The sequence below is a fragment of the Humulus lupulus genome, chromosome 6 (genome assembly GCF_963169125.1).
Source record: "Humulus lupulus chromosome 6, drHumLupu1.1, whole genome shotgun sequence".
In the NCBI taxonomy this organism is placed as follows: Eukaryota; Viridiplantae; Streptophyta; class Magnoliopsida; order Rosales; family Cannabaceae; genus Humulus; species Humulus lupulus.
The window spans coordinates 142006311-142078399 of NC_084798.1; the positions used below are offsets into that span (position 1 = coordinate 142006311).

The following is a 72089-nucleotide window of genomic DNA, read 5'->3' on the forward strand; positions in this document are numbered from 1 at the left end:
TGCGCCATGTCCAACGGACCCCCCACCTCGGCCGCACAGCAGCGTCCCACGCCAGGTCCTGTAGATACCACCTTGGCTACGCAGCAGCGCCTCGCGCCAGGTCTTGCCGACTCACCACCTCGGTCGCACAACAGTGCCTCATGCTAGGTACTGCGGTCCCACCACCTCGATCGACCAGTAGCTCCTTGTGCCAGGTCCTGCGGACCCAACAGCTCTGTCGCGCAACAACGCCTCCCGCCAGGTTCCGCGGACTCACTGCTTCGGTCGCGCAGCAGCGCCTCGTGCCAGGTCTCGCGGACCCACCTTGGCCACGCAGCAGAGCCTCGTGCCAAGTCCCGCAGACCCACCACCTCGACCGCCTAGCAGCGTCTCGCGCCAAGTCCTACCGACCAACCACCTCTACCGAGCAACAGTGCCCCTCGCCATGTCCCGCGGTCACAACCTCGGCCGCACAACAGTGCCTTGCTCTAGGTCCCGTGGACCCATCACCTCAGCTGCACAGCTGATCATCGCGCCAGGTCTCGTGGACCCACTGCCTTGGTCATGCAGCAGCGCCTCGCGCCAGTTCTCGCAGACCCACCACCTCGGCCGTGTAGCAGCGTCTCGAACCAAGTCCCGCTGACATGCCTCACCTCAGGCCCGTAGGCCTTGTCACGCGAGATGCCATTCCTTGTGCTCAAGGGTCCATGCGAGACCCCACATCTTGCCGGGATAAAGTCCCGCAAAAGGCGCCTTGCCTCACCATATCTTCCATGACAACCCATAAGTTCTACAACACTTAACCAAATGTAAGAAAGCCTAGTGAAAAGTTGTATCTTTGAAATAGGAAGAAGAACCATCAGGTACAAGGCATGCCCACGAGTACGGGATGTACGACCTTTAGGAGGACAGAGGTACGACTCTGACATCCGTACCCAATAAGTTGTGGAGGTACGACACGGTACCAAGGCAGGAGTACTTTTGCAAACCCCTGACATATACTGGAGCCGACCACCACTCCTCCAACACCACTACCACCTACAGACCGAATATGCAGTCCTTGTCTCTTCGGGACCACAATGTACCAAGAGCCATTATAGCTCACCTATAAATAGGGCCTCACTTCATCATTGAAGGGGGTTGGAAAATTCATTGTATACAGAGGTTATTAAACAATATACAAGTTTTTACTCCATTGTCAATTTGCATTTATCCTTCCTCAAGTCTATTCTAAATTCTCATTTAGATACTATCTTACTAAACTTTGTGCTATCCGACCTAACATCGTTGACATGTTCTCACTGTCAACACACATAAACACATAATTTCCAAAATTTTCCATCCTTCCCCCCTAATCCAGGCCCTAAGCCTTATTAGGTAATTCGGGACATTACACTCCGCATACATGCTATTGACTGGAAAATCTCACCTCATCGTGTCCTAAGTATTTTCTTTAATTGTTATTTGCTTTCCTTATTTAAAATATCTAGTTTTGTAATTGCAATATAGAAAATATGCCTCCTATTATTAAAACTACCAAGAAATAACAACTAAAGGAGATCCAAGAAATAGCTAAGTTAGAAGCTGACATCAGTGATGGAGACTAGCGAATTATAGTACTGAAGAGGATGCAGATGGTGCGTGAACACATCCAAGGGATCGTCAACAAAAGAGGGGTAGTCCTATGGCCCGTAGAACAACATTTAATGCTGAGAGAAGTACTGGCAGAGCACCATGAGGGCTTTCTTTGGTGGGTCGCGATGTCGCATGGCCCTTCTTTGGAGTTTGCCATCTTCATGTATGCTATCTATGAATTGATGGAGTACTTCGACTTCCAAAGAATGGAGATGGTTCTAGTTTGGAATGGCATAGGAGAGTTGGAGGGAAGGTTGGAGACTGCTCATGATGAAGAAGGTGAAACAGTGCTCCGTGAGCTATTATTTGCCATCCCGAAGGTGGATGATAGGAGAAATATTTTAGCAACCACTCCTGAGTACTTCCACATTTCAGAGGATATCTTTGACTACAATGCAAGGGATGAGTCCATGGTAGATGACTATAGTTATTTTCAAAACTTCACCAAATAAATTATATTTAAATAAAAAGGGGTTTCCTTAAAGATCCTTGAAAACTTTAGGATTATTATGGATATATTTCGATGTTGACTATGGGGTACTTTTGAGTAACTATGGATATTTATAAGTTCTATCTATTTTTTTTCACTCTCTTTGCAAACTATTGATGATGTATGGATATAAGTATGCATGGCAACCATTACGATTAACTCCTAAGTAATAAAAACACTACGCGATTATCCTCTCTTATTATTTTCTTTTGTGCCTTAGAATTTCATCATGTCGACAAGAGGAAGAGGCGCAAGAGGTGGAAAGGGAAGAGGCCAAGGAAGAGGTGCCTCTACAAACCTGAATGCTGCTAAAATCTTTGATATAAGAATGCCACCAACTCTACCAGTAGCCCCAGCTTCACCAACTGTTGATTTAGCTGCAAAGGTTGAGAGAATAGTTGAGGCAGAGGAACAAAGAGTTTTCCAGAGCCCGACAAGTACGCCAAGTACCCCAAGTACTGTTGGCACAGCCTAAGCCTCCAGTACCACCACCTAACCATTACTAATTGCCTATGATTTTGAGCTGGTCTATGGACACTTTAGGATGCAATCCCCTTATAACTTTGAAGGGAAAGTCGACCCTATTGTGGTGGAAGATTGGTTGAATTCAGTAGTGGCTATCTTTCACCAAATGGAGCTGAATGACCATCAAAGGATTTTGTGTGCACCTCACCTTCTCAAAATGGATGCAAGGATATGGTGGGATGTGGTAAACTAGACGCGTGATCTACACACTATGACCTAGGAGGATTTTGTGCAAGCATTTAGCAAAAAGTATTACAATGCAGTTGTACTGGAAACGAGGGTTGACGAATTTGTGACCTTGTGTTGTCTGTATTTTCACCCAAGGACACGTGATCATCCGAGTAGGACATGCGGTACCTCAAGTAGGACATGTGATTCTTTCAATGATGCCACGCCCTGAGGATAAGTCCTCCAGAGCTTGGTTTTACAGTCAGAGATCATTCCCCTCTGATAGAGGGAGGACTTTGACATCTCCCCACGGACATATCCCGAGAGCTACGAACGTCTTCCTAAGGCTATTTCCCGAGGGTGCTTGGCAAACCACGGGTTTCTCTTGCCATCCGTTATATTCTAGGTCGACGACCTTGTCCTCGGTATCTAAAGGATAAGCCAGGTGTCAGCTAGTATGAGTTAGCAGCATCAGAGGAAGACCTGATAACCTTTTTGGGTGATCCGCCTAGAATGTTGTCGATTGTATGACTCAACCACTCGCACTCCCACTACGTTGTCTGACACGGAAATACATACAGCTTGCCCCTGATAGTACCAGGGGTATGTTCCCCATAAAATAGGCACCTTTCTGCAGTGGGCCCCGCAAATCTCGTTTGGGCCACGGTCTCTATCAATGCCGCCCAATGCATTGAATTGGTATTAATCCCTCAATAATGGGTAGAATGTGTATTAATTTCGGATGGTTAGTATTAATGACCCCAACCTCTATAAATAGGGTTAGGAGTCTCATTGTAAAGGGTTCAATTTTTTAGAGAGAAAACATCTTGTACTCAGAGCAATCTAAAAGCTACCTGAGAATACTCCATTGGAGGATGCCCTCACAAACTTCCAATCCTCTTAATATCTGAGACTCGTGGACTAGGGTTCTTTTATAACCTGAACTACGTAAAATCCTTGTGTTCTATTTTCTCATTTCATCAGTCTCTTTTCTTAGGGTTGATTGAGAAAAAGACAGTCAACATTTTACTGCTTTCATTGAGAGCTTGAAGAAAGCATTTGAAACACTTACAGCCATGGTAACTACAGGAAGAAATGTTACTGATGATGTGCTCCCTCCTACCGGAGTAGAAGGAGGAGAACCCAGTCGACAACCACCTCAGGATGTGCTTGAGAAGATGGAGGACAAAGACGAATACGCCGAGTATGAGGAATAATACCCTCAGCCCATGGACGCGGAAGAGACACCAGAGGTGGTGGTGCTCTGACAGTAGGTGGCTACCCAGCAACAAAAGATCGATGCTCAAGAGAGTACTATCGTTGCCCTACAGAAGATGGTATTTTCCATGAGGCTAGTTTGGCAGCCTAGGGGCTCTGAGTGGATTCTAATCGAAACGTACCTACTGGCACCCTACTGGCATGCCACCTTTGCACCCCATTGGAGTAGCATCTGTCAATGCCAGAAGAGTCCCTCCCAAGCACCCGGTTATAGATGCTCGAGATCCGTTAGCTTAGGTGCTCGCTAGGTACCTAGTAGGAGTTGGAACCCCGATGCCACCGCAGGACTGTGGCAAGGGAAAAGCTGATGATAATCTTGCTCTAAAGTAGAAGAGGGCTCGTCAAGAACTTGGAAGGCACCAGGTTCCTCAGCAAGCTGGAAGAGGTAATGACCCAGGGCCCTGAGGACACTGCCAGGCATTCAGCGCCCGGGGAGCTCTGAGCATTTTGCCCCAACGCACACATAAGGACTGTGCAAGGCCTGGAGCTGGTGTCTCCTCATGACCTAACCACCCCGTAAGAGTCACGGACTGGGAATCCGCCCGAGGAATGCCCCACAAAATCAAGAACACGACATCAGTATCTCGATAAACGAAAACATCGAGTTTGATGGAGACACCGAACTACCTCGTCCTGAGGATAACGGTGTGTTTCGAGGGTAGGCCGACCTATGAGACAACCTCAATGCCCAAAGATGCAATAAGGCAGGAGGACGCGAGCCTATTGGGAGAGAACCATCAAATCTCTAGGAGAATGTCAATGCTCGGAGAAGAGATAACTTGGCTTAGAGCGTCAACTCAGATCGTGATCCGCTCCGTGCAGAGTTAGAAAGTCTGAAGCAGATAATGCTCAGGATGGTCAGGCGGCAAGGCCATGAATCTGACTCAGAAGATGAAGAGGTGAAGCCAGGTGCCCCTCACCTTGTTAAAGCCTTGCTACCACTAGGCTTCAAAATGCCATCCATATCGCCCTATGACGGTGGCTGGGATCCCACGCACCACCTGTCTAAGTTCAACATGTTAATGTCGATGCATCGTGTCTCTAACGACGCTAAGTGTCTTCTGTTCCTGATCACCCTTACTGGACCAGCAGAGGAATGGTTCAAAACGCTTTGACCAGGATCATCCACCTTCCGAAGACAATTCATATGAGTTTGAAAGGTAAGCTTTGAGGTCAACGCCTTGGCCAACGTTAAGCAAGGGCCCTTCGAGACCGTCAAGGCCTACATCAAGTGCTTCAAGGAGGAAGCAGTGAGAACCGAAAGGGTTGATGATGGCCAATAGTTGATGGCATTACAAGTTGGCACCTATGCAGAGTCCCCGTTTTGGGATGATCTGCAATGAAGGGGATGTCGGCGTCTCGATGACTTCATTTTTCGAGCACAAGAATACAACAGCTGGGAGGATGCCCAGATCGAGGCATTCAGAGCATTCGCCATCTTCCCTACATCGCCCATGACTGGGCCCGTGGTCTCGGGTATCCAATATTCCCCTTATGTTCCCGTCCAACAGAGCTCGAGGGAGTCCAACTCAACTAGAGCGCCCCACCTTCTGATTACAACGTCATGTCCGCTCCTGGATTTGGTATAGCTCCGGCAGGGTTCGGGGTAGCGCCCACTGGATATAATGCTTTTTAGCCTGCATTTAGTGTTGGAGTTGTTTCCCCTTCCCATCCTACTAAATCCAGTATAGCTCCCAACGTCACTAGGCTCAGAGGGAAAGGTAAGGGAAGCGGAACCACACAACCCGAGAAGGGAGTCACATTAGGCGAGAAGTATGTCTCGCAATATTCTGAGTACACTGACTTGCTAGACTTTTGAGAGAATATCTTCGTGGCCACAACACAACACGTTAATTAGAGGAAGCCGCAACCCATCCGAAGAGACAGGGATAGGCGGGACCCTGACAAATTTTGTCGTTTCCACAACCACGTAGGGCACCACACCAATCAGTGTCATCAACTCAAGGATGATATTGAGAATCTCATCAAGCTGGGACACCTCCACCAATATGTCAAGGATAGAGCACATCGAACACAGCCTCTCGTGGCAGGAATGGTGGTACGACTTGTTGCACCACAAATCCCAACAGCAACTTCAGTAGCCCCCCAACATCCAGTGGCCCAAGGACGTCCTCCGGTAAACAGGCGGGTAGGAACCATCTCAGGAGGGCCTTACTTGGGGGGCACTTCACAAAGCTCGCATAACAGATATGCACAGGCTTTGAATCATAATGATGAGGTCATGGTTTTGGTCCAGCTGCCTGCCCAAATGCCACGAATGACTGACTAAGTCATAACGTTTTTCGAAGACAACACTCGAAGAGTTCATTTCTCTCTCCACGACTTGTTGGTGATTGAGATCCAAATCTCCAACAAAATGGTGGCGCGGATTCTGGTAGACAACGGGAGTTCTTTGAACATCGTGTTTAAGGTGGCCTTCGAGAAGATGGGGCTAACCTCGGCAGACTTGTCCCCGTGCGCCTCGACACTCTATGGATTCTCGTGAAAAGCCCTCATCCCAATGGGACAAATAAACCTCCTTGTAACTCTTTGAGAGGTGCCTCATCAAGCCTTCAAATACTTCACCTTTGTGGCAGTGGATTGTTCCTCAGCGTACAACACCATCCTGGGTCGACCTGCCCTGGTTGAGTTCGGAGCCGTCACCTCCATCCGTCATCTGTGCATGAAGTTCCCCGCGGATGCAGGTATTGGCACTATCCGTGGTGACCAAAAAGAGGCAAGACAATGTTACAATGTCTCCCTAAAGGCTCCCGTGATGATGGTAAGGGAGGTAGGTCCCGAGAAGTCCGAGGCTCAGAGGTACAAGCTTATCAGGAGTCAGGGCCAGACAAGTTAGATCCAAAGGTTCAAGAGGAGAGGTCCATTGAAAAACTACAGGAGGTGGAGGAGGTAGTTCTTGATACCTCCACTCCTGACAGAAAAGTAAAAGTTTGGGGAAGCTTAAAAATGGATGTCCAAGAGGTATTGGTTGGCTTCCTCCGAGGAAACTAAGATGTGTTCACATGGTCACATTCCGACATGACTGGTAATTATCCAAATATCATATGCCGTTCCTTGAATATTGATCCTAGCTTTGCTCCTATCCAGTAGAACCAACAGACATTTGATCAAACTCGAAAAAGGGGCTCTCAAGGCCGAAGTGGACAAGCTCATCTCCAATGGGTTTATCTGAGAAACCCAATACTGTAGGTAGCTATCCAACATTGTCCTCATGCCAAAGCTGAATGGCACTTGGAGGACATGCATCAATTTCTCGGAGCTTAACAAGGCTTGTCTGAAGGACTACTTTCAACTCCCCAAGAAAGAACAGATGGTCAACGCCACCTCTGGTTACAAGTTGCTATCGTTCATGGATGCATACTCAAGATATAACTAGATATGCATGCACATCGCTGATCAGGAGCACACTAGTTTTAAATCGACAAGGGTGTCTATTGTTACATTCTGATGCCTTTTGAGCAAAAAAATGCTGGCTTTACCTACCAGAGGCTGGTTAATAAGGTGTTCAAGAAAAAAATAGGTCAGAACATGGAGGTCTATGTGGATGTTATGTTGGTCAAGTCTAGGACAGCTCCTGACCATGTGGGCGACTTGACTAAGGTCATCATGGTGCTCCGCCAGTTCGGGATGAAGCTAAACCCCAAAAAGTGCACATTTGGGGTTGCCTTCGGCAAGTTCCTAGGCTTCATCGTTAGTGATCGAGGGATTGAGGCGAACCCTGAGAAGATCAAGGCCCTAATTTAGATGCCATGTCCCTGGAAACTTAAAAACGTTCAAAGCCTGACAAGGAGGATCGAGGCTTTGAGTCGTTTTGTCTCCAAGGCAACGGACAAGCGCAACCCTTTCTTCAATGTTCTCCATGGGAGTCAGAGGTTTGAATGGATGGAACAGTGCAAACAGGCGCTCCAACAGCTCAAGGCGCACATGGAAACCCTCCAAGTCTATCCAAGCCAGTAGCCGGAGAACCTATCTTGCTCTACATGGATGTCTTGGAAGATGCCATCAGTGTCGCGTTGGTAAGGGAAGAAAGTTGTGTTCAGCACCCCGTCTATTATGTCAACAAAAGGCTCCTCAAGGTAGTGTCTAGGTACCAATTGATGGAGAAGTTAACCTTTTGCTTAATGGTGTTGTAACGCCCTGGATAGCCAAGACCGTTACACCGTGTGTTTATAAAGTGCCAGACTTGCTAATCAAGTCATTTTAATTAAAATCGTGTTGTAGAAGCTACAAAGGAACTAGGGTTAAAAGCGTTTTGGTCTCAAAAGCCACACTTTTCATTAAGAAACATTATCTGGTTACACGGGATCCCAAAAATACAAGTTTAAAGATCGTTTATAAAAGTTGTAAGACTCAGATACAATAACCAGCCATACTAAGGCAAAACAAGCAGTTAGGTAGTCCCTGTCCTGGTCCACTCCTCGATCGTGGTGATCGAACAGCTGGCTATGTACATTTCACCTCGGAGCTCACCACCTCAGGCTTGGTCCAGCTTGCCCTTGCCTTTACCTGCACCATGTAGCACCCGTGAGCCAAGGCCCAGCAAGAATACACAATATCAACAGAGCATAAGCAATTATCAGACAAGTCAATATCTCTCGTTGCATCACATAGCCTCAGTCAAATAACCATTCAATATAGTCAAGTATTCCACATACTAGGCATATCAACTCATAACATGCACAGTTTATAAACGATAACCAGGGCTAGCGCTCACAGGCTGCTCCCTCTGTTATCCCAGTGTTCGTGGCTCCCAGTGGCCGAATCGCGCTCTGTGCGCTAATAGTATGTACGACACTCTTGGGCCGCTTTTACATGTCCCATGGCATAATACCAACATTGACACAATACAATTCTCGGGAGCACTTAGCCCCAACACAAACATATAACCGGGTGCAGTTTTCTTACCTTTCAATTCAATAGCTTTGATCCCTCGACACCTTGAGCACGATCCCCCTCGAGCCCTAGCGCTCACCTAAACACAATCATGGCCAAAGTCATCATCAACCCTCAAGTTCAAAACCTAGTCCCGGGGCCAATCCCGAACCCCCGGGAAGTCCTAGTTCCACCAAACAAGGTGGTGGAACCAAACCCCAAACCTTAGGTCAAAAACCCTTGCAAATAACCCTAAAATCCCCTTCAGAAGGCAGGGTAGCGCTACAATGCTCTTGGGAGGGCGCTACAGCGCTACAGACAGAAGCCAAATTCCCCTCAGCATTATGGCCTAGCGCTACAGCGCCCAAAGGCTAGCGCTGTAGCGCTAGTCACAGACAGCCCAGCACCAAAATTTCTCTTCTGCGATTTTCTCGAACCAACCTCAACCAAACCTCTTCCAACTCTTACCCAAACTTAAAAACAACCTCATGAACACACTCCACTCATCCTAAGCACCCCAAACACCTAAAATCCAAGCACATGCATCCACAAACTCAGATTTCACCATAGCCACTCCTAAGCTCTAAAACTCAGTAAAAACCAGCTAATCATCAAAGTTTAGAGTTTAGACCTTATACCTTTGATAGAATTTCGACTACAAGCTGCCTCTAGACTCCTTTTTCTTGCTCCTCCTTAACCTTTGCCCTCAATTTCCCAAAGTTCCACTCAATTCAACTTAAACACCACAACTCAAAAACCAGAAACAGAAATGGATGAACTCTAGAATCTTACCTCAAGTGTTAAGGAAACCCTGCTAAACCTCTGCCAATTCCTTAGTCTTAGGTCAGGATCCTTGATGTTTAGTTACCCAAGCTCTCCTCTGAGCTTTACTCCAAAAAGTCCTCAAGAAACAGATGAAGAAAGCCTGAACCGACTCAGAGAAACTCTCTCTGTTTTTCCTCTATCTTTTCCCTTCCTTTTCCTTCTTTTCCAGACTTCTTTGATATTCTACAAATTCCACTAACATAAAGCCTTAGTATAATCTAACTTCTCTAAAGCAAATGACCATTATACCCTCCCTATTAATTCCAACCCCTTTAGTCCACTTAAGGATATCTTAGTCATTTTACCCACTTCCCGCTAATTCCTCGAGTGTCTCTAATATTTCCCGCTTAATTCCCGATACCTAATTAATCACCAATGGTATTCCCCAATGTCAAAATAGTCTCCAATATATCCGCCAAACTCCCATTTATACCCCTGAGCTCACCCCGAGCCGGGTATAAATCCCCGCTATGACTTTTCTGCTACTTTGCTCACTAGGATCGTCTCGAGTCACAGATCACAGATATATCCACATAATAATGTGGTCTTGACAATTATCACATATATCAAAGCAGTTATGCCCATAATGGCCAAAATTACGATTATGCCCTTCTAACCTAATCTGGGCCTATATGCATACTAACACACATAGTCATGCATCTCAAGTACTCAAGTAATCATATAACATGCTTTAAATCATAACCATGCATCTAAATCATTAAAACTACAAATAATTCCCATTATGCCCTCCAGGCACACTAATCAAGGCCCTTAAGCCTTATTAGCGAATTTGGGTCGTTACAGGTATCCTCTCGAAAGCTAAGACCCTACTTCCAGGCGTATCTGATTAAGGTCCTCACAAACCGTCCCCTCAGACAAATCCTTCAAAGTCAGAGTCATCTGGAGGGCTCTTGAAGTGGTCGGTGGAGCTGAGTCAGTTTGACATCACCTATCATCCGAGGACTGCCATAAAATGCCATGCACTTGCCGATTTCATTACTGAGTGCACCAAGAATTAGGAGAGGACTTAGTGTAGCCTAGTTGTCGGACCAGCCTGGAAGTTCTTCATGGATGGGTCTTCGAACGAAAATGGCACCAGGGGCGGGACTTTTTTTTTTCCCCCGAGGGGCATAGGGTCCATAGTGCCCTCTGCTTTGGGTTTGGCGCCTTTAACAATGAAGCAGAAAATGAAGCCTTAATCATTTGGGTCCGAGTGGCACTATAGCTCCAGGTCGAAGGACTCGAGATCTTTAGTGACTCCCAACTCGTGGTGAACCAAGTTCTCAGAGAGTACCAGGCCCAAGGAACAAAGATGAGTGCGTCCTTGGAAAAGGTTCAAGAAATGATGCATAACTTCCGAGGATTCACTATTAGGCAGGTATCGCGAGAGCAAAATTCCAATGCTGACACCCTGGCCAAGCTGGCCACGACCAAAGATGCTGAGTTATTCAATGTGGTCCCCATTGATTACTTGGAATCTCCAAGAATCTTGGCTTCAGACAAGGTGGAATCCATACAACCCCAAGATGGGTGGATGAAGTCGATCATTAAATACCTCGTCTCCGGAGAGTTTCCCCAAGATAAGAAGGCAGCTCATAATTTTTTGTATCAAGTACCGATATACATAATCATGGATAATAGGCTTTACAGGTGAGGTTATAATTTTGCCTTGCTTCGATGTGTGTCCATGAAAGAAGCCATTTTAATACTTCGAGAGGTACACGAAGGTTTCTGTGGAGACCACGCTGGGGGCAGAGCCTTTCTAAGAAGATCTTAAGGCAAGGATATTTTTGGCCCATCATGAATGGAGCCAGGATGGATTACATAAAAAAATGTGACAAGTGCCAGCGCTTTGCCAATATCCCCGAGCGCCTCCAAATGAGTTTACGTAGATGACCAGCCCATGGCCTTTTGCTGTCTGGGGCATCGACCTTATCGGGTCCCTGCCTACAGGGAAGGGAGGGGTGAAATATACCATAGTGGTTGTTGACTACTCCATGAAGTGGATTGATGTCGAGCCACTCGTTACAATCACCTCTAAACAAGCTTTGGATTTCATCATCAAAAACATCGTTTTCCGGTATGGGCTTCCGAGGAAGATAGTCTCCGACAACAGATTATAGTTCGACAGTGAATTGTTCACAGACTTCTATCAATGGCATGGTGTCATCAAGAGCTTCTCCTACGTGGCCCATCCGCAGGCCAATGGACAAGTGGAACCTGTTAACAAGACACTCAAGTCTACTTTGAAGAAAAGGCAAGAGCAGGAAAAATGAGCTTGGCCCGAGGAGCTGCCTAGGGCATTGTGGAGCTACTCCACCATTGCCAAGACCTCTACGAGTCATTCTCCATTCTAGATGGCCTATGGGTATGAGGCTATGCTCCCAGTTGAACCAAAAATCTCCACACACCGACGGGAAATGTATGATCTGACTAAGAACCATGCTTTACTTCGGGTGTCCCTGGACCTCTTGGAGGAGCTATGCGAAGCTTCTCATCTTCGAGTAGCGTCCTACAAGTAGAAGGTAGCCAGATATTTTAACTCCAAAGTTAAAGATAGAAAGTTTGGGGTCAGAGATCTGGTGTTTCGAATAATCTTCTTAGCCACCCGAGACCCCTATGCGGGAATGCTGGGAGCCAACTGGGAGGGTCCATACCAAGTCGAGAGCGTAGTGTGCTTAGGAACATATAAGTTAGCCTGACTAAGTTGGGAGATGATTCCTCTTCCCTGGAATGTTGAGCATCTTCGATGGTAATATGAGCAGAAAACATTGTTTATTTCTTTAATACCCGCTGTAGCCTTCAGGCACATATAATGGAAATCGTGTATGTAAAACACGGCAAGAAATTTACTGTCTAATTGAATTCATAGGTTTCCTTTATATTCTATATATAATGTGTAAGAGCGCCTGCTCGCCTGGAAAAAGTGATCGCAGACTAGTCTCCGATCACTTGGGGGCATGTAGTTAGGTTAGCATCACGCCTCACAGGGAACGACCTAGGAAACCAAACTTGTTACGAGGAGTAAGCCTAGCGCCGCCATCCTGGGAATAGAAAATCCTAGGAAACTAGTCAAGTCTAGCCAAGAGGGTAGCTTGTTACAAATAGAATTGATCTTAGCTCCTAGGAGCTAGATAACCCAAGTAGCACGGGCATAGACTTTTGTCACATCCCGTGGACACCGAGCCCGAGGAGCTCTGACCAAGTCTCTTGATCTCGAGATGTGAACGGGAGGCTGAGTACCCAATACTTGGCCTCAAGAAATCTGTGGCATGGGGAGCTTGGCTAGTCGACGAGCAAAGATCCCCTAATGCCACTATATCCCATAGCTGGAAAAATACAGTATAACGCAGACTTAAGAATTCAAGTTACCTCCCAAGGACAGCGCGCGCCCGAAGAGTAATAACCAAATCCTAATCTATGAGAAACAGGTAGATGTCCAAGCCATTTATGCTTGGGCACCTCGTTAACATCACCTCTCGAGGAGATGTGAGATGATTTTAAATTGATGAGATATGCACTCGGAGAATGATGTTGAAACCCTCGGCCAACCTCCCAAGGAGTGCATACTCGTGGGGTAGGCAGTTTCACGTTCAAGGACCCTTGAAAGCCTGAATCTTTGGATTGCAGGGGCATAGGTTACTAGTACGATTTACCAAGCATACATGATTCAAGTAGTCTAGATTCATATTACTAATGTGGATAGACATCTTGGTAAAGGTACTATATATAATAGAGATTATATATGACATGACCGATATGAATTAACTATCTTTATCAAATTACCATTGGCCATAAAGAATTAATTCTTATCATAATATCATTAGACTCAACCAATGAGATTTGAGCAATTACATTTAAATTTTGGAGCTAAAACACGTAATCGTACAGACATTCTGTAACAGAACAGGCGACATGTTGCCTAGCACCAAATGATGAGGCAGGCGATACGTCGCCCTATACTAGGCGACACATCACCTAGTACTTTTTCTCTCTAGGGTTTTGAGAGCCCAGGCGTTGCATCGCCTCCTAGGAGGCGATGTATCGCAAGTGCCTCTATAATGCGGCTCCATGAGGTGTCTCAAAACACCTCCAAATGCTCCCAAACTTTTTGGGTACACTTATATACTCCAAATAAATATTTTGGATCCCAAAGTATGATTTAAAATGCCTATACTCAAATTCAACTTTCACGTATTTACTTTTGTGAAATCGTTATTGTTTTAGCACCTCTTCGTGTCTATACAATTCCCCAATGTATTTAACAAATACCAGCATTCCCCCAGTTGGTTAAATACATCCTCTATTTTCTAGTCAATGTTATTAGTGCATAAAGTAAAGTACCTTTTGGTTTGAACTTTACCTTAGTGAAAACACTACAAAGCTTAAATCGAAATGTTAAGGTATTCTAGAAAGATTGAATCCAACATTCCTAGTGTTAAAAACCAGTAATGTCTCATGCACCTCTATCTAATTACTTATGTATTTCCTACTATTTGTGCCCAGCACTATTAATGGCCTTGTGCTTGATCCATTCAAGAACCATCTAGAGAAAAAAAGAAACTCCTACTTTCTTGAGAGACGACCTTCTTCTAGGTTCATATAGGTGAAATTGTTACATCATCTTTGCTACCTTTAGAGATGCTTGTTACTCATAACTGAATTTCATTAAAAGGCTTAGGCTTAACCCCCACTTCGATAGCAACCAACATTAACTCACCCTTGATGAGACTTTATATTGTGAATGTTGAAACTATTCCCATATTGAGTGATTTGTTCTTACCTATTGAACTCTACACTTGATGTAAACAAGTTTTAAAATGGGTTGCCACCATTGGGGAGTCTATATATCAAGGAGTTTTAGTCCCATCCCTCTATTTGTGGAACTAACCAGATCTCTCCCAAGAGGTTTGGTAAATGAATCCGCTAGGTTCTCACATGATTTCATGTATGAAATTGATATGATACTCTTATCAATAAATTCCCTCACATAGTCATGTCTTAAACTAATATGTCTAGATTTCCCATTGTAAATCTTGTTGTAAGCTCTAGTCAAAATAGCTTGATTATCATAATGTATCAAAATCATCAATAAATCAATTGTGGTTCTTGGTCTCTCCAACATGAGATCTCTTAACCACTCCTCCTCTTTGTCGGTTACCGCTAGAGCGACAAACTCGGATTCCATAGTTGAGTGACATATACATGTTTGTTTCTAAGTGTTATACCCAAAAAATAGGAAGATGCATCCTAGGAGGCTAAAGGGGAATGCATTCTAGGAGAGTTAAGGGGAATGGTCCTAGGAGACCCCAAGGAGGATGTGGTCCTAGGAGACCCCAAGAGAGTGATCCTAGGAGAACCAAGGATGAGGTCCGAGGAGAACTCAAGGAGGATGTGGTCCTAGGAGACCCCAAGGATGTGTAGGAGGCAAGCCTCCCAAGGTTTCTTAAGTGTTGGCTCGAACGTGTCCAAGGTAAGTAGCTAAGGAGGAGGAGTCTCATGCAAGAGAATGGAGACTTATATTTTGATAAGGAGATCCTATACAATGTCCGATCGGACATGTTTGGGAGATGCTAAAGGAGGTTGCCTCAATGTTGTCCAAGGTGAGGTTGCCTCAATGTTGTCCAAGGTGAGGTTGCCTCAATGTTGTCCAAGGTGAGGTTGCCTCAATGTTGTCCAAGGTGAGGTTGCCTCAATGTTGTCCAAGGTGAGGTTGCCTCAATGTTGTTCAAGGTGAGGTTGCCTCAATGTTGTTCAAGGTGAGGTTGCCTCAATGTTGTCCAAGGTGAGGTGCCAAGGAGGTTGCCTCGGACCACCTTGGTCCGAGGAGAAGCCAAGGAGATTGGTTCAAGGAGCAACATGGCATGCTAGAGGAGAGTGCATGTTAGAGGAGAGAAGTGCATCTCCTACCACCATGCACGTTCAACCCACCAAAAACATGTCCTACCACCATGCATATCCTACCACCATGCATATCCTACCACCATGCATGTTCGACCAGCACTTGCATGGGTAGTGAGTAGGAGGTGGATCAGCTAGTTAGAGGAGACTAAGTCAGACACAACTTCAACAACATGCGCGGGAATCTCTCATTCTTCCCACAAATGGGGAGTTTGTTACATTTTGAATTTTGAATGTTTATTTGTAATATAAATGTAATAAATATAATAAAATATCCCGATCATAAGGGGATATCAATTGAGGATCCCAGGTCTATAAATAGAGAGCTTATGGGATGAGAGAAAGGTCTTTTTCTGCTTCTTCTTTCTAGAGAGAGAAAATTGGGTCTGTCTATTCTAGAGAGAGAAAGTGTTGAAATTAGAGAGAATTCTTGTATTTTCACAATCTGTACTGAAGAAACTCAGTTGGCTCAGTCCATTTGACCTTGAGTATAGATTTATAAATCATAACTCTAAGTGGATTAGGCTATTACCGACAATCGGGGCTGAACCACTATAAAAATCTCTTGTGTGTTCTTTATTTTCTTTATTATACCATCTGTGTCGTTTACATTCTCTTTAAGGCTTGTCGTTATTGACGTTCTCACGTCGTTGGCTAAAAACGCAGTCAACATTTTGGTGCTTTCATTGAGAGCCTGAAGAGAAGAACAGACGGTCCCTGAAGCAAGATGGCGCCTAAGAACACCACTGCTGCTTCCAAGAGGACAAACTCCTCTAAAGAACCTGCTAGATCTGAAGGTCCTAGCCCACAATATCATGAGAATGAGCCTAGGGTCATGCTTGAGGACGTGACTCCAGGAGTTGAAGAGCTCCAAGAGACCATGGGGGCCTTCCAGGAGGAGATGGCACAATTCCACGCTTGGCAAGAGGCGTTTGCTGAAGAGATGGCCAGGCAGAGAGCTGCCTTAGAGCAGCAAAAACGCGGTATGGAGGCCAGAAGTGAGGAGCTCAGACAACAACAGGAGGAGGTCAATCGGAAACATCGTGAAGCAACGCTTGCTTTGGAAGCAGCTACCCATTTGGCCCAAGCCAATGCCCAAGCTGCAGTACGAGGAGGACCCCCTCCAGGAGCAAGGACCACAGAAGCTGGTGGTAGGAGCAATGATAGACCAAGGACGGGTGGTAATAACCCACCTGGTGAGGGAGATGGAGTCTGATTGCACACTACCTCAACCCAAGGGGAGCACTCTAGAACCCCCTCCAGAAGTCACCGATCGGGCAGTAAAAAGACTCCACCTGGGCAGGAGCAAAATAAAGCTCCTAGAGAGAAGAGGACCTCTCAGTTCAAAGATGGGCATGGTGGAGATGAGGCTGATAGTCATCCCACCAACCAGTCAAGGGAAAAGGAGGACCACAACCCACGAAGAGGAGAAAACTGCCCAGAGCATGCTAAGAAGCCTCCATTGCACCCCGACCAGCGGCGTGGCAGGAGAGAGGAAGTCCCACGTAGTAAGCCCGCTGGGAAATCGAAGAGTACGGTGTTTGATCGGGTAGGAGAGCATGCATCTCAGAAGGATCTAATGGATGTTATCACCAACAAGAGGAGGACCGTCCCGGTCGAAGGGCAAAATCTGGACCGTCCTACCAGTCAAGTAGAAATACTTGACGGTAGCGCGCCAGATGGTAATGCCCGACCAGGCGGTCAAAACCTTGGAACCTCATCAGTTGACATGCTAGCAGCTGCAGTGCAAGGTTTGTCGAAACGACCTTCCGAGATAGATGCGATCGACTACCGGAGTGGCAGCCCATTCTGTGCTCGAATTAGAGCAGCCCAACCACCAGCAAAGTACAAAGCACCGGTACTGCCAATTTATACCGAAAAGGCAGACCCGATAAGACATGTTGGGAAGTTTGAGGACCAGATGGAACTACTCGGGGTGAGTGATGACTATCGGTGTAGAGTCTTCCCCACCACCTTGACGGACACTGCCCAGGAGTGGCATTGGAGGTTTAAACCAAACTTCATGACCTCTTGGGAGTCATTCAGGAAGGAGTTTTGTAGACAATTTAGCACTGCCCGAACTCCACCAGTTTACGCCAATGATTTGGCAGATATTAAACAAGGAAAAGATGAGTCTCTAAAGAGCTATATACAGAGGTTCATGAGAGAAGCCAATAGAGCAACTGCTGTAGGAGACGAAGGGAAGATGGTTGCTATATCTGCTGGGATAATTTATCGGAGTCCTCTATGGGACAGCATCCATCGCCATCCAATTTCAACACTTCAACAATTTCTTGACCGGGCGGAAAAATATATGAATTTGGATGATGCGATAGAGAAGGGGGAGAATGGCATAAACAACCTAAGCAGACCAACTGACTCTCCTAGTGATGGTGGAAAGAAACGTAGAAGTAATGGGTCTGACCACCATGAAGAAAAGAAGGCAAGGTGGATTCAAGTGAGAAGCCAACCAAGTATGAGCCTCAATTTACCAACTACACTACTCTTTCAACCAGTAGAGCAGAGATATATCTTGCTAGTCAAGAGGAGGTTCCTTACAAGAAGCCTCCACCCATTAGGAGAGAGATGAGGAAGAGAGACATGAACAAGTATTGTCGCTTCCATGAAGATTATGGTCACGACACGAATGAATGCAACCACCTCAAGGACGAGATAGAATTTCTTCTCCGGTCGGGCAAGTTGAAGAAGTACCGAGTAGAGACACCCCAAGGAGAAGGAGGTAGAAGCAACTCCGGATTCAAGCGACAAAAATCTCCACCCTTGCAGCCTGGACCTGTGGACTTCACCGTAGACACTATATGTGGAGGTCCACCCTTAGCTGAGGAAAGCAACGAAGCAAGAGGAGGAGTATGCTGAAGAGGAGTGCTAGGAGCAGGAATCACTGGAGTGGCGTGAACATAGAGCGTCGAAGGAGATATTATTTTTAAATACCGCTTTCAGAGTGGTAGCTTGGTTTCGAGTTTTTTAGACTTGTTATTTAAGTTTGGTGTATGAACTGGTTATTTGCTAACCAGTCATTTTATTTTGAACGATTTTGGTTGTTTAAGACTCGTTGTTAGACATGTTTTGTCATTTTTAATTTACGAGTAATAAAAGAGACTACGCGCAGCGTGGTCGATTCTTGCTACAAATATGCATGTGTGTTAGTTATCCGAGCAGTGTTCAACTGGTCGATGTGTTCAAGCAGTGTTCAACTGCTTGAGTATTTTCCATATATTCTATGTGTTTCATGAGTAGTTAACTTGCTCGAACAGATTCAGTCAGGTAGCAAGTGACTAAGGATCTTTCAACCTCCAACCACCTGGGGGGCACATGGGGTATGCTGGTATATAACTTAACACAGGCAATAAGAGCACGAGGTAATATATCTGTTTTTAGGCTGACTTGTGAATTTTCGAAGTCCAAAAAGGCCATTAAGCTAACTTGCTTGGCAAAGCTTAAGTAACTTGGAAGTTTTTAAAATCTCAAGTTAGGAGCAGATATTCGTGTGACCATAAACATCATGCTCATAAAAGGTTAGAGCAATAAGAGTGTGAGAAAGTATACTTAGCATGGACTTATGAAATGTCTAGAATTTCTAAGTTAGAAAACTAAGTACTCATGCGAAAATATGAGGCACACATCCGAGTGACTTTACTCTTCACAAAAAATTTATAACTTTTTAAATCTAGAGGAGACTTAGAATGTTTTAAGTTAACAAGGAGAAGTAAAGTATAAATGCCAACAGCTACAAGTTTAGCTCCTCAGGTGCAAAGTTTTCTTGCTCAGGAGAGCAGATACAACATCCCTGGTAGGCTAAGCATGTATCATCGATCAACATTCCCTGGAGTGAATCAAACAAATGCATGCAAAATAGATGCTACATGGTGAAAATTTGTCCTTGGGAGGAGAAGTCAGGTTTTCACCAAGATTGATTGAGAGAAATCAATCTCTCAAAATAATTTTGGGAGGTTCGAACAAGGTGCTTTGATGGTTTTTCCTGAACGTACCTAAGAGTGCCTAAAGGTGAAATGTTTGAAAAAATTATAGCATGGAGTATACCATGTTTGGTCCGAAAGGTGTGTCTAGTTCCAAGGAGAAGCGTCCAAATGGTGATGCTGCCTATGTCCGATCGGATGTGCATGCTTAGAAGGTTGGCTACTGTTCCATGCATTGCATTCATGTCAACACGGCTTATGCCTGTTTGTCCATGCTCACGATCAATACAGGTGCTTAAAGTGTTTGAAAAATGTGTGTCGAGCATACACCTTGAGATGGCCGATCGGATGCATGTTGTTCCAAGGAGCATCTCACCTACGTCCAAGGATCTAGGCCCAGAAATATTAGTCCCTAAGGTGCTACATCCGACCAAGATAAAACAAGAAGTGTCCGATCGGACCTAGTCCAAGGAAAGCCAAGGAAGGCATGGCTCGGACCCTAGCACATGCATGCCAAGAGAATAGACTTAGACCTCGACCAGGGAGAGGCCACAAAAGGTCCGATCGGACCTTTGTGGGAGAAGACCATGCATGTGTGCCAAATGCTTGGCTCGCGCCATGTTGGAGGAGAAGCCAAGTTATTGGCGTGGACCTTGGTTCAAGGAAAAGTCATGAAAGCTCCGATCGGACATGTTGAGGAGAACCATACATGTGTGCCAAGGGTCCGATCGGACCTTGCTTGAAAGAGATAGGCTCGGACCACTTTGGTCCGAGGAGAAGGGTGTCATGTCCGATCGGACATGCCATGGGAGAGGTGCCTTGGACCATTTTGGTCCGAGGAGATGACAAGAAAAAGATGGCTCGGACCAAGTCCAAGGAGAGGTCCCATGGACTTAGATTTTGGACGAGGTCAAACACGGTCCGATCGGACCACACTTACCTGTCTTTGCATTGAAGTCCCCGACTTACTTGGCAGCAGAATTTGAACCCCCTTAGACGCCCATGCCCGATCGGACTACATAATTGCCTACAGTTTTCAATGCCCGATAGGACATAAAACGTTGCTGCTGGCTAGGAGCTTCGGAGACACAAGGCATACCAGGCGCTGGACACTCGGACCGTGGGCGTGTATCCTCTCCTCGGGCGTGCTACGTCCGATCGGACATCCTAGGGGAATTCACGCTGGGCTCGCGTGGAGGAAGGCTGGACGTTTCCTTGGTCAGGCTTTGTCCGATCGAACCATGTCATGAAAGCTCCGATCGGACCATGTCCGAGGAGACCATGCATGTGTTCCAAAATGGTTGTCTCGGACAAATTAGAGGAGAAGTCCCATACAAGCCAAAAGATAGACTTAGTTTTGGGCCAAGGGTACGCAATGTCCGATCGGACATGGTTGGAGATGCCAAGAAGAGTGTTCATCCGATCGGACATGGTTGGAGATGCCAAGAAGAGTGTTCATCCGATCGGACGTGGTTGGAGATGCCAAGAAGAGTGTTCAGGTCCGATCGAATCACATCCAAGGAGACCATGTTTTGCATGGTGCAAGCCGAGCATATCCAAGGAGCCTAATGCACGTGTCCGATCGGACAATCTTGTTCGAGGGCCCTATTCCTAGCATCCGATCGGATCACAATTCTAAAAAAAACCGAAATTTGACACCGAAATTCTAATCCTAGCACAACCAAATCGAGGATATTCAACGACCTATCTCTATACCATGATAATTTTGCAACATATACAAAGGGAGCTTATGTTTTCATTACATCAAGAAAATAGAGTTTGAAGAAATCACAAGGCAAGTTCAAGACAAGTTCTGTCATGGGAGTTTACGTGAAAGTTATCAACCGGATAGGAGCTTTGGGATGACCTCGAGGACATTTTGCTAAAAGAAAAGTTTATCATACGAGGGAAATCGTATAATAAACTTGGGGGGCAAATGTTATACCCAAAAAATAGGAAGATGCATCCTAGGAGGCTAAGGGGGAATGCATTCTAGGAGAGTTAAGGGGAATGGTCCTAGGAGACCCCAAGGAGGATGTGGTCCTAGGAGACCCCAAGAGAGTGATCCTAGGAGAACCAAGGATGAGGTCCGAGGAGAACTCAAGGAGGATGTGGTCCTAGGAGACCCCAAGGATGTGTAGGAGGCAAGCCTCCCAAGGTTTCTTAAGTGTTGGCTCGAACGTGTCCAAGGTAAGTAGCTAAGGAGGAGGAGTCTCATGCAAGAGAATGGAGACTTATATTTTGATAAGGAGATCCTATACAATGTCCGATCGGACATGTTTGGGAGATGCTAAAGGAGGTTGCCTCAATGTTGTCCAAGGTGAGGTTGCCTCAATGTTGTCCAAGGTGAGGTTGCCTCAATGTTGTCCAAGGTGAGGTTGCCTCAATGTTGTCCAAGGTGAGGTTGCCTCAATGTTGTTCAAGGTGAGGTTGCCTCAATGTTGTTCAAGGTGAGGTTGCCTCAATGTTGTCCAAGGTGAGGTGCCAAGGAGGTTGCCTCGGACCACCTTGGTCCGAGGAGAAGCCAAGGAGATTGGTTCAAGGAGCAACATGGCATGCTAGAGGAGAGTGCATGTTAGAGGAGAGAAGTGCATCTCCTACCACCATGCACGTTCAACCCACCAAAAACATGTCCTACCACCATGCATATCCTACCACCATGCATATCCTACCACCATGCATGTTCGACCAGCACTTGCATGGGTAGTGAGTAGGAGGTGGATCAGCTAGTTAGAGGAGACTAAGTCAGACACAACTTCAACAACATGCGCGGGAATCTCTCATTCTTCCCACAAATGGGGAGTTTGTTACATTTTGAATTTTGAATGTTTATTTGTAATATAAATGTAATAAATATAATAAAATATCCCGATCATAAGGGGATATCAGTTGAGGATCCCAGGTCTATAAATAGAGAGCTTATGGGATGAGAGAAAGGTCTTTTTCTGCTTCTTCTTTCTAGAGAGAGAAAATTGGGTCTGTCTATTCTAGAGAGAGAAAGTGCTGAAATTAGAGAGAATTCTTGTATTTTCACAATCTGTACTGAAGAAACTTAATTGGCTCAGTCCATCTGATCTTGAGTATAGATTTATAAATCATAACTCTAAGTGGATTAGGCTATTACCGACAATCGGGGCTGAACCACTATAAAAATCTCTTGTGTGTTCTTTATTTTCTTTATTATACCATCTGTGTCGTTTACATTCTCTTGAAGGCTTGTCGTTACTGACGTTCTCACGTCGTTGGCTAAAAACGCAGTCAACACTAAGAACCCCAAGAAACTGCACCCCTACCAAGGATGAACACTCAATCAGTGGTGGAGCGATTATCTCTTACACAGGATATCCAACTTGCGTTGGTATATCCCTCAAGTACCTTAGGAAACTTAGAATATTTGAGGCGTAACTCTTTTTTCCTTTTAAGTTATCCAAACACTCTTTCAACTGCCTTGCAATGTAAGATACTTGGATCGCTGGTAAATCTACTAAGTTTACTAACTGCAAATGCAATGTCCACTCTTGTACAATGAGCAGCATACATCAAACTCCCAATCTCACTTGTATAGTCTAGTTGAGCCACCGCTTCACTTCATTTTCTTCAAGCTTTAGACTTTAATCGAAGGGTGTGTTTGCCTCTTTGATATTGAAATGACCAGATTTCTCAATCATTTTTTGAACATAATGTGCTTGACCTAAATCATATCCATCAACACTCCTTCTAACTTTAATACCTAAAATGGTATCAGCCTCTCTTCAAGGTCCTTGATCTTGAAATTAGAAGATGAAAACCTGGTTGTTTCTATTATGCCTTTCATGTCATTACTCAATATCACCATATCATGAACATATAGACACACTAAGATGACATAGTCATCACAAGTCTTAGAATATAATCATTTGACATGCCTACACACCTTATGTTCATGCTACACACCTTATGCCTACATGCCTCATCAAACTTCTTGTGCCATTGTTTTGGTGCTTCCTTCAAACCATATAATCATTTGACATGTCTACACACCTTATGCTCACTCCCCTTGAGAGCAAACCTTTCCATTTGTTCCATGTATACCTCCTCATCGAGGTTACCATTTTTGGAATGCCATCTTGACATCCATTTGATGAACATATAGGTTGTGTATTGATGTAAGGCAAACAACAATCTTATAGATGTTTTCCTTGCTATCGATGCATAGGTATCAAAGTAGCTTATGCCCTCTTTTTGTCTAAACCATTTGGCCACCAATCTTTCATTGTAGGCTTGAATGATCCCATTTGTATTGTACTTCTTTCAAAAAACCTACTTACACCCTATTGGCTTTGATCCTTATCGTAGATCAACAATCTCCCATGTTTGCTTTGACATGATCGAATCCATCTCATAATTTATTGCCTCTTTTCAAAAGTTAGAGTCTCTTGAGGACATAACCTCTTGGAAATTCTTAGGATCATACTCCACTTAAAGTACCATAGGATACTTCCAAGTAACACCCTTATGGTTTCCCTTTACTAGATAAAGAGTCTCCACTTGAGATGTTTGATTTTGTGATCCACTCTCTTTAAGCCTTTGGCTTTTTCTAGGCAATATTGGTTGCTCTACAACCTTTGAAGGTAACTCCACTTGAGTTCCTTCCAATGAGATTGGTTCTTGAGGGTTATTCTAACTATACAAGAAATTCTCAAAGAAATCTACTTCTCTTGATTAAATTATCACATTAGACTCCAAGTCTAATAACCTATAGGCCATGCTATTTGAGGCATAGCCTACAAATACACATTTGATGGCCCTTGGACCTAACTTGGCCCTTTTAGGCTCCGCGTTCTTGCAATAAGCAAGGCACACTCACACTTTTTGATATCCTAGATTGGGCGTCTTTCCCTTCCATATCTCATAAGGTGAAATTTAATTCTTTTTAAGAGAATTTTGATTTAGAATATGACAAGTGGTAAGCAAGGCTTCTCCCCATAAATCAAAAGTCAAATTTGCATGTAATAGCATAGCATTAATCATTACATAGGTTCTATTTTTTCTTTTTGCAATACCATTTTGTTGGGGAGTATAAGGGGCTGTAAATTCATGTATTTTACCATTCATCTAACAAAACACATTAAACTCATTGGAAAAGTATTCACCGCCCCTATCACTTCTAATCACTTTAATTTTCTTTTCCAATTGATTTTCAACTTCAGATTTATTGATTTTAAACATGGTAAAGGTCTCATCCTTATTTTTAAGCAAGTATACAAATGTGATTCTAGAACAATCATGGATAAATGTAATAAAATACCTTTGTCATCCTCTATGTATCAAATCTAACAAATTAGTTTTCCTTTCAACACTAGGAAATTTTGTCTTTACCATCATATATTTAAGACATAATTCACATTTTTCATGCTCAATATCATTGCATACAATTAAACTACATTTAATAATTCATCTAATTGTAATAAATCCTATATGAGTAAGTCTATTATGCAACAAAGTAATAGAATCAAAACCATTATTCTTGATACACAATTTAATCATCCCATCACAAACATAACCCTTTTCCCATAAAATAGTTTCCCTTAGATAAAGTTATCTTACCGGCCTCAAACTCTACTTTAATGCCCGGTTTGCTCAACAAATGCGCACTCACAAGATTTCTACTCATATCAGGAAAATACAACACATTGGTCAAAATAACTTTCTTTCTAGATGTGCAGTACAGATCAACATTCCCCTTGCCCAATAGCATGGACCTTTTCTCATTCCCCATTTGGAACTCATGTCCATCCTTTGACTCCTCAAAAGTCTTGAAGACCTTTCTATCATAGGTTACATGGATGGCATTCACCTCACTTAAAGTGGAAACAAACGCCTCTTGAGTTGTGTTGACTTTAGATCCATTTTTATGGGGCTTTCGATACTTACATTCTCTAGCCAAGTGACCACTCTTGCGACAAACAAAAATAGGGCCTCTCACACCCATGGATTTCCCTTCATTCTTTCTTGGAGCTAGATGAGTATCATTCTTTGATTGGGGTTTCTTGTGAGTCTTCCCTTTGGATTGAGAGGGTTTCTCTATGGCATTTTCCTTGGATGTCCTAACATTGAACTCTTCGATACTCTTGTCTCTAGACCGAGATTCCTCTTCAATCTCTAGGTGTTTTAAGATTTCTTCCAAAGATATTTCTTCGTTCTTATGGAGAGTCTTCTTCATATACACTCTCCAAGATGGAGGTAGTTTGGCTATAATCCCTCCCACAATGAATGGTTCTATCAATGTTATCTTGAGGGTTAACAACTTATTCACAATAATTTGAAGCTCATGAATTTGGGAAAGTGAGGGTTTAGCATCAAAGAATTTAAATTCCATGTATTGAGTGATGAGAAATTTCTTCGTACCTTCTTCTTCGGTTTTGTATTTCTTCTCAAGAGCTTCCCATTTCTCCTTTGCCGATGTTGTATTTGTGTAGAGATCATAGAGACAATCTAACAATAAATTAAGAATGTGGCCTCAACAAATGAGTTCATGTTCTTCCCTTTTCTTTCTTTGTTTGTTCACTTCTTACGAGTCATCATCCTTTGGAGCCTCCAAGATCTTCAAATCTTTATCAAGGATGTAGTGGACTTTCAATGTTGTGAGAATAAACTTTATCTCGTCTTGCTATCAAACAAAGTTAGAACCGTCAAATCTATCTAGTCTGACTAGATCTTGAGACATGAACTTTTGGGATGAGATTGAGGAGTTTTCTTCCATGAATTTATATAGCACAAAAACCTTTGGAAAAACAAGAACTTTGAAAATAAACACAAGTTACATAAAATCATAAGCATACACAAAAGTGATAAGGCTTGACAGAAATGAAGATTTGTGATCCAAAAATCTCTATTCCTAGCCTTCCTTTGAAGATACTTATAACGACCTGAATAGTCAAGATCATGACGATGTGTGTTAAAAATAGTGCTTAACTCGTTAAGCGAATCATTTGGACATAAAAGTCTGATAAAGTTTACATGAAAGTTTAGTATTAAAAGATATCGTTAAAAAGTTGAACTTTTCATTAAAAAGTTTGAATAATTACAAGGAATCCCAAAAGTTTCTAAACAAAATACAAGTTTATCACAAATTACAGGCTTAGAAAACCTAAGCGGATAATTTTCAACTAAAGACTCATGTTCCCCAAACTATCTTGTCTGTGGTGGCCGAGCAGGCTGAGTATGTACATGCCACCCCTACAGCTCTCCAATTCATGGATGGTCCAACTTTCTTTTGCCCTTACCTGCACCACGAAGCACCCGTGAGCTGAGGCTCAGCAAGAAAACCAAAACAATCACAGAAATAATAATATAACATTAACATGATTCCATACACTATAACCACAACCAATTCACATAAACTTTCCAAACAATATACGACTCATGCCAAGTATTTGGATTGCCACATCTTTAAAATGGCCTTGCAATTATGGCAAATATCACATCCGTGTTATGGCCCCACTACTACGACATACATTATGCATGTAATGCCGTTAACGACCTCCCGACCGAGCAATCAATACAAACAAGTATATCAGCATAAATTCAAACACAATAGACATTCTACTGTAAATGATTTCATGACACGGTCATTGCCATGCCCAATAATTGGGGCGCACGCCCTACACTTTGTGCAAGAGACGATTTTCTTACCTCGAGTCCTCTACGATAGGTTATGGAAACAACGAGCATGATCATTTCCTTTCTAAGCCTTGCAGTGCCCCTAGTCACAAAATAATAATTGATATCCATCAAGAAATAAACCAATTAAAAGCTTCAAGATTTAGCCCTAGCCTCTGGGGCCACGAATTCTACTAAATGGGGTAGTAGAATCCTTCCTGAACCTTTAGGATTGAGTTCCCTTACCAAAATCCCTATATGGACAATTTTTCCCATTTGAGTTGCGGTGCCCCTTACTAAGGGCCACGATGCTCTACATGTCAAAGAGCCTTCCAAGCCTTTTTTTCTAGACACGCTGCGCCGTGACGCCAAGGCAATTCAGAGAACCACCCTAGCCACTGAGTTCATGCAGGCTACAGTGCACAAAGAAGAGCGCCGCGAAGCAACCTCGCAGACCCAGAATTTCAAACACTTTTTCTTTTTTTTTTTTTTATGAACAAAGAATAATTTTAACACCCAAAACCAATTACAAAGCTAGCTCAAAAAGAGCCCACCAATCCAAAAATTACAAGAGGTTCAGATTTTTAAGAAAGACTAAGTCTTTACTTTTTAGTTTAGCTTTAGACACACTAGAAACTCTAGTGTTTAAACAATCTTGCATTTGAGCAAAGGCCTTGTTAACAGAAACAGAAAAGTAGTTGAACATGCACTGGTTTCTGTTCCACCAAACCAGATAAACAGAGGCTGCTAAACCAGCAGCAAAGACTTTCTGTTGAATACCCTTCGGTTTCCCCTTCATCCACTCAAGCCAGCCTTGATAATGCACAGGCCAAACCTCTCTGCCCAGCCAACTAGCAACACGATTTCTCACCTGTTGAGAAAATTGACACTGAAAAAACAAGTGTTCGTGACATTCTTGCTGTAATTCACAAATAGGACAGAGACTAGAAACCAGCTGCAGATGGCATCTTAAAAGATTATCCCTGGTTAACAAGTGTCCCAAAGAAGCTTGCCATAGAATAAATCTATCCTTGGGCAAGGTCAAACTACACCAAACAACATGAGCAATAGGAACTTTATCCTTATTAACCAACTGACTATACAGTTTGCTGGTTTGTAATTTGTTTTGCACCACAGCTTTTACTAACATCTCACCGTTGATAACTGATCTCAACTGAACCTCACCACAATACACACAAGAAATGCTCTCCATTTGCCCCATTTGTGTCCCCATAGGCTGCCCCATTGATTGATTCATCCCCATATTCATTTTCTTGAGCATATTAGAAATAGAGGACACTTGGGCTACCAAAGAAGTGATGGCATCTACATCATGAATTCCAGCCACCTTTCTCCCTGTAAACGATCTAGGAGTGGGCCACTGATAGTTGTGTTGGATATTCTCTCAACGATTTCATATGCCTCATTATATGACTTAGCAAGACGAGCCTCGTTCGCTGAAGCATCAACCACCATTCTTGTATGAGCATTGAGACTGTTATAGAAGGTCTCCATCTGGATGCAATGTAGAATGCCATGGTGAGGGAAATTGCACAACAACTCCTTAAACCGCTCCCATGCCTCATATAAAGATTCTTCATCAAGTTGTTGAAATGAAGAATCTCATTGCGGAGCTTGGAATTTTTAGTGGGAGGAAAATACTTCATCAAAAACTGCTTAGCTAACTCTTGCCAAGTATTCACAGAATCAGATGGCAAAGAGTTCAACCAAGCTCTAGCTCTGTCTCTCAAGGAGTATGGGAACAACTTTAGTCTCAAGGCATCCTCTGTCACTCCGGGCAGCTTGAAAGAGTCACTCACTTCAATGAACAAGCGAAGGTGAAGGTGAGGATCCTTTGTTGGCATCCCACTAAACTGGCCCACAGTTTGAAGCATCTGGAACATGACTGGCTTCAATTCAAACTGTGCTGCCTGAATTTCTGGTCTAACGATGCCTGGATTGAGCTCATTGAAGAAGGGGAGAGCATATTTCCTGATAGCACGATCTCTATCATCAGCCACAATAACTGCATTTTTCCCATTATTGGTAGCTACTCCCCTTGAGCTACTCGATCTTAAGTAGCTCCTTCTAGATTTACCGGTGGAACATGAGCGGCTCCTGGTAGATTTGCCACCCCTTGAGTAGCTCCTGCTAGATTTTCTACCCTCTGAGCGGCTCTCTCTTGAGCCCCTTGCTCAACATCCATCACTACTACTTCCCTTTGTGATTTTTGTATCTTTCGCCTTCTTCTAAATGTACGCTCGATTTCTAGATCAATGGTATGTAGTTCAGGGTCTTGACTCTCATTCATACACTATGTAAATCTGAATTTTTCACAAGAATAACCCAACTTATCACAAAAGAAAATTTAAACCAAATTGCAAGATAATTAACTTTACAATAATTGACATTAAACAATCCCCGACAATGGTGCCAAAAACATGTTGCGAATTTTCTTGAGTGTGTGCAAGTGTACACAATCGTCAAACAAGTAATATAATGAAAGTAATTTTTATCATCTCCTCAAGGATTGCCAAACAAATATTGTAAAAATCAACATCAAACAATTTGGGGTACAATTAATTATTTTGATGATTTAATTAATTGATCTAAAAAAAATAAACAATAGAATTAAAATAGGTCTTTAAAACTAAAGCTAGAAAATGACAATTGGGATGAATATTATGATAAAAGTTAGGCATATCAAATCCCCCTAATTTGTAGTTTTGCCCCTAATGTTGCAACAAAGTTCATAGCAAAGTTCTCTTGTAACTAGGATTTCCAATTTAATGCACATGCCATTTTTCCAAATGCTCATGTTAAAGTTCCATCAATTAAATTCACATACTCCTATGCTAAATTTAATTTCAAGAACATAATTTCAAGCATCAATCCTTCAAGTTTGCAAGGTGAATAAAATATCCCCAAGTTATCCACTAATCAATAAAAAATTTATCAACATGCATCAATCAAGCATTTCCACTAATTCTAACCCTTCTGGAATTAAAACTAGCTTGTTCCTCACCTAAGTTGATCATTCTCAACCAAGAGTTGCACAATAAATATAGCTCAAATGAACAAGAGAAAAATTGCATAAAACATTCAACACTTTGGGGTAGATTACAAATTAGGGTTCATCAATACCCCTAACACAACAAATTAGCTCATAATCAAAATACCCATCACAACAATATATATTCAACATTATCTCAAGAGTTCAAGATGAGAAAAATAAATTATAGGAAAAGAGAGTTTAGAAAGACAAGCCAAAATGATAGAAATCTTCTATTCTTTGTCTTCTAACTCTTCTTCTTCTTCAAGCTTCCTCCTCCTAGGTTTTTCTCCTTCTTTTCTTGATGTTTCATCTCCCAAAAGTGCAGAAAAACACCTTCCATGGTGATAGGCAGCTAGGTTTTTTTCTTAGAGAAGATCCTCTCCTTTTTTGGGGCTGAAAAAGGGTATAAACCCTCTCTTTCTCTCTCTCTATATGTGGGGACCACTCTTTTTTTTAAGAATTTTTCAGCTACTTTCCACCTCATCCTCCCACTACTCAAGTCTCTCCACCTCATTTAATCACTTGCCAATTGTGAAAACTTTTTGCTGCAGCAGAGTTGACTGATGCTATAGCAAATTGTCAGAATTTCAGCTCCATGATTATTTCCTTGCACATGTTTCACTAAACTTCCCACGCACACTTTCTTTTTTTGCCTTCAAAATAAATACCACATTTTTAGAACATAATCTAATTATTTTCCACAAGAGTTATCATTAATTAAAATAAAATACACAACAAAATTAAAAGACAAAATGACTAAAACCACACAATAATAACACAAACACTCTATTTCACTTAAATTTTAAAGTTCAAAAGCTCAATTAATAACTCTAAAATATAGAGTTATCAGTATCCTCCAAGAGAAGGGTTAGAGTATCATTGGTAAAAGGTTTATAGTAGAATTGATTGAGCTTGTCATTGAGGATTTTGATATGATCCTGAGTAGGGATTAATCTGTTAAATAAGGGACAACCATGGATTGCAAGAGATGGTGGTAATGTATGAATTTAAAAGGGAAGGACCCGGTTGTGTCTACGGGATGCGTAGGTATTGTGGTGGGTGCCACTTGGAATATATCAGTTAGATCGAATGAAAACTGGATTGGCAGTAAGGTTTCAGATGGGTGCATAAAGAATCATTAAGTACACGATGGAATTAAGGTACGGATAGAATCGATACCAAGGACATCATGAAGAACGGTATTAGCTTAGCAGAAAGAATTAGTGTTTCAGTTGAAGAAGTACTTAATTTGAGGATTGATTGGACAGAGCATCTCATCATGGGACGCGTCAACACCGTTTGCTAAGAATGAAGGGTTCAATTGCCCGGTTGCAAGATAGGACAATTGTAACACCCTACTTCATTAGAGTCGTTACTAAGTAAGTTTAAAATGTGCCATTAACTCGCTAATCGAGGTTTTAGGTTAAAAGTGTAACTAAACTGGGATAAATCCCGTTAAAAGTCATAAAATATAAAAACATTTGGTTATTTATTGAAATCTGAGAAAGTTTTACAGTTGGGATCCAAAAATTTTGTTTAGAAAATATGTTACAAAGCAAAATGTACACGTGGTCGACTTAGGCGACAAAAAAACTATTACAATACATTTCATTTTCCCAAAACAACCCTGGTCGTGGCAGCTAGGTAGGCCAAACATGTACCCATCGCTCCACGCTCTCCGTACTCATGGTTGGTCAACCTTTTCCTTGCCCTTACCTATGTCCCAAGCATCCTGAGCATCGCAATCCCGAGCACAGTCCTCTAACCTGACCCTTGCTGAAAACCTCAATGAAGATTTTTGAGCTTAACCCAGCTCTCCAGCACCCTAGGCTTATCCTCCCCAAGTACCAAGCTTCAGTTTTGAATTTCTCCTCCAAAACTCCAACAATCAACTAAGTCTTCTAGAGGATGAAAGAGAGAGAGAGAGAGAGAGAGTATTTCTGTTCTTTTTCATTCCTTCTCCTTAGTTCCAGTTACTTCTCCAGGCTATAAACCATGTATATCCCCTGCCAAAAGACCAAACTACCCCCTTAAGTCAATCTAAGTCCTCAAGCGCCACCAAGGGAAATTCTGTCATTTGTCGTGTCCCGCTAATTCCTCGAGTGTTCCTATAAATTCCCATTTCCTTCCGACATTCAAAATAATTACTAAACTACTACCCATTACTCAATAAATCTCGAACACATATAATATTCCCAAAATACCCCTAGGCTCCTCTTGAGCCGAGCATTTGACCCCGTTGTGACTTTTTAGCTAAACTGCTCCCTAGGATTGTCTCGGATCGTGCATCACAACTATATCACCACTCACGCATGGTATCAATCACAATATACAAAACTATTGCATTTATGCCTTGAACAGCTAAAATTACAAATATGCCCCTAATAGCCAAATGGGGCCCACATACATATTTATAATCATATAATCATCAAATTTATTTATTAACATAATTAAATCAATTATTGCCATCCAGACACACTAATTAAGGCCCTAAGCCTTATTAGCAAATTTGGGACGCTACAACTATCCCCTCCATACATAAATTTCATCCTCGAAATTACCTAAATAACTCGAGATAATGATCTGGCATATCTGTCTCAAGTTCCCAAGTCACCTATTCCACTTTGTTGTTCCACCACAACACTTTCACTAAGGCGATGGTCTTGCTCTGCAAGACTTTATCCTTTCAGTAAAGAATGTGAATCGGCTTCTCTTCATACGATAAACCCTGATCCAGCTCCAAGTTCTCACAACTCAGCATGTGCGTAGAATGTGATACATACTTTCAGAGCATGGATACATGAAACACACTGTGAACCCCTAATAGAGCTGGAGGCATCGCCAATTTGTAAGCTACCTCTCCAACCCGTTCAAGAATCTAAAAGGGGCCAACAAACCCAGGCTCAGCTTGCCCCTTCCACAAAACTGTTTCACTCCTCGTAAGGGGGAAACTATTATAAATACATGGTCACCGACTTGAAACCCTACGCTCCTGCGTTTTAAGTCTGAGTAACTCTTCTAGCGACTTTGGAAGGCGAGCATTCGAGCTCTAATCTTTTCAATCGCCTCATTGGTCCTCTAAACAACCTCATGACCTAGGTATCTTCTCTCACCCGTCTCATCCCAATGGATAGGTGATCTGCACTTCCTCCCATATAACATCTCATACGGAGCCACTCCGATAGTCGCCTAATAACTGTTATTATTCGAAAACTCAATCAAAGGGAGATACTTACTCCAAGATCCCCCAAAATCCAGCACACAGGCTCGTAACATATCCTCCAGTATCTGGATCGTCCTCTCAGATTGTCCATCCATCTGAGGATGATAAGCAGTACTAAACTACAATTGCGTGCCCATAGCCTTCTGCAGGCTCTCCCAAAACTTGGAGGTGAAGGTGGGGTCCCTGTCAGATACTATCGACCTCGGAGCCCCATGAAGTCATACAATTTACTTCACATACAATTTAGCATACTGCTCCCCAGTATAAGTCGTCATCATAGGCAAAAAGTGGGTGGATTTGGTAAACCTATCCATAATCACCCACACACAATCATAGCAAGGCTTATAGATTGTTAGACTTGGAGTCCAATGTGATACTTGAATCAAGAGATGTTGAGTTCTTTGAGAACATGTCATGTGATGACAACAAATCAAAAGAACATATTCAACACACTATATAATTTATTTACTCAAAATAAATTAATTCTATTTCCTAAGCAATCGTCCCACTAACTAGAATAATAGTATGTTCTAAACAAAACTATAATATTGGGTATTAGAGATCTAGCCACTGCGAGGTGTCGACGAAGTTGGATCTGAGTTTGGTTGGTTGTTATCTTTTTGATGGCAAGTTGGAGATAGGATCTGGATTTCAAGTTTTCTGGGTTGCGAAGTCTAGGTTCTAGGTTGTCGGTGATTGGTATGATGTTGCACCTAGACGGTGTCCAACTTTGAGTTTTCAACATTCTGGGTTGTGATATTATGTATTAGTTTGAGATTTAGCTATAAAGAATCAATTTTTTTATGAATAATTTTGTTTGGGTTGTTGTTAAATTTGGTGTTTGGATTTGGTTCATCAATAGATTTACCAAATAGAAATTTAAAATCTAGGATAGTAAGAGGAGAAAGAAGAAAAACAAAAGATGATGATGGAGAAGATGTATCGAGAGAAACGAGAAGAAAAGAAGAAAGAAGAAAAAAGTTTTAATTTAGAATAAGTTCTAGGGGTTTTTTTCTTGTTTTATTATTTAAATATATTTTTATTTAAATTAATAAAATGTAAAATTAGTATTCTTTATGATTTTATTTTAAAAATAATTTTTTTAATTGAATTATACTCATGACACTGATGTGGTAACGACAAATCAACATCAAAAATGTCACATCAACTTTCTATTAGCCACATAGGATGGAAACTAAAGAAAAAAATCTTATTTATTGTTTAATTAATGAGTACTTTTGGGATTGTTATGCTCCATACCCGTTGTAAAATCCTTTATTGGCATATTTGACAATAATGACAAAATTAATTAAAAGGGTATTTTCGAAATTAGTAGTTTCCTGTTTTGTAATATTTTGGTACATTTCGAAAATAGTTAGTTTCCTGTTTTGTGTGATATAAATCAGATTATTCTATATATGATTATAAAATAAATATATAATTTCCTATAAAAGAATATCATTTCTTGAAATTGGTTTATATGGAAATTATTAGTATTTATTTTCATTTATCTGATTTGGTTGCCCAGAAATTGTGTACAGCTTGCAATAATAAAGGATATATTGTTTCCTTATTTATTTAAGGAAACTGGGTTGAAAAACTGTCCAGGTTCAATGAATCTGTTTGAACGGATTGCCAGTCTGTTTGAACAGATTCTGACTTTTCTGTTTTGGAAGATTTTCCATTTATTGGCTGTTTGATTTCTGATTTGTTTTCCACGACCTAAAGGGATTCTAAAATGTATATAATCATCCTTAGGTCGTTGGTTTTTAATCATCTCTCTTGGTATATTATTTTCCAAATATTTTTCAAGTTTTAGAGAGACTTTTGATTATGTGAAGAACTTGAGTCCAACAAGTTCTTAGTGGTTTATTACAGTGTACTTCTGTATTGTTTTCTTTATGTTAATTGTGCAGGTTGAACACACTTGGACATTGGTCATCAAGCTTCAGGAGAAGTCTTGTTCGTGAGTCACTTTTCGGGAGGAAAAGTGCAAGTGTTATGATTTGAAGGGAGTTCAAGATCCTAGCACTTCAGAAATTTGATTAGGAGTTTAGATTACAACAGTTGCGACAAATTCAAGAGGGAGTCTTTATTTGTATAAGTCAATTTGGTTTTGTAATCAGTTAGATATTCTTCTAATAAATTTCATTCTCTGGGCGTGGCCTCGTGGACTAGTAGCAATCTGCAAAGATTGCTGATACCACGTAAAAATTCGTGTGTTATTTACTTTATGTTCGTTTTTATCTTCTGGTCACAAACTGTTTAAACATATCTGGTTTCTGTTCAAACAGTCTTTGTATCTGTTTAAACATTTTTGTAACAGTTCAACAATTAATTATTTAATTTAAATAATTAAGTTGGTAATCATAAAAAATGGAATTTCAATTGGTATCAGAGCGGTTCACTAAACTCTTAGTGAGATCTTGTGGTTATTTTCCATTTGATTTGTTTTGTGTGAAATGTCTTTCTTTGCAAAAGGTAGTTCAGTGTCTCAACCTCCATTGCTAAATGACTCAAACTATCCATATTGGAAAGTTAGGATGAGAGCTTTCATAAAAGCTCAAGATGAGAAAGCATGGAGAGCAATTTTGTCTGGATGGTCACCTCCTACTGAAAAAGGAGAAGATGGAAGCACAATTGTAAAATCTGAACTTGTTTGGGACACAGAAGAAGAAAAATTATCTAGCTATAATAATAAAGCTCTTCACGCCATATTTAATGGTGTTGGAGAAAGTTTTATAAAACTTGTTTCCACATGTGTCTCGGCTAAAGATGCTTGGACAATTCTTCAAACTCAGTTCGAAGGAACTATAGATGTTAAAAGGTCTAGATTTATTATGTTACAAACCAGGTTTGATGACCTTAGAATGTCTGATTCTGAAACACTATCTGAATTTTATGAGAGATTATCTGATATTTCTAATGAGTATTTTGCACTTGGTGAAAAACTTGATGATTCTGTTCTTCTAAGAAAAATCGTTCGAGTTCTTCCTGACAGGTTCAATGTTAAGCTCACTGCTATGGAAGAGGCAAAACATTTCAGTACTATGAAGGTAGAAGAACTGATGGGGTCACTTCGTACCTTTGAGTTAAATCAAAAGATTCGTCAAAAGGACAAGCCAAGTACTTCCAAAAAAAGGAGAAAACCATAGCTTTCAAGAGCACTGAAAAGGAAATCTCAGATGATGAAGATGGTGATAATGAAATGGCAATGCTTGCAAAGAATTTTCGAAAATATATGAATAAGATAGGAAACAAGAAATTCAATGGAAAGATGTCAAAAGGTAATCCTTCTTCTCTTAAACCTTTTCAAACTAATAAAAAGGGTATTCAGTGCAGGAATGTGAGGGATTTGGTCACATCCAGTCTGAATGTGCAAATACTTTGAAAAAGAACAAAAAAGGTTTGATTGCTACTTGGAGTGATAATGACTCTGAAAGTAGTGAAGATGAGGAAGGTAATGTCGCTCTCACTTCTATTTTACCTGGTTCTAAATCTGAAAAAGAAAAAATTGTTTGCTTGAATAATGTTTCAAAAGATGAAGAAAATTCTGATAGTGATGAATCTGAATTGAATGATGAGTCTTTGAGTGAATCTTACAAAAAGATGTATGGTTCATGGGTGAAAGTGTGTTCTGAAAATCGATCATTGGTAAGCAAAAATAAATATTTATCCCTTGAAATTAAACAACTTACTGATTTGAATGAAAATTTGGAAAAAGAAATAATTTCAAAAAATGTTGAAATTAATAAGTTGTCTAAAGATTTGGATACTCTTGAGAAAAATGTTAGAATGCTTAACCCCGGTTCAACTATTTTTGAGAATATACAGAATTCAGGTCAAAGAAGTCATGTGGGACTGGGTGCTTCAAGTTCTCAAAAATCAAAGAAAACTGTCTTTATCTCGGCTGGGATGTTATCATCTGATGTTCCTGTGTCATCCTCAGTGAAATCTGTTGTATCCGGTACTCAGATTGTTCCAACAGAAAGGACACAGTCAGCAGGTAAATCCAATGGTAAATTCGAAAAATTCATTCCAATCTGCCATTTTTGTGGTAGGAAGGGTCATATTCGTCCTAAGTGTTTCACTCTTATGAATTTTTCTAAAAATGAATATTTTGAAAAATTCAATTATTTTGATAATTTCAAAAGAGTAAAAAGGAAAATGTTCAATCAAAGAAAATTTGGATAAAAAAGAATAATTGTTTTGTTGGTTTTACTAGTGAATATGATAGACCTGCTTCTTCATATTTTTGGTATTTTGACAGTGGTTGTTCAAGACATATGACAGGTGACAAGTCTATTCTTACAGACATAAAACCTATGCATTGTGGATTTGTTACTTTTGGCAATGGAATTGAAGGTAATGTTCTTGGTATGGGTACTCTTAACTTTGAAGGGTTGCCTAGAATCAAAAGAGTGTTACTTGTGGAAGGTCTTAAAGCTAATCTTCTAAGCATAAGTCAAATTTGTGATCAAGGTTATACTGTTAACTTTGATAAAGAGAATTGTTTTGTTTTAAACAAGAATGGTGAGAATGTTCTTGAAGGTTATAGATCTAATGACAATTGCTACACTCTTCTGCCATCTATTATGTGTCAATCTGTTGTGAGTAATAACACTGATATGTGGCATGCTAAACTTGGTCACATAAATTTCAAAACCTTGAAAAAATTGTCACATCCAGGGAGTGTTCGTGGTTTACCTAAGCTAGGTAAAGAATCTGATGGTAAGTGCAAGAGTTGTCAACTTGGTAAGCAATTGAAAATTACACATAAAAGTGTTTCTGACATAAACACTTCGAAAGTTTTAGAATTGCTTCACATGGATCTTATGGGTCCAATTCAAATTGAGAGTTTAAATGGGAAAAGGTATATTTTTGTTTGTGTGGATGATTTTTCTAGATATACTTGGGTGGATTTCTTGAAAGAAAAATCTGACACTTTTGATGCCTTTAAAACTCTTTGCTTGAAATTAAAAGTTGAAAAAGATTGCAACATTGGAAAAATTGTTCGTATAAGAAGTGATCATGGTAAAGAATTTGAGAATTCTGTCTATGATGATTTTTGTAATTCTGCAGGTATCTCTCATGAGTTTTCAGCTCCCAAAACTCCTCAACAGAATGGAGTTGTAGAGAGGAAAAACCGCACTCTTCAAGAAATGGCTAGAGTGATGCTAAACAGCAAAAAATTGACCAAACGGTTATGGGCAGAATCAATTAACACTGCTTGCTATATCATAAATCGTGTTTTCCTTCGTCCAGGTACATCTAAAACATCTTATGAAATTTGGAAAGGTAAGAAACCAAGTGTGGCTTACTTTCATGTTTTTGGATGTGTCTGTTACATTTTGAGAGATAGAGAAAATCTTGGTAAATTTGATGCTAAGAGTGATGAAGGTGTTTTTATTGGATACTCCACTAACAGCAAGGCCTATCGTGTGTATAACATGAGAACCCAAACTGTAATGGAGTCGGTTAACGTTGTTATTGATGATTCCAGGGATTTTTCTGAGTTTTCTACTGAGGAAGAAATTGAAAGGTTTATTGATGAACCTACTGAAAAACACGAAGAAGCTTGTGTCAGTGATACTACTGTTGCAACGTCTGGTCCATCTGTTCCAACACATCGCGAATCCGATGAAACAGATTCTAGACAGACAGAAAAGAAATTTCCAGATATTATTTTGGATGAAGTCCAAAAGGAGCCATCAACCAGAGTTAAGTTAAATCATCCAGCAGATTTAATACTTGGAAATCCAAAAGACAGTATGGTAACACGAAGAAGGTTTAGTAATGTTGTTCAATTTGTTTGTTTCTTATCTCTAATTGAGCCTAAAAATGTGAAAGAAGCTTTAACTGATGAAAATTGGATTAAAGCTATGCAGGAGGAATTGGAACAATTTTTTAGAAACAAAGTGTGGATCCTTGTGCCAAGACCGTTGCATACTAATATTATTGGCACAAAATGGATTTTCAAAAATAAATCTGATGAATTTGGTACAATCGTGCGAAATAAAGCAAGATTAGTGGCACAAGGGTACACACAAGTGGAAGGAATAGACTTTGATGAAACTTTTGCACCTGTTGCAAGACTTGAATCAATTAGATTATTATTGTCTATTGCTTGTTTGATTGGTTTCAGGTTGTTCCAAATGGATGTGAAATCCGCATTTCTCAATGGGATCTTGAATGAAGAGGTATATGTTTAACAACCCAAAGGGTTTGAAGATCCTCATGCACCTGATCATGTTTACAAATTGGAGAAAGCTCTTTATGCTTTGAAGCAAGCCCCTCGGGCTTGGTATGAGAGACTCACTCAATTTCTTGTTTCTCATGGATACAAAAGGGGTGGAGTAGATAAAACTTTATTTATCAAAAATATTAAGTCTAACATAATTATTGCTCAGATATATGTTGATGATATTGTGTTTGGTTCTACTTCTGACAATGAGGTGCAGGTATTTGTGAATCAAATGAAAGAGGAATTTGAAATGAGCATGGTGGGAGAGTTGACCTATTTCTTAGGTTTGCAAGTCAAGCAATTAGATGAAGGCACATTTATTTCTCAAAGCAAATATGCTAAGAACTTGGTGAAAAAGTTTGGACTTGAAAGTTCAAAGATTGCCAAAACACCAATGGGAACGACTGTGAAGCTATCCAAAGATGAAAATGGTGTCAAAGTGGATCCTACACTGTATAGGAGCATGATTGGTAGTCTTCTTTATCTCACTGCTAGTCGACCTGATTTGAGTTATAGTGTTGGTGTGTGTGCCAGGCACCAAGGAAATCCCATGGAGTCTCATGTTGCAGCTGTCAAAAGAATCATTCGATATGTTCATGGGACTGCTGATTATGGTATTAGGTATTCAAAAGAAACTAACCCTAATCTAGTGTGTTTTAGTGATGCTGATTGGGCAGGTAACACTGATGACAGAAAAAGCACTAGTGGAGGATGTTTCTTCTTGGGAAATAATCTTGTTTCTTGGCACAGCAAGAAACAGAATTCTATTTCTCTCTCAACAGCTGAGGCCGAATACATTGCAGCGAGAAGTTGATGTGCACAACTTTTGTGGATGAAGCAAATGATGATGGATTATGGGTTTGATCTTGACACTTTAACTATTTTTTGTGAAAATACAAGTGCAATTAATATTTCAAAAAATCCTGTGCAACATTCCCGTACTAAACATATTGATATTCGTCATCATTTCATAAGAGAATTAGTTGAAAATAAAGTTCTTGTCTTGGTATATATTGAAACACATAAACAAATTGCAGATATTTTCACTAAAGCTCTTGATTCGGTTCGCTTTGATTTCCTCCGAAAATATTTGGGGGTTTGTTCTCTTTAATTTTTCTTGTTATGGTGTTGTCCGCTTGATCTAATGTGTGTTATTTTTTTTAAGAAAATTGTCAATCAATTTGAAAATTTTGTTGTGTGTCAAGCTGGATAATCTGTCTTGTGTTTATGAATCTTTGGTTGTATATTCTTGAGAGAAATTTAATCAATTCCTCCTAGGCATATTCGAGTAAATTAATCAATGTTTAATGTTTGAGCTTCCTTTTGTGTAGCATTGTTTCAAGCTCCTGTGCAAGAATAGAGCTACCTACATCAGTGTGTGAAAGCCGTCTTTTGAGTAAGTTGGAACTTTGTAATTCGGAGTTATGAAGAAGATACGCTACCATAGAAAAGGGCTACCACTGGTGTAGTGTGACAGCGTCTTCATGGGTTACAATTATTTTAATTTCGAAAAAGACTTATTTGTCATTGGGCAATGTTCCCTTGCATACACTGTCACACACTTATGCTTGAAACAATGTAATAAAAATTGTACACAGTTTATAAAAAAAAAGGGGGGGAAATGTGTGTAAGACTCATACATGTTGATTGGTTCACTTAAGAATATGTGCTTGTGACTGAATTGTGCTTTATTTCTCTCTAACATTCTTTCTAATTTTTCATTTTCACAAGTTTTCTTATCTATGGTTTACACTAACACTTATTTTCATTTGCTTGATTTTATTCTTATCAAGATGACTCTCATTGATCAAAGCAGATTTTTTTTTGGTTGAGTTTTTATTTTTGTGCATATATATAAAATAAAAAAATAATAATCAAAAAAAAAAAATTTGACAAGGAAATTCATGGTGGACCAAATCATTGTGGTGATTTTGTGAAATTATGCATTTAATTGTGTGATTTAATATATTCTTTGTCTCCAAGGAATTTATTTTTGTCTTCTTTCTCATTTTGGAATATCATGATTTGTATCTTTATTGTCTTGTACCTTGTTTAAAATTGTTGATAAAAAATGGGGGAAAATGTCAATAAGAAGATCGTGTGGGGTATTTTTTTTGTTACCTTTTTTGGATTGTCATTTTCCTTTTTATAGCATAAAAAAAAAGGTAAGGTTCTATGTGGATCGTGTGTCTTCAAGATTGTTTCCTTTTCTTGTTTAATTAAAAAAAAAAATTAATAAAAAAGGGAAACCTCTTTTTGCCGTGGGTATTCATTTTGGGTAAGTAATATATTTAAAAAGGCACGCCATTACCCTATTTCTTCTCACCCACGATTTCACTCAGTTATCTCTTCTCCTTCTATATTTTTTTTCTCTCATTTTCTTGTAAGTGTTTTTGATTTTCAGAGAAAAAAATGGTAAGAACTCGTGGTGCTTCCTCCAAGAAGATCCCTGTTTCTCAATCCCGAAAGGTGCCATCTCCTTCGCCTCCTCTGTCTGTGTCAACAGCGCCTCTTTCTGTTCCAGCAGCTCCCACATCTATTGGAAAGTCCTGCAAATCCAAGGCACGCAAGCAGGTTTTTTTCGCTCTCTCATGAACACCCTATGGTGTTTCCAGATATCTCTGCTGACATTGCTGCACCACCATCTGAAGTGGTGGTGCCCTCTCGAGCCAAGGACCATTCTCCTCTTCCTTTTGATTCGTCTTTGGAGGCTAGGGCAAAATCGAAATCTGTTTCATCCTCTTCCAAAGCTGCTGCTGCTGGGTTGCTCAAATTGCCTTTGAAGCCGAGTCAGTCCAAGAAAAATTCTGTGACTCCCAAAAGGAAATTGGGGTTGGACGCGTCTCTTTCTCCCTTGTCTGCTGCCAAGAAAAAATTAAAAGCTCATCCCCCTTCACTGTCTACCTTCGAATCTGATCCTGAGGAAGAAAAGTCAGAATCTGAAGCAACCCATGATACCACATTGTGTGATGAAACGGTTCTTGACAATGCAGAATCAGAGGCTGAGTCCGATGAGCCAGAAAAAGAAGACATTGTCCCCTCTGAACAAGAAGCCGAATCTGACTCAGACCAAAATGCATCTCCTTTGACATCCAAAGCTAAAGGGAAAAAACCTATTTCTGGTTCTACACCTTCTCCAAAACGTTCAGGTGTAAATTTCAAACCTTATTCTTCCATTTTTTGCTATAATGATAATGCACGTGATATGGTTCTATATGCTCAAAGGAAATTTATCATTGAAAGAAATTATGTCTTGAGTGATCATCGTCCTTTTGGTGTGCTAACAATGCTTCAAGATCGACAATGGACAGGTTCTTTGGTTAAATTTTATGGTTTTGTGGATAGAATAGTCAAGGAATTCTATGCCAATCTTACTAATGAAATTATTGAACCTTCATCTCCTCTGTATAACAAAGTGTTTGTTAGGGGCCATTGGTTCTCTTTTTCTCCTCAAGACATTGCTCTTGCTTTGCATCTTTCCCTTGATGTCGAGGATGATGTAGATGGTGCTTCTCTTGACAAGGACATGGTTATCACTGAGCTGGTAGGTCAAAAAATGGTATGGCCGTCTAATACAGTCATCTCAGTCTCCAATCTCACCTACACTTATGTTGTCCTCCATAAGTTTGCCACAACAAATTGGAAGCCCACTTCTCACACCGCCACTATCTCTTTTAAGATGGCATCATTTTTGTACAAGGTGGGGACCAGTCTTTGCATAAATTTGGCTTCAGTTATTCATGATCAAATCATTGGGTTTCGCAAAGGTAACAGGAAAAACTTGAATCTTCCTTTTCCTCATGTTATTTATAAAGTGTTGAGTATGCAGAAAAAAGATCTCCAACGTGATCAAGAAGACTTGGTGGCACCCACTACTGCTGCTTCCTACAAGGCCTCTGCCCCTCCTACTGAAGCCACTGCTGCTCCGTCCTCCAAGAAAGTCAAGCCCCAATCCCTGAAGATTGCCTCGGATGACATTCCTCATGCCTCCTCCTTTGTTGCCACAGATTCAGGACTTGTTGCAACCGAAATAGCTGCTGTTCGAGCCTCTGTTTATTCTTTGACTGCTTGAGTGATGTTACTTGAAGGATTGCAACGTTCTGTGTTGGAGGCTATTCAATCTCTGTCCAAAGATCCAGTTGTTTAGTTTTATTTTAGGTCTTATCCATTAAACATTGATACTCTTTTTTGTTTTATGGTTCTTTGGCTTCTTTGAAAGACACAAAGGGGGAGAGTAGTACTATTTCAAAAACCTGGTTGTTTGTTGTTTTGTTTAACTCTGGACCTTCTTATTTTGAGGGGGAGTTAAGTCTAGTATATTTACATGTTTGTTATAAGTTCATGCATGTTTGCAGGGGGAGTTCTTTCTCTTTACTTATCACTAACATTTGTGTTGCAGGTTTTTGAATTAATTCTGTCTATCAAATTGCCAAAGGGGGAGATTGTAAAATCCTTTATTGGCATATTTGACAATAATGACAAAATTAATTAAAAGGGTATTTTCGAAATTAGTAGTTTCCTGTTTTGTAATATTTTGGTACATTTCGAAAATAGTTAGTTTCCTGTTTTGTGTGATATAAATCAGATTATTCTATATATGAATATAAAATAAATATATAATTTCCTATAAAAGAATATATTTTCTTGAAATTGGTTTATATGGAAATTATTAGTATTTATTTTCATTTATCTGATTTGGTTGCCCAGAAATCGTGTACAGCTTGCAATAATAAATGATATATTGTTTCCTTATTTATTTAAGGAAACTGGGTTGAAAAACTGTCCAGGTTCAATGAATCTGTTTGAACGGATTGCCAGTCTGTTTGAACAGATTCTGACTTTCCTGTTTTGGAAGATTTTCCATTTATTGGCTGTTTGATTTCTGATTTGTTTTCCACGACCTAAAGGGATTCTAAAATGTATATAATCATCCTTAGGTCGTTGGTTTTTAATCATCTCTCTTGGTATATTATTTTCCAAATATTTTTCAAGTTTTAGAGAGACTTTTGATTATGTGAAGAACTTGAGTCCAACAAGTTCTTAGTGGTTTATTACAGTGTACTTCTGTATTGTTTTCTTTATGTTAATTGTGCAGGTTGAACACACTTGGACATTGGTCATCAAGCTTCGGGAGAAGTCTTGTTCGTGAGTCACTTTTCAGGAGGAAAAGTGCAAGTGTTATGATTTGAAGGGAGTTCAAGATCCTAGCACTTCAGAAATTTGATTAGGAGTTTAGATTACAACAGTTGCGACAAATTCAAGAGGGAGTCTTTATTTGTATAAGTCAATTTGGTTTTGTAATCATTTAGATATTCTTCTAATAAATTTCATTCTCTGGGCGTGGCCTCGTGGACTAGTAGCAATCTGCAAAGATTGCTGATACCACGTAAAAATTCGTGTGTTCTTTACTTTATGTTCGTTTTTATCTTCTGGTCACAAACTGTTTAAACATATCTGATTTCTGTTCAAACAGTCTTTGTATCTGTTTAAACATTTCTGTAACAGTTCAACAATTAATTATTTAATTTAAATAATTAAGTTGGTAATCATAAAAAACGGAATTTCACCCGTAAATTAAATATGAATTTTATATTAATTGGGCTTCACAAATCAATCGTCCATTATGGACTTATATACTTCTAAAGAGTAATTAGACGAAAAAATGTGACCCTAAAACTAGACTAGTTATTTTTATTATTGATATAAGATTTTAGCCAAAAAACCTTAATAAAATCAAATACATAGAATAAAATTATATATTTATATACGCATTATTTTTTTTCCAAAAATTTCGAGTGTCCGCTTGAGCCTATTTTGAGCCATGAGTTGCTCCATCCCTGGCAGCAGATGCTATTTTGATTAGTGATATCCATCTTTAATGCTGTCTTGTGGAGTTGGTTTTTGTTGCTTTGTTACCCGTGGCAGTAACAAAGTAAGTAGCCTATATTCTTGCAAGTTTGAGTTATAAGGATGATTATCATGTTCTTACAAATGATGTAATCTGTGATTGTATTGACCATGTGGCAAGTGCTGGCTTGATTCAATAAAATTACATTCAATACATCTTCCAAGGAGTAAAAAACAAAAAACTTTATAAGTAAATTTGTGAGGATAATTAATATGGCATATATATATATATATGTAACGAGACAAGAAAGACGTTCACAAATTAAATCTCATGTTGGTACCGGCAGGAGGCCAAGGTGACTATGACAGTTGCTCCAACTCCAACAGCATACTGAAATTATTATAAGCGGATGATAGGAAAAATACAAAATTAAGATGTTACTAGCTAGTAAGATAGAGTTAGCAGACAATTGGTATGGTCTACTATGGGAATTTTAGTGGCCCCCCTGAGGTGTTAATAGTTGTCGTATGCATTTACTATTTAGAAGTGTTCCATCACCATATTTACAAAAATTTATCTGCATGTGATTGATCAGAGATTTTGTTTTATCTCAGAACCATTATTGATTTTTTTCTTTTGTATTTTATTTTTATTTTTATGAAGATCGTTTTGTACTTGGAAATGGTAAATTTTGAGAGTTGTGATAAAGCAAGGAGTAAAAGGAAAACCCAATACAAGTTACTTCAATGACTCGTATTAAATTTGTTAAAGTTTGAACTGCTTTGTTCTCACTACGAGGAATAAAATGAAAAGAACCACCATTAATTACTTACCTACAATGAAGAGAAAGGATGGAGCAATAATTTGCTCAATAATTTTTACATAAACAAACAAACAAAAAAGAACGTGTTATGAGATGGTGTGAATTATTTTCACTTGCTCAATAATTTTCTACAACTAATTAAAGCCCCGAAGAATAATTCACTTGTGTCTTTTCGGTGTGCTACATTACTAATTTAGCATGACTAATTGCAAATATGATATAATACGGTTACAATGATCCACATTTTTGTGCACTATCATGGTAAATCATACATTTTTATACATATTTTTTACATGATGGTGTTCATTATAGTCAAAGAGATCCTCAAAATTTTCAGGAAAATCTGAATAATTTAGGGTGTCGAAAGTAGGGTTTAAAATAATATTTGCACATGTAACGATACTAAAAGTTTGGAACCCTGTTTTGGCCTCCTAAATTATTCTGAATTTTTTGAAATTTGGCGGAGGTTCGCTATGACTACCATAAACACTGTTATGTAAAAAAAACTAGGATCATAATTTATGCACATGTGTAAAAATATACGGTTCACCATGATAATACGTAAAAAGTATAAACTATTGTAGCCAAGCCCTATATAAATATATATATATATATACTAGGTAGAAGTAACGTGACATGCACGTTTGTTTAGTTTTAATGTTATAAACATTGTCTACAATTTTAATAAAAATTGGTTCACCGGTTTTTTTAAATATATATATATATATATAATAGAATGAATTATAGTTCTATAGTATATATAAATATTTATATCAATAATGTTTACATATATGATATCTAAACACAACATTGACATAGATATATATATATTTACACGCTTACATGACATATATATTAAATACAATAATATTTAAAAATAAATTAATAATAGAAATAAAATAAGAATAGGAAAAGCCATAGTTTAGACAGTAGTATATATGCATCAACTATTTTTAGTTTCTAATATATCTCGCAATGTCCTTTAAACAATTTGATGAAGAAAAATAGCTCCAATCACATGATAAAAAATAAACTATCACACAACTTTATAAAATAAAAAAATTATTTGTATGTCTGTATTATTTTTAAATAGATATGATTTAATTATTTAAATTATCATAAAATATCTTAAAAATATTTTATTTTAATTAATTAATTTTTATTTATTTATTTTTTTGCTTAAGTTTATATTTGTTCTAGTTTTTTAATTTGGCAGTGACAACAAATGATTATATATTATAAGTTTAATGTAATATTAAGTTTTTGAATTTGACAGTGACAACAAATTATTATATATTATAAGTTTAATTAAATTTTATTTAAATTATAAAATATATCATTTTTATTATTTTAAATAATTATCATTGTAAAATATCTCAAAAATTTCTTATTTTATTTTGTTTAATTATTTATTTATTTAAATTAAATAAATAAATAATTTTTTATACAGAAGAGATATATAATAATTTATGATTGCTTGCAATAGTGTAGGTGTTAATAGAGGTAATATAAATATAATAAACAAGTATCAAAACTCTGATAACGCGCCTAAAAACACTCCTAGCTGGTCTCACAGACTTTACATAGGCCTATTTGTAAGGTTTAGGAAGCAGTATGTGCTTACAAACCATTTCCAACATGCACAAAACTATGGTATTCCAAAAGAGTACTGAATCTCCTGCTTCTAGCATTCAAGTCTGCCTGCTAGTTTTAGTATGCTTGAGTACTTTGTCAAGCATCAATGCTAAGATCACTAGCAGTATTCCCAACAAAATCCAAAAAGGTCAAATGATTAATGTATCACAGAGCATAGTATCTGCTAGTGGAAGCTTTGAACTTGGTTTCTTCTCTCCTAAAAACACCACTAATCTCTACGTCGGAATATGGTTATTCAAGAAGAGAGTTTCTGAGTACTGTGTTTGGATTGCTAACAGAGATTACCCTCTCCTTAGTTCCTCTGCTATCCTCACTATCAACCTTGAAGGAAACATTGTGATTTCTGATGGAAAAAAGATCTACATGGTGACCAACACCTCAAGAGGAAAAGATACATTCGCCATGCTAACGGATTCAGGTAATCTTGTACTGAAAGAAAGCAATAGCTCAGAAGATGATCATGGTCTATTATGGCAAAGTTTTGACTATCCTACACATTCCCTTTTGACTGGAATGACATTTATGTGGGATTCTTCTTCTTTACTATCATGGAAAAGTGAAGCTGATCCTACTCCAGGTAACTTTTCCCTAATATTAGATTCATCAAAGAAGCAGCTAGTCATCAAGGACAGGTCCAATACAAGTGGTGGTGATGCAAATGAGAATGAAGGGTCCATGTTAGGTATGATTTTGAATAAAAGCTTTCAAGGGAAGCTTTATCTTGGCATCAATCCTCAAAATGATTCCTCTGGTCAAATTTCTCGGCTAGTGTTGGATGAATCAGGGCAGCTTAAGCTACAGTCATGTTCAGCACAAACCAAACTTTGCACATGGATATGGTCCAGATGCTGGTATTCACTATGTGGAGCTTATAGTAATTGCAATGAGACCACTAAGTCATGTAGCTGTTTGCCTGGGTCCAAGCGTGTTGATAATTCGACTTTAGGAGAGAATCCTATAAGCTGTAAGAGGAAGATTGAATTAAAGTGCAGTAATCTCAATCTAAATGCTGATAATTTCTTTCCTATTTCAACTACTGAGTTTCCAAATGGAGCCTTGAAGTTCGATGTTGGGAATGATTCAGGCTGCAAATCAGCTTGCTTGAAAAATTGTTCTCTCATTGTTTATGCTTACGATGAACAGAGTGGATGCTTATTATGGAATACTGCTTCATTCTTCAATCTGAGGCAACATTCGAACCATAAACACAGGAATACAAGAAAACTTTCTCTCAGACTTGCTGCTGGTTTTGAGATTAGTCATATGAAAGTCATTTCTGGTGAGAGAATTAAATATATAAACTTTGTCATTTAGTTTCCAGAGTATATTTTCACATAACATTAACCTTTTCTATTTTTTGCAGTCACACATGAAACAAATGGGAGTGTTAAAATGAAAAAGAAGAAAGGAATTAAAAATGTTCATTTGCTGATTATATTATCAGTTGGTTCTGTAGTTTTGCTGATTCTTTGTAGACTTTTGACTAAGCAGAGAAGGTTTGGATGGAAAGCAGGTAATTTTGAATTTTCGATACATTGCCTGTTGAGCAATCTAACCACGCTAACAGAAACATATAACTGACTACACAATTTTAAGGTAGCAGTAGGAATAAATATATATATATATATATTTATATGATCAAATTATCACACTTTAGTCAACAAAATCATGTTAGATATATTTCAATTTTTTAAGGCTATTAAAAGGACATGCTACAAAGCTCTGATCTAACAAAACTAGATCACAGTAGACAGAAAAAAAATAGTTTGTTTGGTATTAATTTTACTTCATACAGGGAAAAATTTGTTACATTTCGATGTGGAAATGAGCCTAAGAGATGACCACTCCGAGCTTCCTGAACTTAAAATGCGCAAAAAAGGTGGAGAGAAGTCAAGCAAGTTGGTATTTTTTACCTTCTCAAGTGTGGCAACTGCTACTGATAATTTCTCAGATGAAAAACAGATTGGAGAGGGTGGGTCTGGACTAGTTTACAAGGTATGACTTATTCACATTAGCTAAATCTCTTTCTATCTGGAAGATACATACATGTGTGTGTGTCTTTATATATGTATGCAAGTTATGTAGGCTGTTTTCCACTTTCTATCTGGCTAACAACAAAATTAAGGACCATTGTTTCAGGGAACATTAATAAAAGGAGATGAGGTGGCTGTAAAAAGACAAATAAAAAAATCTCATGAAGGAAAGAAGCAGTTCAAAACTGAAGCAAATCTCATTGCCAGACTTCGACACAGGAATCTTGTTAAATTACTAGGCTGCTGCATTGAAAGAAAAGAAAGAATTCTTATTTATGAATACATGCGCAACAAAAGCTTGGATTTTTACCTCTTTGGTTAGTAGCTTTTAATAAAATTTACATGCACAGGAAAGATCCCTTTCATGATGTTCCAACACTAGTGAACTAACAATCTGTTTATTCTCATATTCTGTGTAAATAGATTCAAAAAGGGGCAGCCTTCTTACATGGGAGATACGAGTTAGAATCATTGAGGGGATATCTCAAGGGCTTCTTTATCTTCATCAGTACTCCAGGATCAGAATAATACATGGAGACCTTAAGGCTAATAACATATTACTGGATGAAGGCATGAATCCAAGAATATCAGATTTTGGAATGGCAAGAATTCTTAAAGAGAACCAGCCACACAGAGCTAGTGAAACACCTGGTGGAACTTTGTGAGTAAATTTATACAGACACATGTTGGAATCATTTATATTTAAAATTTTCTGTAAACTAATAACTTAAGTGCTCATGTTCAGTGGCTACATGTCGCCTGAATATTCTCAAGGCATTGTGTCAGACAAAGCCGACGTTTTTAGCTTTGGAGTCTTATTGTTGGAAATTGTGAGTGGAAAAAGGAACGCAACAAATTTTCCGAACTGGGAGACTCGTAGTATTATTGCATATGTGAGTATCTTTCTACCTCTCTACTGTAGAAGTTTTGTCATATCATATTGACAAAACCAGACGTGTTTGTTTTCGATGAAAAATATTCTAGGCATGGAAATTGTGGACAAGTGACAGAGCATTGGAGTTGATGGATCCGTTACTAGAAGATCAGTCTACAATGCATGTGGACATGGTGCTAAGATACATCCATATAGCACTCCTTTGCGTGCAAGAAAGTACAGCCGATAGGCCCAACATGTCTCAGGTTGTCATGTGGCTAAGCAATTATCATCAAGACTTATCTCAGCCCAAGCAGCCAGCTTTCTTCAATTCTACCACTACGGTCGATCCAAACCCAGTTCAGATTGAGGCTGAAATTGTCTCTACAAACTTTGTAACTGTTTCTGCTATTGAACCACGTCCATAAATTCAGGAGTGTCCTTATGTTCAATATTTCATTGTGCTGGTTTGAATGCATCGTTAAGCTTTGTATAAGACTTTTTTTGCATTGTGAAGATATGGCATGTGGCGACTCTTAGTTGTTCACTTCAAACAGTTGGTTATTATGGTTAACAATGAGGTTGCAGTTTACAAAAATTTTGTGCTGTTTAATCATCTATAAAACTCGGTCAAGTTCCAAGCAAAGTATTCCATTATTTGTATCATTTACACTGAATCGAGAGCTGCTCAATTAATATTTGAAGCTTTTGACTAAGATCACTCTCAATGACTTCTTTATCCTATATGCCTAATAATTAAAATACAATACACCATTTTCTTTATATGATATAATTATTCAGGGAAAAATTTGTTTGTAGTATTTCCTAGTGTTTAATTTGCAATTTTTTAGTAAAACGGAATGATAAAAAGTTGCGGGAAGACTTTGAAAAGTTGCTCAAACACATTAGAACTCTGCTCTTACTACTAGAAATAGAAAACACATAAAAATTAACTCAACGAAATTTTTAAGTGGTTTAGTTTTTCTTGACCACGTACTAGTAATAAATTTGATTAGTAAGATTATCACAAATACAAAAAATACATTTAGTTTAAGTAAAGCAAGACTCCTTCTTGACTAGAACCCCAAATATTTTTGTAACTGTTAAAGAAACAGAAAAACAGAAAGTGATTCTAATTAAACTGAGAAAAGGGATTACAACTTATTTATAGAGTTCTGTTAAACATAAAGTCTTATCAGTTAGTTAACACTAACTAACTAAAAAACTAATCTAACTACTCTAACAGAACCAACTTTGTTAACAACTAATTACAATTAATTACAACTCTCATTCTTAACATGCCCCCTCAAACTTAGGGTGGACAAGGAAGCCACACTAAGTTTGGATCGAAGAAAAAGAAATCTGGTGCGTGACAGTGCCTTGGTGAGGACATCAGCGACTTGTTCATGTGCAGGAGTATGTTTGACCACCAAAGTTTTGGCCAAAACCTTTTCTCTGACAAAGAATAAATCCAGTTCAATGTGCTTGGTTCGAGAGTGTAGAACTGGGTTTGCTGACATGAGAACAGTACTGTGCTTGGCTAGAATTGGATGTATATGAAACACCACGTCCACCAGATCCATTGCCTGGAGGGAATTGATTCATCGAACTTGAGTAATTATCCCCACGTCCAGTAGCAAAGGGATTCAGAAATCCCTGTCCAAAATTTCTTGAAGAATTAGAATGAAATGCACCACGAGGCTTGAAGTTAGAATTGGAAAGATTTACAGAAGCAGAATCCAAATCTTTATGTTGTCGTTCAATTCGATGTTCTTGAGCTAAGAGAAGAGCTTCAAGAGCAGCCACACCAAGCGGTTCAGAACGAGAGTTAACAGAGATAACAAAAGTGTCGTAATCTGGTGAAGGCAGACCACGAAAGATTGCAGTGATATGATCTTTGGTAGTAGTAATGTGTCTTACTGAGTTGAGTTTATCAATTAGGGATCGAACCTTGAGGAGATAGTCAGTAAGAGATTGTGACCCTTTCTTGATATTCTGATGCTCCGTTGTACATTGATCAATCTTGGCCTCCGTTTAAGATGCAAAATAGGTTTCAAGAACCGACCAAAGCTTCGCAGATGTACCACTTCGAACGACACGAGTGAGAATTGGTTCTGTCATAGACGATAACAACCAGGAATAGAGCAATTGATCTTGCTGATCCCAATTCGCAAAGGCTGGGTTAACCTCACCTGCAGTCCGAGCTGTTTCAGAGAGAAATCGAGGAGAAGTGTAAGAATCAGAGATGTAGTTCTGTAACTTGTGGCCTCTAATGGCAGAAAGGACTTGAGGTTTCCATAGAAGGAAATTATCATGATCTAATTTTGTAGCAAGTTTATGTGAGAAAATTACTGGAACAAACGAAGAGGACGAAGCGTCAAACGAAGTGGCCTGAGTTGCCGTGGACGGAGGTGGAGAATCCATGGCGGAACGGGATCAAGAGAAATTTTAGGGGAACGACAGAGAGAAGCATCAGAGCTTTGATACCATGTTAAAGAAACAGAAAAACAGAAAGTGATTCTTATTAAACTGAGAAAAGGGATTACAACTTATTTATAGAGTTCTGTTAAACATAAAGACTAATTAGTTAGTTAACACTAACTATCTAAAAAACTAATCTAACTACTCTAACAGAACCAGCTTTGTTAACAACTAATTACAATTAATTACAACTCTCATTCTTGACAGTAACCAGTCCACCAAGTTTGTCGACTCACTCGCGACTAAAATTCCTTCAATATTCAGTGATGTTTTCTCTCGAAGATTTCACTTTCTTCCTCTCGATGAAAGCCTTGTAGTTGTTTTCTCCTAAAGACACTCGAACCACATTATCCCAACGAGATATGATCAAATAGTATGCACAAGGTGCAATTGTTAGCCACTTACAAATACAAGACTAAGGTGCTACACTTAGGCTTATAAAACAGAGAAGCTTAGCCAGCTTTTACACTATTGAATTACAAGGAAAAAATGAAAGATACAAAATAATTCTCAAAAGTCGTGAAACCAAATGACTCGATTCCGTCATTTTATAGCCTAGAGAGATATCTTTCACAATTATCAAATTGAACCTGCACAATCAAAGTCAATCACATGATATGCAATATTCCAAAGTTACCGATTTGCTGGAGAAGTTGACTCAACAAATCAATGATGAACTTGGTCTGAAATATATCCTAGATTCATTTTTCGACAACAAAATTTCCAACATTTATTAGTTTATTAAATAAGAACTATACAACTCAGATAATGAATAGGAAATATACACTTGAATAGTAATAGCCTTGTATAAACATGTATTTGATATTTTCTATGAAAGGAACGAGATTCCCAAAATAGAAAGGTCAAATATTGACTCTTGCATTTGGTTAATGTAGACACCTAATCATGATTCTTTCCAAAAACTTTAATATAAAATATACATTTAATTTCAAAATTAACTTTCTCAATTAAAATCACATATTTCTTTTCTAAGATAAATAAGAATCATGATATATATATGAAAATGTAGCGCACCAAATTTTTTTTTTAAATTATTTAAATTTTGTGATTTATTTTATTTAAATGTTAAGTGTGATGAATTGTTTTATTTACATGTTGTTTATTTTATTTAGTTGTTGTTTGTTTTATTTTATTGTTTGTTTAATTGTTAGAATTGTTTGGTATAATCTTTTGAATTTAAATTTGTTAATTGTTTGTTTGGTTAATTAATTTAATAAGTAAATAATTGTGTAACATGTTTATTTTACTATTACTGTTACATTTTAATGAGTGTGACAATTGAGGTAATTATGTGAGTTATGGTTGAATGCGCTAAGGTGCATGGTAGATAGTGATGCACCCTAGTGATTTAGTATGTGCTAGTACATGGTAACATGGTACACATGTGTAGATTTTCTACACACTCTTTCCTTTATTGGATTTATTTTAGTTAAATAAAAAAAAGGGAAAGGAATGTGCTTGGACGTGTAGTGTGTAGTGGGAAAGGGATTGATTTTTCCATTTATTTTTCTAAGGCAATAAAATCAAATATTGGAAGAAACTATCTATTTTAGGATAGGATGTGATCACCCTTTATTCCTTATATCTATTATCATAAAATAAAATAATAAGAAAATTAAGAGAAAATAAAATAGAAATAGGAAACTTACCATTTTGTGTTGGTGAGGCTTTATTGAGAGAGTTGAATAAAGAGGAAAGGAAAGGAAGAGGAGGGCATTTTGTGTGGCTGCCGTGACCTAGAGAGAGAGATAGAGAGAGAGAGTGTGGCGTGTAGTGAGAGAGGGATAAGAAGAAAGAAAGGAAGAAAGAAGAAGAAGGTGAAGAGGAACCAAGTCTAGAGTATGTTTTCTTGTATTTTTGTTTGTCTAATCTCTTTTTCTTGATTATATGATATTGATTTTGTTTATTTGTTGTGTGTGATTGGATTCTTTCTCCTCCCACTACAACAATATTGAGTATATATTACATTAAAGAATAGCATATTTTAAAAAGTGCTATTATTAATGGGGGATTAAAAAACACGGAACTGATGAATAGTGGGGATTAAAATTTTTGGCGCCATATGACTAAAATCCCAGGCGGCAAAATGAATTTATGCCAAATTCCCTTTCTCTCAGATTTTCTCAAACCTTTCTCTAAGTTACCCTTTCTCTCAGCCTCCATCTCTCACTCACGAAGCCCTCTCCGCCCTCTCCGCCCTCACCGAAGTCTCTCCGCCCTTAACTTATCTCTGCCTCACGAAGACTCGCTCCAGAGTCGCGTCTCTCTGCCTCTCCGTCTGGACAGTAGTTGCGTCTCCTGCCTGATATTATATTTTGTGTTCACTGCCTCTCCTCTCCGTCTCTCTGCCTCTCATCTCCGTCTCTCTGCCTCTCCGTCTGGACATGCTTAATATTTTATGGAAATGCTGAGCTTATTTATGTAAGATTGTTATTCCCCAAATTTGATCTTTATGTGTCTTCAATGTAGACTCTTTTTTATTTTTTTTCCAAATCTTGTTTCTCTTTCTTGATGCACCGTCAAATATGCATGCAGGTTTCTTCTCCCAGTCCAGCAACACTTATAGTTATCAACGACATTGCTGCATATTTCTTTGGGTTCTTTTTTGGAAGAACCCCATTGATCAAATCATCTCCAAAAAAAAACTTGGGAGGGATTCATTGATGCTTCTGTTACAACTGTCATATCTGCATTTTTGGTAAGCTTATTTTTCCTATGCGATGCATATTTAGCATTCTTGTGCATATTCCTGAGATTTAGGAACTGTAGCATTACAAAGTTAAATTTAGTTTCCTACTCAGTTATAAAGTGATGGCTGTGGTCCAGCCTCGGTCACCATCTTATTTGTTAAGGATTGTCTATGTGTAGATCCACACTATAGTTTGGTTGGTAATGGGCTCGATATAAGTATCTGCTGGCCCTAATTTCTACTGTTATCACACAGCCATATCACATTCTGTTTTACCTGAACTTTGTTAACCTAATACTATACTCAATTGTTCTTTATGTACTTAAATTCCTAAGTCCTCTAATACATAACAGTCGTGTATCCATATATACACTAGTCATGTTATCTTGCTTGTATGACTCAAGTGGCGTGTATTAATTATGCAGTTTTGAACTCACAAATAAGAAAGATTGGTTGATGCATGCCAAAACCTGCAGCTTACTATGTATATTAATATCTTCCAACCACCTAATCAGACGCTGAAATGTTGTCTCAATTTATTTCTAATTCAATTATTATTTTCTTTCTTCAATATAATAATAATAAGGGTATGGCCCATGTTATTGTCATTGTAAGAATGAGAGTGTTATTAGTGTTTACATCTACATAGTACACCATTGTCATTAATTTCCCAGATCACATTGTTGGAATATCTAATTAATTAGTATTCAAGTTGGCTAATCTTAATATAATCTCCTAATTTTTATTTATTTTTTACTGAAGACCTTAGATTAAAAGTCAGTGAATGTATTCCATTTGTGATAACAAATCTTGCCCCACGTGGCTTTAAATGAAACTTTAGTCTACCAATAATTATACCACAAGTTAAATTATATATAAAGAGAGAGAGATCCAATTAAGGTAAAGTCAACCGTTGTATAGAAAATACCAAATTAGCTTTACAATTAATCATCTTCTCATCTCACCAAACTCAAAAGTTTATCATCAAGACATATTACATGTCTTGTAAATTTTGTATTACAAGAGAAAAACCATTAGTGAAGCTTCTCTTTAGCTTCTAATAAGTTTAAAGCTATCAACCAAAGGACTCAGAATGACCTACACAGGAGAAAAAACCAGCTTTCATTAGTACAAGTTCAAAGATGAGTAGATATGCATATAGTAGTGGAGGGGACAAGGACATTTTAGAAATTTATTTAGCTACTATGTATAATTTGTTTACTATGTATAATCTGTTGACTTAGCTACCAACATTCGAAATATCATAGAATGAGTGATCACAGAGACAGTGGTTTCTGAGCATTGAAATCTATAAGATGGTTTAGTTTTCTTTGTTAAAAAAAAAAAAAAAACTGAATAAGAGCTGAACTAAAGGAGGTTATTATATTTTTTAACCAATGATCATTTGAGTATGTAAATAATATCTATGTCTATGTCTATGTTCATGTAATTTTTATTTTGATCTTATAAGCATGTTGTTCTTTCAATATGAGATAATTGTGACATGAATTTTTGATTTATTGGGTTCTCTACACAAGTTTCTAAATTTCTTTAACTCTTTCAGAAATTCAGAATTGGAGGGAACTTTATTTGCAGCAGTTTGCAAGAGGTATGTTTTCTTTTATTTTTGTTAAAATACTTTGCAAATGTTAGAGGAGTTTGAATATCTTAGATATTCATCCATAGTGAAGTAGGTTCTGAGATTATTATTATTGTGTGCTGCGGTGATAACGGAAGGTTGAGAACTTGTGTGTATTAGTGAAGTAGGTTCTGAGAAATTTGTGTGCTGCGGCGAGATAAGGAAGAAAACTTGTGTGTTGATTGAATATTTTGAATTGATAATGATTGATGGTTGGTTAATAAATATGGCTGGAATGTTTTCTGATTTTCTGTTAGTTATTTGATGTATATTTAATAAACTTCAAAAACCATAGAAATTTGAAAGTAGAATCGAAACCCATGTGGGGAAAATCGAAACCATAGAAATTTAGTCATCAATCAACTAAATACAAAGTGAACTTGAAAAATCTTAAGGTGAACTAAAACCATAATCCATAACTGCTTAAAACAACTCCTTTTATACTTTGCATCTTTGTTATTACAATAATAAAATACATTTAATCACATTGTAGAAAAATCAGCAAAAATAAAAATCAAATAATCACATTTAAATATGATATAGGAAAACATGGCTACCTTTACTTATCAAAACAAAAAAGGAACACAAGAGTCTTATCCTCCATCCCTTAGCTCAAGAGTCTCGTACACTCCTAGTTAAACAAAAAAGGAACACAAAATAGCTGAATCCCAATCCTAAGAAACGTTTATCTGAACAATAGAGCCAATAAAATTAATTTTACAAACAGAGCATATCAACAGATTTAGTTCCAACAACTATTAATTTAATACAAATAGCATATCAAACATAAAAATATAGAAAATAAAAATAAAATACCTCACTTTTCTCCTGTGTTCTAATAGTTTTCCCTCCCTTAGTTCATAAAATAGAAATATCGTATGAACTAAACTTGTAAGAAGAATCATATTAACAATACTAAATACAAAAATAATTCATAGAAAAAAAATAGTTACTATCAGTGAGTGATCTAGGTGTGTAGGACCATATGGCTTAGTGTACAGCAGGAATTATTTGTTCATTTTTTGTTTCTTTCCCTTAGTTGCCTAGAAGCAAGGCAACACAGAAAGGAGGATCAATAGGAAACTTCAGAGGCTTTTGATGTTTTTTACTTTTTTTTTTATCTGTTTTTAATTTTAGAGATTTAGAATCTGATATAGAAAACAGCACAATCTGAATGGTCTAAGGGAAAACAAAACTGACCTCATAATATGGTATCAAAGTCTTCTCAGAAAAAGTCCAAAATTATATTTTTGTTGCTTATATTTTGTTAGCTATAATAGAAGAACTTGTTAATTTTTGTTGCTGAAATTAGCTTCACTTAGCATGGCTTGGTCTATAATATGTATATTTGTTTAAAGGTGTCTCTTTTTGGTCTAATAGCTTTCTCATCTGAACAACAGAAGAGAAGAATTTCTATGAGATATTATTTGATATAAATACTATGTTTTGATTTCTATTATTTCCTTGTATTATGACCAGAGTTAGCATCAACTTAACCAATTCTATAATTTATTTTTTACTCACTATTTCACTCAATAGATTACAGAAAAATTCAATTTTATTGTGACCCTTCAACTCAGTGGCATTTCTCCTTTTGAGCTCCTCTATCTTTCAGTTTCATGTGAACATGTTTATTTTGCTTAAAAAAAAACTGTGTATGTTAGACATATACTCATCCCTTATTAAAAGTTTAAAGGGTAGTTGCTATGCCTAGAAAGAGACCAATTTTGGAATTGGCATTGTGGCTTATGTTACAGCTGTTATTTTCTCATTGGTCAGCCATTTGTTTACTTGTAATGTACTTGCCTATATAAAATAAAGCCTATTACTCTTTCATCGAAAAAATAAATGTTGAAAAAATCCTTGAGCTGAGAGAAAATTCTTTATTCTTCATTCACAGTGGAAAGAGTAGGGAGCTAAACTCCCAACCTTGGATTGGATGTAGGATCTCTGTATTTCTTTGTTTGCGTTTCTGCATTAATTTTTCAGAGTTTTGTCATTTGTTTGTTGTATTTGTGTATTTGTTATTTGGTTCATGTGTGTGGAGGTGCTTTGGCATCAAAGAGTTTAGTATTAGTATAGAGATCCCTTAGTTGCCTAGAAGCAAGGCAACACAGAAAGTAGGATCAATAGGAAACTTCAGAGGCTTTTGATGTCTTCATCTAATGCTTAGAAAAGAAATTATGCATTACTTAAAAGTATAACTATAAGACAGAGAAAATAACGAAATACCATACCACTATGGTTACACGGTATGAGTCCTTTAACAGCCTTAGTGAAGCATGAGAACCTATATAGCCAGCTCCACCAGTTACCAGCACATGTGTTACTCCAGCTTCTGGTTTAGAGAACTAGACATAGAAGAAAACCTTAACTTGATCAATTGTTATGCAAATTATGTGACAAGACATTTTATTATTATTATTTAAATTTTAATATAAATACTTAATCAAAGTTTATAATGACAAGTCTTAGATTTGCATATAAAATCATAAACATACCAAGTTGGGAGAACTAAAAATTGGTGACTGCTTGAACCAGAAAATTGAAAGACTAATAAGGAAAGCAACCAAAAAGATCCTGACAGAAAAGTTGTTCTTCCTCTTTGAATCTACAAAATCCATGCCTGCAAATACCAAAGATTAACCTTAAAATTAAAATCTTAGGACTATTGGGTTGGTTTAATATGCAACTTTTTCGTTTGACTATAAGGAAAAACTCGGGGAATTTTTTTCTATAAAATATTTGTAGCAAACATGTTAAAGATAAATTAACCAAAGATAGAATAATAAACAGAAAAGATCACCACAAAAGACTTTCCAATTTCATAACCCATTATGATCGGATATCATTAAAGGTCAATACTCAAAACTTAATCAAGTCTATCACAATCCGTAGCAAAAAAAATAAAGTCTATCAGAATACCTTAAAACAAAACTATACATACAAAGAAAGGTCAGTTTTGAAATGAGGAAAATTCAAATGAGTTTGATATAAAAAATACACACACAAACCAGAATTTAGATTATGAAGAAACAACAACCCAGAAAGAGATCATTAATGATAATGAGAAAGTACATGATCTAGGATTAAACCAATATGAATTGAAATGTAGTTTTGGATGAAAAAAAAAAAAGATGAGAGGAAAAGTGTTTGGTTGATGAGAAAAGTCTGTATGTTTGGCGGGAGAGAGGAGTGATGAAGAATGTAACTTAGAAGTAGGAAAATGAGAGAAAAAAACGAAATACCATAGAAGTAAAGAAGAGGCTTGGACAAACATCAACCAATATATCTTCATCTAATTCTTAGAAAAGAAATTATGCTTTACTTAAAAGTTATCAAACAATTTTTTTGAAGTTCTCACCTGGTTGTTTTGTAAATGTATCCCATATACTAAATCCTTTATTTCCCTCATCAGAAGCTCCCTCAAACTACCATATTGAAATAGATATCAAATTCTTGAACTGACAATACTCTTTATATATATATAAATATATATAATATTTCTTTGAGATGAGGATTGGAAATGCCAGAATTATCTCAAGTTTAGCAATAAGACTAAATAAACAGCTTAAATTCATTTCTGAACTCAAAATCAAGTAATTTTAAAAATCAAATCATATAGTATATTTTGGTTGATACAATTTTGTATTTACCATTACATAGACTTATCAAAATTTTGCTTTTTGTTGGTTAGAACAGGACAACTAAATTGGTGATCATGTTGGATAAAAATTGGCTACGCTTCAATAGGTAATAAGAATTAGGGATTTAATTAGTGCTAGCTTAGTAAAATTAGTAACTTACTGTATTTTTTACTAATATATTATCAATATGAACTTGTCTTTGAATTGTAGAGCCTCGGATGAGTATAGAGAAGGCGCTAAGAATTTTGTAGAAATGTCAGAAAAGCTAGCTGGTTATCCAGAAAAGTTATTGTGTCCATGCAAAGTTTGTCGAAACTTAAGTCACCAATGTATTAACATTTTGTATGAACACTTAGTCATTTATGGGATTGATCCAACATACAAAATCTGGTTTCATCATGGGGAAGAATTATCAAGAGATGATGATGTAGAGACAATGGAAACATTTGATTCTTACAACTTGTTTAGGGCTACAAATATTGATGGTTGTTGTTATACCCAAAAAATAGGAAGGTGCATTCTAGGAGAGTTAAGGGGAATGGTCCTAGGAGACCCCAAGGAGGGTGTGGTCCTAGGAGACCCCAAGGGTGTGTAGGAAGTAAGCCTCCCAAGGTTTTCTAAGTGTTGGCTCGAACGTGTCCAAGGTAAATAGCTAAGGAGGAGGAGTCTCATGCAAGAGAATGGAGACTTAGATTTTGATAAGGAGATCCTATACAATGTTCGATCGGACGTGTTTGGGAGATGCTAAAGGTGAGGTTGCCTCAATGTTGTCCAAGGTGAGGTTGCCTCAATGTTGTTCAAGGTGAGGTTTCCTCAATGTTGTTCAAGGTGAGGTTGCCTCAATGTTGTTCAAGGTGAGGTGCCAAGGAGGTTGCCTCGGACCACCTTGGTCCGAGGAGAAGCCAAGGAGATTGGTTCAAGGAGGAACATGGCATGCTAGAGGAGAGTTCATGTTAGAGGAGAGAAGTGCATCTCCTACCACCATGCACGTTCAACCCACCAAAGACATGTCCTACCACCATGCATATCCTACCACCATGCATGTTCAACCCACCAAAGACATGTCCTACAACCATGCATATCCTACCACCATGCATGTTCAACCAGCACTTGCATGGGTAGTGAGTAGGAGGTGGACCAACTAGCTAGAGGAGACTAAGTCAGACACAACTTCAACAACATACGCGGGAATCTTTCATTCTTCCCACAAATGGGGAGTTTGTTACATTTCGAATTTTGAATGTTTATTTGTAATATAAATGTAATAAATATAATAAAATATCCCTATTATAAGGGCATATCAGTTGAGGATCCCAGGCCTATAAATAGAGAGCTTATGGGATGAGAGAGGGGCTTCTTCTGCTTCTTCTTTCTAGAGAGAGAAAATTGGGTCTGTCTATTCTAGAGAGAGAAAGTGCTGAAATTAGAGAGAATTCTTGTATTTTCACAATCTATACTGAAGAAACTCAGTTGGCTCAGTCCATCTGATCTTGAGTATAGGTCTATAAATTACAACTCTAAGTGGATTAGGCTATTACCGACAATCGGGGCTGAACCACTATAAAAATCTCTTGTGTTGTTCTTTATTTTCTTTATTATACCGTCTGTGTCGTTTACATTCTCTTGAAGGCTTGTCGTAATTGACGTTCTCACGTCGTTGGCTAAAAACGTAGTCAACATTTTGGTGCTTTCATTGAGAGCCTGAAGAGAAGAACAGACGGTCCCTGAAGCAAGATGGCACCTAAGAACACCACTGCTGCTTCCAAGAGGACAAGCTCCTCTAAAGAACCTGCTAGATCTGAAGGTCCTAGCCCACAATATCATGAGAATGAATCTAGGGTCATGCTTGAGGACGTGACTCCAGGAGTTGAAGAGCTCCAAGATACCATGGGGGCCTTTCAGGAGGAGATGGCACAACTCCACGCTAGGCAGGAGGAGTTTGCTAAAGAGATGGCCAGGCAAAGAGCTGTGTTAGAGCAGCAAAGGCGTGATATGGAGGCCAGGAGTGAGGAGCTTAAACAACAACAGGAGGAGGTCAATCGGAAACATCGTGAAGCAACGCTTACTTTGGAGGCAGCTACCCAGTTGGCCCAAGCCAATGCCCAAGCTGCAGTACGAGGAGGACCCCCTCCAGGAGCAAGGACCACAGAAGCTGGTGGTAGGAGCAATGATAGACCAAGGAGGGGTGGTAATAACCCACCTAGTGAGGGAGATGGAGTTCGATCGCACACTACCTCAACCCAAGGGGAGCACTCTAGAACCCCCTCCAGAAGTCACCGATCGGGCAGTAAAAAAACTCCGCCTGGGCAGGAGCAAAATAAAGCTCCTAGAGAGAAGAGGACCTCTCAATTCAAAGATGGGCATGGTGGGGATGAGGCTGATAGTCATCCCACCAACCAGTCAAAGGAAAAGGAGGACCACAACACACGAAGGGGAGAAAACTGCCCAGAGCGCACCAAGAAGCCTCCATTGCACCCCGACCAGCGGCGTAGCAGGAGAGAGGAAGTCCCATGTAGTAAGCCCGCTGGGAAATCGAAGAGTACGGTGTTTGATCGGGTAGGAGAGCATGCTTCTCAGAAGGATCTAAGGGATGTTATCACCAACAAGAGGAGGACCGTCTCGGTCGAAGGGCAAAGTCTGGACCGTCCTACCAGTCGAGTAGAAATACTTGACGGTGGCGCCCCAGATGGTAAGGCCCGACCAGGAAGTCAAAACCTTGGAACCTCATCAGTTGCACCAGCTATCCAAGCCCAGCTTGACATGCTAGCTGCTGCAGTGCAAGGTTTGTCGAAACGACCTTCCGAGATAGATCTGATAGACTACCGGAGTGGTAGCCCGTTCTCTGCTCGAATAAGAGCAGCCCAACCACCAGCAAAATACAAAGCACCGGTACTGCCAATTTATACCGAAAAGGCAGACCCGATAAGACATGTTGGGAAGTTTGAGGACCAGATGGAACTACTCGGAGTGAGTGATGACTATCGGTGTAGAGTCTTCCCCACCACCTTGACGGACACTGCCCAAGAGTGGTATTGGAGGTTTAAACCAAACTCCATTACCTCTTGGGAGTCATTCAGGAAGGAGTTTTGCAGACAATTCAGCACTGCCCGGACTCCACCAGTTTATGCCAACGACTTGGCAGATATCAAACAAGGAAAAGATGAGTCTCTAAAGAGCTATATACAGAGATTCATGAGGGAAGCCAATAGAGCAACCGCTGTAGGAGACGAAGGGAAGATGGTTGCCATATCTGCTGGGATAATTTATCGGAGTCCTCTATGGGACAGCATCCATTGCCATCCAATCTCAACACTTCAACAATTTCTTGACCGGGCGGAAAAATATATGAATTTGGATGATGCGATAGAGAAGGGGGAGAATGGCATAAACAACCCAGGAAAACCAAATGACTCTCCTAGTGATGGTGGAAAGAAGCGTGGAAATAATGGGTCTGACCACCGTGAAGAAAAGAAAGCAAAGTTGGGTTCAAGTGAGAAGCCAACCAAGTATGAGCCTCAATTCACCAACTACACTACTCTCTCAACCAGCCGAGCAGAGATATATCTTGCTAGTCAAGAGGAGGTTCCTTACAAGAAGCCTCCACCCATCAGGAGAGAGATGAGGAAGAGAGACATGAACAAGTATTGTCGCTTCCATGAAGATTATGGTCACGAAACAAATGAATGCAACCACCTCAAGGACGAGATAGAATTTCTTCTCCGGTCGGGCAAGTTGAAGAAGTACCGAGCAGAGACACCCCAAGGAGAAGGAGGTAGAAGCAACTCCGGATTCAAGCGACAAAAATCTCCACCCTTGCAGCCTGGACCTGTGGACTTCACCGTAGACACTATATGTGGAGGTCCACCCATAGTTGAGGAGAGCAACGAAGCAAGACGAGGAGTATGCTGAAGAGGAGTGCTAGGAGCAGGAATCACTGGAGTGGCGTGAACATAGAGCGTCGAAGGAGATATTATTTTTAAATACCGCTTTTAGAGTGGTAGCTTGGTTTCGAGTTTTTTAGACTTGTTATTTAAGTTTGGTGTATGAACTGGTTATTTGCTAACCAGTCATTTTATTTTGAACAATTTTGGTTGTTTAAGACTCGTTGTTAGACATGTTTTGTCATTTTTAATTTACGAGTAATAAAAGAGACTACGCGCAGCGTGGTCGATTCTTGCTACAAATATGCATGTGTGTTAGTTATCCGAGCAGTGTTCAACTGGTCGCTGTGTTCAAGCAGTGTTCAACTGCTTGAGTATTTTCCATATATTCTATGTGTTTCACGAGTAGTTAACTGCTCGAACAGATTCAGTCAGGTAGCAAGTGACTAAGGATCTTTCAACCTCCAACCACCTAGGGGGCACATGGGGTATACTGGTATATAACTTAACACAGGCAATAAGAGCACGCGATAATATATCTGTTTCTAGGCTGACTTGTAAATTTTCGAAGTCCAAAAAGGCCATTAAGCTAACTTGCTTGGCAAAGCTTAAGTAACTTGGGATTTTTTAAAATTTCAAGTTAGGAGCAGATATTCGTGTGACCATAAACATCATGCTCATAAAATGTTAGAGCAATAAGAGTGTGAGAAAGTATACTTAGCATGGACTTATGAAATGTCTAGAATTTCTAAGTTAGAAAACTAAGTACTCATGCGAAAATCTAAGGCATACACCAGAGTGACTTTACTCTTCACAAAAAACTTATAAATTTTTAAGTCTAGAGGAGACTTAGAATGTTTTAAGTTAACAAGGAGAAGTAAAGTATAAATGCCAACAGCTACAAGTTTAGCTGATCAGGTGCAAAGTTTTCTTGCTCAGGAGAGCAGATACAACTTCCCTGGTTGGCTAAGCATGTATCATCAATCAACTTCCCTGGAGTGAATCAAACAAATGCATGCAAAATAGATGCTACATGGTGAAAATTTGTCCTTGGGAGGAGAAGTCAAGTTTTCACCAAGATTGATTGAGAGAAATCAATCTCTCAAAATAATTTTGGGAGGTTCAAACAAGGTGCTTTGATGGTTTTTCCTGGACGTACCTAAGAGTGCCTAAAGGTGAAATGTTTGAAAAAATTATAGCACGGAGTATACCATGTTTGGTCCGAAAGGTGTGTCTAGTTCCAAGGAGAAGCGCCCAAATGGTGATGCTGCATATGTCCGATCGGATGTGCATACTTAGAAGGCTGGCTACTGTTCCATGCATTGCATTGCATTCATGTCAACACGGCTTATGCCTGTTTGTCCATGCTCACGATCAATACAGGTGCTTAAAATGTTTGAAAAATGTGGTGTCCAAGCATACCTTGAGATGGCCGATCGGATGCATGTTGATCCAAGGAGCATCTCATCTACGTCCAAGGATCTAGGCCCAGATATTGGTGCCTAAGGTGCTGCATCTGAGGAGGAGAAACACGCTTGAGTGGTTGGAAGCTACATTATGTCCGATCGGATAGGACATGGCCGAATGGATGCCATGAGTGTTCAGGTAGGCCCGTGTGCATCCAAGCCAAGAAGAAGCAGCTGCGTCCAAGTAGATGGATCTTGGCCAAGGAGAGGCCACAAAGTGTCCGATCGGGCATAATTGGAGAAGGCCAAAGAAGGCATGGCTCGGACCCTAGCACATGCATGCCAAGAGAATAGACTTATATCTCGGCCAAGGAGAGGCCACAAAGGGTCCGATCGGACCTTAACGTGAGGAGCCCCTAGATGGTTGGCTCGGACAAGCCCGAGGAGAAAACCATGCATGTGTGCCAAATGCTTGGCTCGGGCCATGTTGGAGGAGAAGTCAAGTCATTGGCTTGGACCTTGGTTCAAGGAAAGGTCATGACAGTTTCGATCGGATTATGTTCGAGGAGAAGGCCATGCATGTGTGCCAAGGATCCGATCGGACCTTAGCTTAGTTTGAGCTTCCAAAAATTTGTAGCTAGGACATGACCGAGGAGAGCCAAAACAATGGCCGAGCGGATGCCATAAGTGTTCAGGTAGGCCCGTGTGCGTCTAAGTGTTGGTGTCCGAAAAACTAGGCTGCATCCGATCGGAGATGGTGGGCTGTTGTTAAGGCTTGAGGCATGCATTTCTTTGAACGAGGCGAGTGATCACTTTCGATTGGGCATTGAAAACTTTAGGCAATTGTGTAGTCCAATCGGACCACACTTACCTATCTTTGCATTGAAATGCCCGACTTGGCAGCAGACTTTGAACCCCCTTAAACTCCCATGCCCGATTGGACATCCTGGGGGAATTCACGCTGGGCTCGCGTGGAGGAAGGCTGGACGTTTCCTTGGTCAAGCTTTGTCCGATCGAACCATGTCATGAAAGCTCCGATCGGACCATGTCCGAGGAGACCATGCATGTGTTCCAAAATGGTTGGCTCGGAGCAAGTCAGAGGAGAAGTCCCATACAAGCCAAAAGATGGAGTTAGTTTTGGGCCATGAGTGCATTGTCCGATCGGACATGGTTGAAGATGCCAAGAAGAGTGTTCTGGTCTGATCGGATCACATCCAAGGAGACCATGTTTTGCATGGTGCAAGCCGAGCATGTCCAAGGAGCCTAATGCATGTGTCCGATCGGACAATCTTGTTCAAGGGCCCTAGTCCTAGCATCCGATCGGATCACAATGCTAAAAAAAACAAATCGAGCATATTCTAATCCTAGCGCAACCAAATCAAGGATATTCAACGATCTATCTCTATACCATGATGATTTTGCAACATATACAAAGGGAGCTTATGTTTTCATTACATCAAGAAAATAGAGTTTGAAGAAATCACAAGGCAAGTTCAAGACAAGTTCTGTCATGGGAGTTTACGTGAAAGTTATCAACCGGATAGGAGCTTTGGGATGACCTCGAGAACATTTTGCTAGAAGAAAAGTTTATCATACGAGGGAAATCGTATAATAAACTTGGGGGGCAAATGTTATACCCAAAAAATAGGAAGGTGCATTCTAGGAGAGTTAAGGGGAATGGTCCTAGGAGACCCCAAGGAGGGTGTGGTCCTAGGAGACCCCAAGGGTGTGTAGGAAGTAAGCCTCCCAAGGTTTTCTAAGTGTTGGCTCGAACGTGTCCAAGGTAAATAGCTAAGGAGGAGGAGTCTCATGCAAGAGAATGGAGACTTAGATTTTGATAAGGAGATCCTATACAATGTTCGATCGGACGTGTTTGGGAGATGCTAAAGGTGAGGTTGCCTCAATGTTGTCCAAGGTGAGGTTGCCTCAATGTTGTTCAAGGTGAGGTTTCCTCAATGTTGTTCAAGGTGAGGTTGCCTCAATGTTGTTCAAGGTGAGGTGCCAAGGAGGTTGCCTCGGACCACCTTGGTCCGAGGAGAAGCCAAGGAGATTGGTTTAAGGAGGAACATGGCATGCTAGAGGAGAGTTCATGTTAGAGGAGAGAAGTGCATCTCCTACCACCATGCACGTTCAACCCACCAAAGACATGTCCTACCACCATGCATATCCTACCACCATGCATGTTCAACCCACCAAAGACATGTCCTACCACCATGCATATCCTACCACCATGCATGTTCAACCAGCACTTGCATGGGTAGTGAGTAGGAGGTGGACCAACTAGCTAGAGGAGACTAAGTCAGACACAACTTCAACAACATACGCGGGAATCTTTCATTCTTCCCACAAATGGGGAGTTTGTTACATTTCGAATTTTGAATGTTTATTTGTAATATAAATGTAATAAATATAATAAAATATCCCTATTATAAGGGCATATCAGTTGAGGATCCCAGGCTTATAAATAGAGAGCTTATGGGATGAGAGAGGGGCTTCTTCTGCTTCTTCTTTCTAGAGAGAGAAAATTGGGTCTGTCTATTCTAGAGAGAGAAAGTGCTGAAATTAGAGAGAATTCTTGTATTTTCACAATCTATACTGAAGAAACTCAGTTGGCTCAGTCCATCTGATCTTGAGTATAGGTCTATAAATTACAACTCTAAGTGGATTAGGCTATTACCGACAATCGGGGCTGAACCACTATAAAAATCTCTTGTGTGTTCTTTATTTTCTTTATTATACCGTCTGTGTCGTTTACATTCTCTTGAAGGCTTGTCGTAATTGACGTTCTCACGTCGTTGGCTAAAAATGCATTCAACAGTTGTGATTTTGAAAGTCATCTAGAAGGTCATGATGACACTTTTATGGAAAAAATAGAAGATGCAGACACTCCATTATATCCACAATGCACTAAATATACTAAGTTATCGTCAATTGTTGCATTGTATAAGGTTAAAACTACCAATGGATGGTCTAACAAAAGTTTTGATGAATTGTGAAGACTTTTGAATGATATGTTTCCTTTAGATAATATGATCCCCAAGTCTATGTATGAGGTTCGAAAGTTTCTTCGATTATTTGATTTAGGATATGAAAAGATTCATGCGTGTGTTAATGATTGCTGTTTGTTTAGAAAAGATAAAGAAAACTTGCAAGAATGTCCAACATGTGGAACTTCACGTTGGATGTCAGATAAGCTGACTAAAAAGGTTCGACATGGTGTCCCAGCAAAAGTTTTGAGGTACTTTCCTATAATCCCTAGGTTGAAACGGATGTTCATGTCTAAAAGAATTTCAAAGGAATTAAGATGGCATCACAACAATAAAAGTTGCGATGGAAAAATGCGTCACCCAGTGGATTCAGCAGCATGGGAGCTAGTCAATGATAAATGGCCATCATTTTCAAATGAAGAGAGAAATATTAGACTTGGCCTTTCCACAGATGGATTTAACCCATTTAGTAATTTAAGTTCTAAGTATAGTGTTTGGCTTGTTTTGTTGGTCATGTACAACTTACCCCCATGATTGTGCATGAAACAGGAGAATATTTTATTATCAATATTAATTCCAGGACCTAAACAGCCTGGGAATGATATTGATATATACTTAGAACCCCTCGTAGAGGACTTGAAATTATTATGGAATGAGGGTGTTGATGCTCATGATGCATTGGACAATACAAATTTCAAGTTGCGATGTGGACAATCCAAGATTTTCCAGCATACGGGAACCTTGCTGGTTGTAAAAATAAGGGATGTTTTAGTTGTCCCCTATGTGGTTATGGTACTCATTCAGAGTGGCTAAAACATAGTGGGAAGTTTTCATATCGAGGTCATCGGAAATTTCTTAAAGAAGACCATCCATTTCGGAGTAAAAGAAGTTGGTTTGATGGAGAAGTTGAGCATGGAAATCCCCCAAGAATCATGAATGGGACTACAATTGCTGAACACCTTAAAGATTTTGTGAATGCTTGGGGAAAATCCACTTCAAAGAAAAGGAAACAAAATGATTCAAAAGAAATGTGGAAAAAACGATCCATATTTTTTCAGTTACCTTATTGGAAGGTTAGCACATTCTTACTACTCTAAAAAAATTTTGTGTAACTTATTGTTTTTGGAGGAATTTCATTAGTTATTTCTTTTGCAATTTTTTTAGGAATTGTATGTTCGTCACAATTTGGATGTGATGCACATAGAGAAAAATGTTTGTGAAAGCATCTGTAATACATTGCTAGATGTTGCTGGAAAAAGTAAAGATGGACTAAAAGCTTGCTTGGATTTGCAACATATGGGTATTAGGAGTGCATTACACCCACAAGAGAAGGGGACTAGAACCTACCTTCCTGCAGCTTTACACACACTATCAAAGCTTGAGAAAGAATTATTTTGTAAAAGGTTGTTCTCATTGAAAGTACCTGATGGATATAGTTCAAATATTCGAAATTGTGTTTCAATGGAACAATGCAAGCTCATGGGCCTTAAGTCACACGATTGCCACATTTTGATGCAACAATTACTACCGGTGGCTATAAAAGGATTGATGCCATTGGGTCCAAGAGATGCTATAATAAGATTATGCACGTTCTTTAACCGAATATGTCAACGTGTTCTTGATAGAGAAAGCATAATGACATTAGAAAATGATGTTATTGAAACTTTATGCTTACTAGAGAGATTCTTTCCACCATCTTTTTTTGATGTCATGATTCACTTAGTGGTTCATATCGGACGAGAAGCACGACTATGTGGACCAGTCCAATTTCGATGGATGTATCCATTTGAGAGGTGAATCACTAAGACTTAATTGTTTTGTTTATTCTTATTAGTTTATGTGAACATTCTATTAATGATGAGCAATTGTGTGATTAATAGACGCATGAAGATATTGAAAGATTATGTCAGAAATCGAGCAAGGCCTGAAGGTTGTATTGCAGAGTGTTATCTTGCAGATGAGTGTGTGAGCTTTTGTAATGAATTCACTGACCATTCAATTGAACTAAACACAAAAGAAGGTCGAAATGAAGAGTGGTCAAATGATGTGATACTTGAAGGTCGTCCAATTTCTAGGAGGAAAGAAATTATATTGACAGATGAGTTGTTAGAAATTGCACATCGATACATTATGTTAAATACATCTGTTGTGGAGCCTTTTCTAGAGTAAGTGTCTGATATTAGAATTTTTTTTTTTTTATTAAAAATGTAGTAATACTAACTCATTGGTCCTATAAATTAGGATTCACTTAGAGGAGTTGAAAAAAACAAACAAAATATATGAGAGAAATAGTTGATTACTTTGGAAGA

General features: G+C 39.1%; 3 protein-coding genes, 1 long non-coding RNA gene and 1 other non-coding gene across 5 annotated transcripts; 4 read left to right on the forward strand and 1 right to left on the reverse strand.

Annotated features, from left to right (window-relative positions):
- The first annotated feature begins 28804 nt into the window (after positions 1–28804).
- On the forward strand, positions 28805–28910 carry LOC133787252 (small nucleolar RNA R71). The gene has a single exon (XR_009872283.1). It is a non-coding gene; the product is annotated as a small nucleolar RNA R71 (small nucleolar RNA).
- Positions 28911–42397: 13487 nt separating this feature from the next.
- Positions 42398–43867, forward strand: LOC133785505 (uncharacterized). The gene has a single exon (XM_062224733.1). The coding sequence runs from the start codon at positions 42398–42400 to the stop codon at positions 43865–43867; it is 1470 nt and encodes a 489-aa protein (XP_062080717.1).
- A 4140-nt stretch (positions 43868–48007) lies between these two features.
- Positions 48008–51745, forward strand: LOC133782569 (G-type lectin S-receptor-like serine/threonine-protein kinase At1g11300). Its single transcript, XM_062221899.1, has 7 exons — positions 48008–49401; positions 49486–49635; positions 49918–50117; positions 50262–50472; positions 50579–50816; positions 50901–51048; positions 51140–51745. Exons 1-7 carry the CDS (start codon positions 48081–48083, stop codon positions 51455–51457), a joined length of 2586 nt encoding a protein of 861 aa, XP_062077883.1. The 5' UTR covers positions 48008–48080; the 3' UTR covers positions 51458–51745.
- A 375-nt stretch (positions 51746–52120) lies between these two features.
- On the reverse strand, positions 52121–54173 carry LOC133782570 (uncharacterized). Its single transcript, XR_009870590.1, has 2 exons — positions 53382–54173; positions 52121–53233 (listed from the first exon to the last, which is right to left on the reverse strand). It is a non-coding gene; the product is annotated as an uncharacterized LOC133782570 (long non-coding RNA).
- Positions 54174–63393: 9220 nt separating this feature from the next.
- LOC133785506 (uncharacterized) lies at positions 63394–71949 on the forward strand. The gene is made up of 5 exons (XM_062224734.1): positions 63394–63590; positions 69924–70249; positions 70585–70853; positions 70987–71533; positions 71615–71949. Exons 1-5 carry the CDS (start codon positions 63394–63396, stop codon positions 71947–71949), a joined length of 1674 nt encoding a protein of 557 aa, XP_062080718.1.
- The last annotated feature ends 140 nt before the right edge of the window (positions 71950–72089 follow it).

What these genes read in the sequence shown, in the direction of transcription:
- LOC133785505 (XM_062224733.1), top strand. Translation starts at nt 42,398, where the DNA reads ATGGTGTTTCCAGATATCTCTGCTGACATTGCTGCACCACCATCTGAA.
- LOC133782569 (XM_062221899.1), top strand. Translation starts at nt 48,081, where the DNA reads ATGTGCTTACAAACCATTTCCAACATGCACAAAACTATGGTATTCCAA. An exon ending in TCATATGAAAGTCATTTCTG is followed by an intron (nt 49,402 to 49,485) that starts GTGAGAGAATTA and finishes TATTTTTTGCAG; the next exon opens with TCACACATGAAACAAATGGG. An exon ending in GGTCTGGACTAGTTTACAAG is followed by an intron (nt 50,118 to 50,261) that starts GTATGACTTATT and finishes CCATTGTTTCAG; the next exon opens with GGAACATTAATAAAAGGAGA.
- LOC133785506 (XM_062224734.1), top strand. Translation starts at nt 63,394, where the DNA reads ATGGGGGCCTTTCAGGAGGAGATGGCACAACTCCACGCTAGGCAGGAG. An exon ending in ACTTTGGAGGCAGCTACCCA is followed by an intron (nt 63,591 to 69,923) that starts GTTGGCCCAAGC and finishes CTGTTTGTTTAG; the next exon opens with AAAAGATAAAGAAAACTTGC. An exon ending in AGATGGATTTAACCCATTTA is followed by an intron (nt 70,250 to 70,584) that starts GTAATTTAAGTT and finishes GTACTCATTCAG; the next exon opens with AGTGGCTAAAACATAGTGGG.